General features: G+C 40.3%; 1 protein-coding gene across 1 annotated transcript; it reads right to left on the bottom strand.

Moving 5' to 3' along the window:
- Window positions 1-50,210: 50,210 nt before the first annotated feature.
- Window positions 50,211-59,718, bottom strand: LOC126336252 (protein mono-ADP-ribosyltransferase TIPARP-like). The gene is made up of 2 exons (XM_049999747.1): window positions 59,431-59,718; window positions 50,211-50,989 (listed from the first exon to the last, which is right to left on the bottom strand). The coding sequence occupies exon 2, from the start codon at window positions 50,969-50,971 to the stop codon at window positions 50,399-50,401; it is 573 nt and encodes a 190-aa protein (XP_049855704.1). The 5' UTR covers window positions 50,972-50,989; window positions 59,431-59,718; the 3' UTR covers window positions 50,211-50,398.
- Between the last annotated feature and the right edge of the window lie 12,371 nt (window positions 59,719-72,089).

Below are 72,089 nucleotides of genomic sequence, written 5' to 3'. Positions count from 1 at the left end.
ACCCCGCCCAAAGATGTAAACAACCATTAATGAGCCGCACCTATAAACGAAGGGAATCCGACAGGTGATCAGTTCCAGACATTCCAACAGGAAGGAGGTACACGGCTCATGTTATCTGTGGTTCAACCATGCCTAGAAGGTCTTTACCGAGGTTCGATCGCGTCCGCATTCTTACTTTGTATCAGGAAAGGCTCTCAACAAGGGAAATGTCCAGGCGTCTCTGAGTGAACCAAAGAGATGTCGTTCGGACATGGAGGAGATACAGAGAGACAGGAAATGTCGATGACGTGCCTCGCTCAGGCTGCCCAATGGCTACTGCCAGAGTGGATGACCGTTACCTACATATTATGGCTCGAAGGAACCCCGACAGCAACGTCACCATATTGAATAATGCTTTTCGTGCAGCCACAAGACGTCGTGTTGCGTCTCAAGCTGTGAGCAATAGGCTGCATGATGCGCAACTTCACTCCCTACGTCCATGGCGAGGTCCATCTTTGCAACCACGACACCATAAGCGTGGTACAGATGGTCCCAACAACATGCCGAATGGACCGCTCAGGATTGGCATCACGTTCTCTTCACCGATGAGTGTCGCATATGCCTTCAACCAGACAATCATCGGACACGTGTTTGGAGGCAACACGGTCAGGCTGAACGCCTTAGACACATTGTCCAGCGAGTGCAGCAAGGTGAAGGTTCATGATGTTTTGGGGTGGCATTATGTGGGGCCGACGTACGCCGCTGGTGGTCACGGAAGGTGCCGTAACGGCTTTGCGATATGTAAATGCCATCTTCCGACCGCTAGATCAAGCATATCGGCAGCGTATTGGCGAGGAATTCGTCTTCACGGACGAAAATTCGCGCCACCATCGTGCACATCTTGTGAATGACTTGCTTCAGGATAACGACATCGCCCAACTAGAGTGGCCAGCATGTTCTCCAGGCATGAACCCTATCATACATGCCTGGGATAGATTGAAAAGGGCTGTTTATGGACGACGAGACCCACCAATCACTCTGAGGGATCTACGGCGAATCACTGTTGAGGAGTAGGACAATCTGGACCAACAGTGCCTTGATCAAATTGTGGATAGTATGCCACGACGAATACAGGTATGCATCAATGCAAGAGGACGTGCTAATGGATATTAGAGGTACCGGTGTGTAGAGCAGTCTGGACCACCACCTCTGAAGTTCTCGCTTAATGGTGGTACAACATGCAACGTGTGCTTTTCATGAGCAATAAAAAGGGCAGAAATGATGCTTATGTTGATCTCTATTCCAATTTTTTGTACAGGTTCCGAAACTCTCAGAACCGAGGTGGTGCAAAACGTTTTCTTGAAGTATGTATGAACGTGAAAATATCTGATCCGTCCAGATAGCCTAGTGTGCTAAGTCGGGGGATTCGGGGAGGAGCCAGCAGTGGAATGAATCCGCCTCGCGGACTGACGACGAGAACTCGTGCGGTAGCCAGCCTGGACGCGGTTTTTAGGTAGTTTTCCAAATCCAGTTAAGTGAATACTGCGCGACACACGCATCCTGTCTCAGATATAAGCATTTAGAAAACTTCCTCGCACTTGAACAAGAGATTTACTATAGACACAGACAGATAGCTTTCACTTATTCCGTCTGGGATGCGGTGGTGGTGGTGGTGAGGGGGGGGGGCGAGGGGAGGGGGGCAGTGGTGGCTACAGAAAGGGCATCCAGACAGTAGTTGTTACTAACACTGCAAAAACTCACATAATATCGCCGACCCCGTAAAGAAACGAGAAAAACTAACGAAGAAGAGAAGAGAGTGAAAATGCGTCCTAAGCACACCAAGTAAACTAGAGGAAGATTCGCGATTGCGTCGAATTCCTTTTTATTTAGAATCTGGCGTTGTAATAACTAAGGCGGTTCACAACTAGAAGAATTTTGCAGAATTATGAGTGGTCTGCAATTGATAATTAAGCCCCGTTGCCGTAGCGTAATGCGTAGACTCCTAGGTGGCTGGATGCACTTTCATCCCCGCCCTCAGAGACCGCCACCCACGAACACGGAAGCAGCTACATTTGGTACAGTACCTAAGTCACTGCTTTTCGCGGGCAGTGACCTTACTGACAGAGGTGCCCAGGCACGTTTCACGCCTTGGATTCACAGCTTAAATATCAAGGTACCTGCACAAATGAAGCTATGAGGTCGTGCTGTGAATCGTGCCTGGATTCCTCTTTCGCTAGGAGCGTTGTCTGAGCCGGCCGTGGTGGCCGAGCGGTTCTAGGCACTTCAGTCTGGAACCGCGCCACCGCTACGGTCGCAGGTTCGAAGCCTGCCTCGGACATAGGTCTGTGTGATATCCTTAGGTTAGTTAGGTTTAAGTAGTTCTAAGTTCTAAGGGACTGATCACCTCAGCTGTTAAGTCCCATAGTGCTCAGAACCATTTGAACCATTTTTTTAGCATTGTCTGAGGTCGCCAACCGACCCAAATTTTCAACTTACCGCACACTGCAATGTAGCGTCCCTCTTCCATGTAGCCCCCACTCGCCAATTATTGATTCTTGTAGGAATTCGAACCATATCAGTCTATCCGCACTGTCAAATGCCATGGAGCCGTCAAGTTTTCACTACCCGCATATATGTACATTATCCTGTATTTGGTGAGCAACGATCCATAGGAATCATTCTTAATTTTTTCCGGTTTTTGTAATTATCCGCCGTAACATCCCATAATATCGGCAATCATTTCTACATTTCGTTGCACGCTAGTATTAATGATCTTTGTTCTGGCTTTCAAAACATTTTGGTAGAGAAACACAACGGGGATCTCGAAGAAGCCAAGAGACTGTACTTAACGAAGCATGTATGCAAATGGCAACGGCATTGTCAATACGGACAATTTTTCTCTGGAAGCGCAGAACTTTTCAAAAGTTTCCCATCTTTCCAGTAATATTGTACAGCCTTTCAACGCAGTCCACACACAGTGAGCATTGTAGTACAATCCGAAATATACACCGATAATATCGATCATCTTATGACAGCGATGGACTCAATATAATTTACCGTTGTTATTCATTTGCTTTCAAATATCAGTTTATTTCATGCACTTCCTTGTTGAGGCCATTTTATTTTGATACTTAAATTTTATTTGTAATACTTAAATTTCATTCACATAACTGTGGTATATACTAAGACTTTTGTTTGCCATTCCCTTGCAAGAATCTGTGTTGTAAAAGTGATAGTGAGGTGAAGGTTGAAACTGGAAACAATATTGACATGAAGATTAGATACTTTCAGAGTTACAAATACTTCAGGAGGGTGATTCAAATGGTGGTGACCTTTTGTCTAGCAACTCAAAAGCAGAGTTTATACCACAGAAAACTAGAAAAGATAAATCATCTAATATTAGTGATACTGATTCTTCAGATATTGAAAATGGAAATACAGAGTCTAGTAAATATATTATTATTATTATTGCTGCTAATGTTTTGTCATTTTATCCTTACATAAAAACAATTTACAATACTTAATTTAGAATTTGTAATTGCTTTCCTACACTTCGCGGTTTTTTCGTTGCTTTAAGTATTGTTGTGTCTTGTAGATCGAGAAGATTCATAGAACAGGAGAGATGATCCTGTTCCTCGGAGTGTAGAACAAGCGACTGCTTCTTCATTGCCTGATGTAATACTTGAATAATTTGCTCCTGATGGCACAGTCTGGGTAGAAACAGTGCCTAATTCACAAGGTGAACGTCTATACTCACAATATTGTGAGACAATCTTCTGGAGCTACAATACGTGAAAAAAGAAACGTAGGTGGCGAACATGTATCAAGCGCTTGGCATCTGTTCATAGACAACTACATAAACAAACATATTTTGAAGTGTACTGTAACAGAGGCACATACGTTACTAGGAAAAGATAGCTTGACAACGCCCATGAAAGGAATAAAAGCATTACTTGCCTTTATTTATTTTCGCCTCTCACAAGACTCATGACGCATACCGTTTTGTGTGGAAATCGCGGTTAGAAAAAGATTCGTTGCAATTATGACATTCCTGAGGTTCGACAAGAAGTTTACACGCTCTATACGTTTGCAGACTGATAAATTTGCATTGGATTCTGTTGTCTGGAACATTCTCAAAGAAAACTGCACCATGTGTTACAAACACGGATTTGATATAATGATAGAAGGGCAACTCTTCTTGAGTAAAACTAGTTGGCCGTTCACACAAATCACGGTTTCGCAGCCTGACAGAAGTGCTGTTTAGCTGTAGATGTTGACAGCAAGCGTATTCCTAATGGTTTCCTTTATCTTGGTAATGATATGGCACGGTCCCGAGATGAAAAGTTTTCAGATTATGAAGTGATGCATCTTAAGGAAAAATTCCTGTATAAAGGCAGAAACGTCAATACAGATAATTACTTCAGTTCCCTCAAACTTTCCAAGAAATTGGACAAAAGTGAGTTTCCATCGTAGAACAGTAGCAAGAAGAGAATGTCTCTGAAGGGCCCTCTGTACTCGAGAAAAATTTTACAATATAATATATTTCCTTGACGATGTCTCAAGGAAAGAAAGTAGAAAATATGCTAGTGATGACTTTCCTTCATCCCAGTCTATTTTAGGTTAGACGATCTCAGGGAACCACAGAAGGGGCGTCCGTCTAAAAGTGGGCAGGTAAAACACAGTAAGATAGTTTTAGAAACGATTGGTATTGGAGTTGTAAATTGTGGTAGCTGTGTTGGGAAAGAACCAGCGCTCCAAGCCATAGTAGAAAGTACTGAAGCGCAAATAATTGTAGACACAGAGAGCTGGCTAAGGCCGGAAATAAGTTCAGTCGAAATTTTTTCAGACGATCTAACAGTGTTCAGAAAGGATAGATTAAATACCGTTGGTGGTGGAGTATTTATTGCTGTCAGGGGTAGTTTGCCTTGTAGCGAAATTGAAGTAGATAGTTCGTGTGAACTAGTGTGGGTAGAGGTTATACCTGACAATCGGACTAAACTATTAATTGGATCGTTTTACCGGCCTCCCGACTCAGAAGATATAGTTGCTGAACAGTTCAAAGAAAACTTGAGTCTCATTTCAAATAAGTACCCCACTCATACAATTATAGTCGGTGGTGGCTTCAATCTACCCTCGATATGCTGGAAAAATTATACTTTTAAAGCCGGCGGCAGGTATAAAACGTGATCTGAAATTGTACTGAATGCTTTCTCAGAAAATTATTTTGAACAATTAGTTCATGAGCCCACTCAAAGCGTAAATGGTTGCGAAAGCATACTTGACCTTTTAGCAACAAATAATCCTGGACAAATAGTGAGTATTGTGACGAATACAGGGATTAGCGACCACAAGGCAGTTGCTGCTAGGCTGAATATCGTAACACCTACAACCATCAAAAAGAAACGCAAAGTATATCTATTTAAAAAAGCTGATAAAAATGCTCTTAACGCCTTTTTACGAGACAATCTTCACTTCTCCAGATCTGATCAGGAAAGTGTAGACAATTTGTGGAATGTATTCAAAGAGATAGTATCGACAGCAATTGAGAGATATATACCACATAAATTAATAATTGATGTTACTGATCCCACATGGTACACAAAACGGGTCAGATCGTTCTTTCAGAAGCAACGAAAAAAGCTTGCCAAATTAACGCAAAATCCCCAAGATTGGCAAAGTTTTACAAGAGTTCGAAACATAGCGCGTATTTCAATGCGAGATGCTTTTAATAATTTCCACAACGAAATTCTGTCTCAAAATCTGGCAGAAAACCCAAAGAGATTCTGGTCATACATAAAGCACACCAGTGGCAAGACGCAATCACTACCTTCACTGTGCGATAACAACGGTGAAGTCACTGATGACAGTGCCACTAAAGCAGAGTTATTAAACACGGTTTTCCGAAACTCCTCCACCAAAGAAGACGAAGTAAATATTCCTGAATTCCAATCAAGAACAACTGCCAAGATGAGAAACATAGAAGAAGATATCCTCGGAGTAAAGAAGCAGCTTCAATCACTTAATAAAGGCAAGGCCTCTGGTCCAGATTGTATACCAGTCAGGTTCCTTTCAGAGTATCCGGATAAAATAGCTCCATATTTAGCAATTATATACAACCCGCTCGCTCATTGAAAGATCTGCACCTAAAGTCTGCAAAATTGCTCAAGTCACACCAATACCCAAAAAGTGAAATATGAGTAAACCGCTGAATTACGGGTCCCTATCACTAACGCCGATTTGCAGTAGGGTTTTGGAACATATACTGTATTCGAACATTATGTAGTACCTAGAAGAAAACGATTTATTGACATGTAGTTAGCACGGATTTAGAAAACATCGTTCTTGTGAAACACAACTAGCTCTTCATACTCATGAAGTAATGAGTGCTAACGACAGGATATGTCAAATTGATTCCATGTTTTTAGATTTCCAGAAGGCTTTCGACACCGTTCCTCACAAGCGTCTTCTGACCAAACTACGTGCCTACGGAGTATCGTCTCAGTTGTGCGACTGGATTCGTGATTTCCTGTCAGAAAGGTCACAGTTCGTAGTAACCTAAGTAATATCCGGCGTTCTCCAAGGAAGTGTTATAGGCTTTCTACTGTTCCTAATCTATATTAACGACATAGGAGATAATCTCAGTAGCCGTCTTAGATTGTTTGCAGATGATGCTGTCATTTACCAAATGGCTCTGAGCACTGTGGGACTTAACTGCTGTGGTCATCAGTCCCCTAGAACTTAGAACTACTTAGACCTAACTAACCTAAGGACATCACGCACATCCATGCCCGAGGCAGGATTCGAACCTGCGACCTTAGCGGTCTCGCGGTTCCAGACTGTAGCGCCTACAACTGCTCGGCCACACCGGACGGTGCTGTCATTTACCGTCCTGTTAAGTCATCAGATGACCAAAACGACTTGCAAAATGATTTAGATAAGATATCTCTATGGTGCGAGAAGTGGCAATTGACCCTTAATAAAGAAAAGTATGAAATTATTCACATGAGTACTAACAGAAATCAGCTAATTGTCGATTACGTGATAAGTCACACAAATCTGAAGGCTGCAAATTCAGCTAATTATTTAGGGATTACAGTTACAAATAACCTAAATTTGAACGATCACACAGATAATATTTTGGGTAGAGCAAACCAAAGACTGCGATTCATTGGCAGAACACTTAGAAGGTGCAACAGGTCTGTTAAAGAGATTGCATACACCACGCTTGTCCGCCTTATTCTGGAGTATTGCTCTGCGGTGTGGGATCCGCATCAGGTGGGACTGACGGATGACATCGAAAAAGTACAAAGAAGGGCAGCTCGTTTTGTATTATCGCAAAATAGGGGAGATGGTGTCACAGACATGATACGTGAATTGGAGTGGCAATCATTAAAAAAAAGGCGTTTTTCGTTGCGACGGGATCTTCTCATGAAATTTCAATAACCAGTTTACTCCTCCGATTGCGAAAACATTTTGTTGGCACCCACCTACATAGGGAGAAATGATCATCACGATAAAATAAGAGAAATCAGGACACGCGCAAAAAAAATTTAAGTGCTCGTTTTTCCCGGCGTGCCGTTCGAGAGTGTAACGGTAGAGAGACAGCTTGAAGGTGGTTCATTGAACCCTCTGCCAGGCACTTTATTGTGAATAACAGAGTAATCACGTAGATGTAGATGTGGGGTTGACATAGTACACAAAATGGGCACGCAGTATTCAGTCAAGGCCTCCTCAACAAGATGACCAATACACTCCTTCCACAATATTCTAGACCTTTGTTGTCGTTGTGGTCTTTAGTCCTGAGACTGATTTGATGCAGCTCTCCATGCTACTCTATCCTGTGCAACCTTCTTCATCTCCCAGTACCTACTGCAACCTACATCCTTCTGAATCTGTTTAGTGTATTCATCTCTTGGTCTCCCTCTACGATTTTTACCCTCCACGATGCCCTCCAGTACTAAATTGGTGATCTCTCGATGTCTCAGAACATGTCCTACCAACCGATACCTTCTTCTAGTCAAGTTGTGCCACAAGCTCCTCTTCTCCCCAATTCTACTCAATACCTCCTCATTGGTTATGTGATCAACCCATCTAATCTTCAGCATTATTCTGTAGCACCACATTTTGAAAGCTTCTATTTTGTTTTTGTCCAAACTATTTATCGTCCATGTTTCACTTCCATACATGGCTATACTCCATACATATACACTCCTGGAAATGGAAAAAGAACACATTGACACCGTTGTGTCAGACCCACCATACTTGCTCCGGACACTGCGAGAGGGCTGTACAAGCAATGATCACACGCACGGCACAGCGGACACACCAGGAACCGCGGTGTTGGCCGTCGAATGGCGCTAGCTGCGCAGCATTTGTGCACCGCCGCCGTCAGTGTCAGCCAGTTTGCCGTGGCATACGGAGCTCCATCGCAGTCTTTAACACTGGTAGCATGCCGCGACAGCGTGGACGTGAACCGTATGTGCAGTTAACGGACTTTGAGCGAGGGCGTATAGTGGGCACGCCAAGACCGTAGGATCCTACGCAGTGCCGTAGGGGACCGCACCGCCACTTCCCAGCAAATTAGGGACACTGTTGCTCCTGGGGTATCGGCGAGGACCATTCGCAACCGTCTCCATGAAGCTGGGCTACGGTCCCGCACACCGTTAGGCCGTCTTCCGCTCACGCCCCAACATCGTGCAGCCCGCCTCCAGTGGTGTCGCGACAGGCGTGAATGGAGGGACGAATGGAGACGTGTCGTTTTCAGCGATGAGAGTCGCTTCTGCCTTGGTGCTAATGATGGTCGTATGCGTGTTTGGCGCCGTGCAGGTGAGCGCCACAATCAGGACTGCATACGACCGAGGCACACAGGGCCAACACCCGGCATCATGGTGTGGGGAGCGACCTCTTACACTGGCCGTACACCTCTGGTGATTGTCGAGGGGACACTGAATAGTTCACGGTACATCCAAACCGTCATCGAACCCATCGTTCTACCATTCCTAGACCGGCAAGGGAACTTGCTGTTCCAACAGGACAATGCACGTCCACATGTATCCCGTGCCACCCAACGTGCTCTAGAAGGTGTAAGTCAACTACCCTGGCCAGCAAGATCTCCGGATCTGTCCCCCATTGAGCATGTTTGGGACTGGATGAAGCGTCGTCTCACGCGGTCTGCACGTCCAACACGAACGCTGGTCTAACTGAGGCGCCAGGTGGAAATGGCATGGCAAGCCTTTCCACAGGACTACATCCAGCATCTCTACGATCGTCTCCATGGGAGAATAACAGCCTGCATTGCTGCGAAAGGTGGATATACACTGTACTAGTGCCGACATTGTGCATGCTCTGTTGCCTGTGTCTATGTGCCTGTGGTTCTGTCAGTGTGATCATGTGATGTATCTGACCCCAGGAATGTGTCAATAAAGTTTCCACTTCCTGGGACAATGAATTCACGGTGTTCTTATTTCAATTTCCAGGAGTGTACTGACACTTAAGTCTATACTTGATGTTAACAAATTTCTCTTCTTCAGAAACGCTTTCCTTGATATTGCCAGTCTACATTTTATATCCTCTGTACTTCGACCATCATCAGATATTTTGCTCCCCAAATAGCAAGACTCCTACTTTAAGTGTCTCATTTCCTAATCTAATTCCCTCAGCATCACCCGACTTGATTGGACTACATTCCATTATCCTCGTTTTGCTTTTGTTGATGTTCATCTTATACCCTCCTTTCAAGACACTGTCCATTCCGTTCAACTTCTCTTCCAAGTCCTTTGCTGTCTCTGACAGAATTACAATGTCATCGGCGAACCGCAAAGTTTTTATTTCTTCTCCATGGATTTTAATACCTACTCCGAACTTTTCTTTTGTTTCCTTTATTGCTTGCTCAATATACAGATTGAAAAACATCGGGGACAGGCTACAACCCTGTCTCACTCCCTTTCCAACCACTGCTTCCCTTTCATACCCCTCGACTCTTATAACTGCCATCTGGTTTCTGTACAAATTTTAAATTACCTTTCGCTCCCTGTATTTTACCCCTGCCACCTTCAGAATTTGAAAGAGAGTATTCCAATCAACATTGTCAAAGCTTTCTCTAAGTCTACAAATGCTAGAAACGTAGGTTTGCCTTTCCTTACTCTATTTTCTAAGATAAATCATAGGGTCAGTATTGCCTCACGTGTTCCAACATTTCTGTGGAATCCAAACTGATCTTCCCCGAGGTCGGCTTCTATCAGTTTTTCCATTCGTCTGTAAAGAATTCGCGTTAGTATTTTGCAGCTGTGACTTATTAAATTGATAGTTCGGTAATTTTCACATATGTCAACTGCTGCTTTCTTTGGGATTGGAATTATTACATTCTTCTTGAAGTCTGAGGGAATTTCACCTGTCTCATACATCTTGCTCACCAGATGATAGAGTTTTGTCCGGACTGGCCGTCAGTAGTTGCAATGGAATGTAGTCTACTCCCGGGGCCTTGTTTCGACTCAGGTCTTTCAGTGCTCTGTCAAACTCTTCACGCAGTATCATATCTCCCGTTTCATCTTCATCTACATCCTCTTCCATTTCCATAATATTGTCCCCAAGTACGTCGCTCTTGTATAGAACCTCTATATACTCCTTCCACCTTTCTGCTTTCCCTTCTTTGCTTAGAACTGGGTTTCCATCTGAGCTCTTGATGTTCATACAAGTGGTTCTCTTTTCTCCAAAGGTCTCTTTATGGAAAGCACTGCAGGATTCATGGTGTCAGTGTCTATCTTACCCCTAGTGAGATAAGCCTCTACATCCTTACATTTGTCCTCTAGCTATCCCTGCTTAGCCATTTTGCACTTCCTGTCGATCTCATTTTTGAGACGTTTGTATTCCTTTTTGCCTGCTTCATTTACTGCATTTTTATATTTTCTCCTTTCGTCAATCATATTCAATATTTCTTCTGTTACCCAAGGGTTTCTACTAGCCCTCGTCTTTTCACCTATTTGATCCTCTGCTGCCTTCACTATTTCATCCCTCAAAGCTACCCATTCTTCTTCTACTGTATTTCTATCCCCCATTCCTGTCAATTGTTCCCTTATGCTCTCCCTGAAACTCTGTACAACCGTTGGTTTAGTCAGTTTATCCAGGTCTCATCTCCTTAAATTCCCACCGTTTTGCAGTTTCTTCAGTTTTAATCTACAGTTCATAACTAATAGATTGTGGTCAGGGTCCACATCTGCCCCTGGAAATGTCTTACAGTTTAAAACCTGGTTCCTAAATCTCTGTCTTACCATTGTGTCATCTATCTGATACCTTTTAGTATCTCCAGGATTCTTCCATCTATACAACCTTCTTTTATGATTCTTAAACCAAGTATTAGCTATGATTAAGTTATGCTCTGCACAAAATTCTACCAGTCGGCTTCCTCTTTCATTTCTTAGCCCCAATCCATATTCACCTAATATGTTTCCTTCTCTCCCTTTTCCTACTGATAAATTCCAGTCACCCATGACTATTGGAACAGCGGGACTGCTACGGTCGCAGGTTCGAATCCTGCCTCGGGCATGGATGTGTGTGAAGTCCTTAGGTTAGTTAGGTTTAAGTAGTTCTAAGTTCTAGGGGACTGATGACCACAGAAGTTAAGTCCCATAGTGCTCAGAGCCATTTGAACCATGACTATTAAATTTTCGTCTCCCTTCACTATCTGAATAATTTCTTTTATCTCATCATACATTTCATCAATTTCTTCGTCATCTGTAGAGCTAGTTGGCATATAAACTTGTACTACTGTAGTAGGTGTGGGCTTCGTGTCTATCTTGGCCACTATAATGCGTTCACTATGCTGTTTGTAGTAGCTTACACGTACACCTATTTTCTTTATTCATTATTAAACCCACTCCTGCATTACCCCTATTTGATTTTGTATTTATGACCCTGTATTCATCTGATCAAAAGTCTTGTTCCTCCTGCCACCGAACTTCACTAATTCCCACTATATCTAACTTTAGCCTATCCATTTCCCTTTTTAAATTTTCTAACCTACCTGCCCGATTAAGGGATCTGACATTCCACGCTCCGATCCGTAGAACGCCAGTTTTCTTTCTCCTGATAACGACATCCTCTTGAGTAGTCCCCACCCGGATATCCGAATGGGGGACTATTTTACCTCCGGAATATTTTACCCAAGAGGACGCCATCATCATTTAATCATACAGTAAAGCTGCATGCCCTCGGGAAAAATTAGGGCTGTAGTTTCCCCTCGCTTTCAGCCGTTCGCAGTACCAGAACAGCAAGGCCATTTTGGCTAATGTTACAAGGCAAGATCAGTCAATCATCCAGACTGTTGCCCCTGCAACTACTGAAAAGGCTGCTGCCCCTCTTCAGGAACCACACGTTTGTCTGGCCTTTCAACAAATACCCCTCCGTTGTGAGTACGGCTATCTGTATCGTTGAAGCACGCAAGCCTCCCCACCAACGACAAGGTCCATGGTAAATGGGCGGGGGGGATTCTAGACCTACCATTCTAGACCTACTAGGAATAAATGAGTAAGTAGCAGGCACGGCTGTTACCCAAAAGAAGACATTTTATTCAGCAACTTACAGAGGAACTACGTTCTGAATGCGTGAAGAATAGCTCATTTCATAGGGCCACAGACGATTATGATATTAATCGAAATGATAATGAAGACGAAATAGCACGGAAACTACTTACAAGTGCACTGTTTGTATGAAGGTTTGCGAAAAATGGACAAAGAGAAAACTGAATAGAAAACGGTCTCGTGTAGTAGTATGAACTAGCTAAAATTGCTGTTGATTAGTTTTTTTATGCATTTAAATCTAAGTAAACCCCCACACTTCGTTGCGCTTGTATGGATTTCACGAGATACAGTGAAATTATTTTATTTTTTAATAACTGATTTTTTCTGTGTTGTGTTGCATTTCATTCACAATTCTGTATTTTAGGTGGCATGTAATTCGTGTAAAAACATTAAAATATAATAATTCAGAGCTTTATTGTTATATGGTAGGTGTCAAAATGACCCCTCTGGACGTTAGAAAGGGCTGGGAAAGGCTGGGCGGCCTGGTGTTAAGCCGTCTAAGCTACTCTTGTCGAGTTACATTGCAGTCGCTTCGGGGAATATGTCGCGCTCATGTTCCCGACCGGAAAAACACTCGGTTCTTCCTCGAGTTCGCTCGTCAAGTGAAGCGCAGCTCTGCCAGCCCTATTACGCGGCACGCTATTGGCTCAAGTACTTAACGACACGAGGGGAATACCTGGGTTCACTGCCTACCAAACTCCCGACGTTCTGTTCATAGATCCACTCGAAAAAGGCTGGCTGAGTCATAGGTTGGCGTTTGTACTCACAAGCGATGCGCAAGGCGTGACGCAGTCCGTGCCACAAGCGCGGTCGAACTTTACGCGGAAGAAAAACAGGAGCCGAGTGTAATAGGTGACATGCGAACGATGGCAAGAATTTGAGAAATAAATACATTATGTTGCTAAACGAGACGGAATAGCTAGCAGTTCAATAAAATAGTTTCTGGTTCTTCCTTCAACAACAGTAGATGTTACACCAATATTTTAACTGAAAGCAAGTAATGTGATATCTCTTTTGGCGTTATTTTGTTCGTGCGTTAGCACGTAGGTCAACTACAAATATTGTAAAACTTCCCGAACAATTAAACTGTGTAGTGAACCGGAGCTTCGTGATATCCTTCCTTCTAGGAGCACTGATCCAATAAAAGATTTTCTGTGAAGTTTGGAAAGAAAGAGAAGATCTACGGGTAGAGTACAAGCTGTGGCGAGTCGCATCAGGTCGGCTCCGTCAGTAAGAGCAATGTCTGGGTTCAAGTCCTGGTGCAGCACACAGATTTAATCAGCCTGGAAGTGCACAAAATGACACGCTCCGCTGCAGACTGAAAATTTACCATACTAGATTTGAAATTCATTGTGGTATATCTAAATATAGCAATAAAAAAGTAAAGTAGGCAAGGCAGTGGATTGCCAGCAGCCAAAAGCCAGTTTTAACAGCACATTTCTTCAGTTTCCTGAAAAAAAAAAAAAGTGTTCGAGCCTAACGTCTCTTCGGCTACTAGATAATTAGAATTAATTTAAGTTGGACTTTGATGGGGAAGTAGTGCCAGAGGCGGCCATGTCCAGCATTTACCCGAAATGATTTAAGGAAAGCAGATAAAACCTAATCTAGAACAGGGATTTGAACAACACTCCTTGCGAATCTTTTAAAGGACCATGACGATCTGATTTACTCAAAAAGTTGGGCCTTGTCACACATACCATTAGTCATCTTTTTACTTGTTGTTGTTTCATGAAGATAACCACACAAGTGGCACCATGTCACACTCCATTATTTTCCAGATTACTGTCTGTAGTTTATTTGTTGCAGAAGAAAATGTTTGACACAACAAGACTTTATGATACACTGAACTGAAATGAATTGAAATCAAAGGGAATTGCTATAAACGCACCAACTATGGAAAGGAAACTACACTGAAGTGCCAAAGAAGCTGGTATAGGTAAGCGTATTCAAATACAGAGACACAGTGTGTAAACAGGCTGAATACGGCGCTGCGGTCGGATAAGCCTAAACAATACGGCAAGTGTTTAGCGCTGTTGTTAGACCAGTTGCTGCAGCTACAATGGCAGGTTATCAAGATTTACGTGAGTTTGAACGTGGTGTTATAGTCTGCGTACGCGCGGTGAGACACAGTATCTCCGGGGTAGCGATGAAGTTGGGATTTTCCCTTACAATTATTTCATAAGCGTACCGTGAATATCAGGAATCCGTAAAACATCAAATCTCCGTTATCGCTGTGGCCAGAAAAAGATCCGGCAAGAACGGGACCATTGACGACTGAAGAGAATCGTTCAACGTGACAGAAGTGCAACCCTTCCGTAAATTGCTGCAGATTTCAATGCTAGGCCATCAACAAGTTTCAGCGTGCGAATCATTCGGAGCCGAGTGCCAACTCGTGTGCCCATGATGATTGCACGACACAAAGTTTTCGCCTCGCCAGGGCCCGTCAACGCTGAGACTGTACTGTTGATGACTGGAAACTGTATTGACTGGATGGACGTGTACGGGTATGGAGACAACCTCATGAATCCATGCATCCTGCTTGTGAGCAGGTGACTGTAGAAGCTGGTGGAGCCGTGTGCAGCTGAAGTGATATTGGGCCGCTGATGCGTCTAGATACGACTCTCTCACATCTGTCAACACCTGCTTTCTTTGGGATTGGAATTATTCTATTCTTCTTGAAGTCTGAGGGAATTTCGCCTGTCTCATACATCTTGCTCACCAGATGGTAGAGTTTTGCAGGACTAGATTTCCATAGACTGCCAGTAGTTCTAATGGGATGTTAGTATCGTTGGTGTGTGTCGTTACGTGTTGTCATGAACGTTTAAGTTTAGTTCCTTTATCGTTTGTTTCGTTTTTGTCACTGTTAAAATGCTAACCATTGAAGGATGTGTGTTTTTTCTCGAAGAAGTGTTCAAAGCTGGCGGTAAATACACACTTTCAGTTCGTCAAACATTTAATTCAGTTTTCCCGGAGACAACATTCCCACATCGCGAATGTGAAAATTTGTAAGTAAAAATGAATATTCAATAAATTAATAACTTGTGTTTCACTGAGTTTCATTTCGGTGTATTCACTTCGGCATACGGCACTCGCGGCTAACAATCATACGGCATTGCAGAGACTTTTTGAACTCGTGTGTGTGTGTGTGTGTGTGTGTGTGTGTGTCAGAAGCCACGGGCGCGGTCAAATCTAATTGACTTGCAGTTTTTTCGCTGTTGGATGGTACAAAATAACGATGACAGTGAGAATGTTCGGGTGACAGACGTGAATGCACCCTGGGGGATGCGATCTCCTTCGGACTGCAGTGCCTCTATGTAGTTTGGAGACGCATTGCAATGCAGTAGCAAAATCCTCATCCTTCTTCCAGTTCCCATAACTGATATACTCTCTTTTCTACTGCCTTGCGTTGCATGAGAAAGCTTCGTTTGGCGAAGGCCTTACACATCGTACACAGGTGGCAGAGCTACGACAACAATGTCCACCGAGTGGTCAGAAAAGACGGTCCTGCCACATTAACTCAGCTCACCCAGTTTCTCCACAGGTTGCAGATGGTCTTAGATACAGCGCTCTCCGACTTCTGCCCAGTTCTGACTTAAATTTGGATGATCACATGGACAAAGCAGTAGGCATGGCGGAGCAGAGACTGAGGAACTGTTACATGATGCACAAGCGTTGTCTAAACTACACTGCAGCTATACTGTAGCAGATAGATTTGAAAAGGGTGACGTTTCGAGATATGAGAGTGCCACGGATATGATTTACCAGTGGCTATAATCATTAAAAGACATCTCCATAGGATCCAAAACAGGTATGTGATTCAATGGAAAGACTTGATTCCAAATCATAGACAGCATTTCTACCAGAAAGCATAACACTATAGATCTGAAAAGCCAGTGTACTGGCCATTGGTTTCTGTACATTTCTTACGACCTCGAACTAGCGTTGCATTTTTTAAGTGATTCGTCACATAGCACACCATCTACTGTACGTCATCATTCTCAATCAACCATCATCGTCCCTAACTTATAATCTAGTGGATATATTGCAGAACCTGGGACATGGCATCGGGATAGAATGTGTTACAAATTCTGTTTGTTAGCACGAGAAATAGCTAGCTGCAGCATGGGGAAGTTGCAAATACCGGTTTACTATCACATTCCTTAGCCGAATCACTTTCTAAATTCAGTGATTTCATTACGAGCTTACGTCGCTGGCGACGAATACCTGCGCTTACGGTTTGTTAATATACATTCCTCGATTATCATCTACATTCAGTGTCATGGACCTTGGATGGAAGGCCATGTCGTTCGGAAGTAATACCATACCCTGATTTATAAAGCTTGTACAGTTATTAACATGGATATCATCAGTGGTATTTACGTGCGCCTGTAGAACGAAGAGCGCTTTTTATGCAGGTGGGCAGTAACATGCCCGTTGCGATCCTGTTTTTAACATCTGGCGGATTGTAAGACGATTATGTCTGTCTTCCTAAGACACAAGGGTACCACTCGCAAGAAAAACAAATGAGGAATATCCATCCATCGCGGATTTTCGCTCAGTGTTGTTTGGTATCGCCAGCAATCAGGCATTGGGGAAAAATTATAAAATGGTTCTGAGCAATATGGGACTTAACATCTGAGGTCATCAGTCCCCTATACTTATACTACTTAAACCTAACTAACCTAAGGACATCACACACTTACATGCCGACTGAAGCGCCTAGAACCGCTTGGCCATATCGCCTGGCTAGATACGACTGTGACAAGTGACACATACGCAAGCATATTGTCTGATCACTGCATCTATTCATGTCCATGTGCGTTCCGATAGACTTGGGAAATTCCAGCAAGACAATGCGACACCCCACACGTCCAGAACTGCTACAGAGTGGCTCCAGGAACACAATTCTGGGTTTAAACACTTCCGCTGGCCACCAGACGCGCCAGACATGAACATTATTGACCATATCTGGGATGTCTTGCGACGTGCTGTTCAGAAGAGGTGTCCAACCCCTTCGTACTCTTACGGATTTATGGAAAGCACTGCAGGATTCATGGTGTCAGTTCCCTCCAGCGTACTTCAGACATTAGTCGAGTCCATGCCACGTCGTGTTGCTGCACTTCTGCTTCCTCACGGGGAACCTATCGATATTAGGCAGGTGTACCAGCTTCTTTGGCTCATCAATGTAAATCCTGCTGAAGTAATACAACTGTATTTACATTCTAAACATATCCAAGGTTTTATGACTGCCTCCGGAAAACGTTGAGTCTTGTCAGCATCTCGTTGTGTGCCATATCCTGCACTGTAGTTTACTCAATGCCTCTCCGGCTGTTACATGTACAGCTATGGTTAACTGGTTCAAAAATAGAAAAGCAGGAATCGGCGTTATCTTTAGCGAGTCATTTTGCCCCAAAATCCGGACTACCAAATTGAAATAGAAATGGAATCAGTTGGGTTTTTCAGTTGTTTATTAATAATGAATCACAGTCAACGCTTAAAGATAAAGATCAGTAGCCGGCCAGTGTGGCCGAGCGGTTCTAGGCGCTTCAGTCTGGAACCGCGAGACCGCTACGGTCGCAGGTTCGACCCCTGCCTCGGGCATGGATGTGTGTTATGTCCTTAGATTAGTTGGGTTAAAGTAGTTCTAAGTTCTAGGGGACTGATGACCTCAGATGTTAAGTCCCACAGTGCTCAGAGCCATTTGACCCATTTTTTAAAAGATCAGTAAACAGCCTTATAATTTGGTAATTATGGTAACAACTAAGTGCTCGGTCCTCTTAACTATTCGGTCTTTTTCCTAACTCTCGTTCACACTTGCGTGTCTCAACACGGTGAAAAGCGACGCGCTAGCGAGGCGGGCAGTGCGGGTTGTCATCGACTGCTCAGTACATTCTACTTTGCCGCCAGCACCGTAACTGAGCGAGTTCGGTCAAGCCCCCCCCCCCCCCCCCCTGTAATAAAAAACACTGTGTGAAGTTGTCATCAGAGAATTTGAAAGAGTTTAGCGACGTTCACAAAGATCCAGTACAGACATAACGACAAAGAAACGAATCGAAAGAAAAGAAGAAGAAAAAGAAAAAGGAAAACTTTGCCTCATTTACTCTATGCGTAGCGTGGTTATGACATGATGTGTTCGGCTCATTTGGTGTTTAAACATAAGAGCATAGGACACAGACACGGGAATAGCGTTACATAGTATATTTATACTGAGTCCAGTAACATTAATGTGACCACCTGTCAAATCCCTGAATAACCACTTCTTGCGGTACAAACCGCTGCGAGACGTTGAGAAAGAGAGTCAGTATGGCTCTGTTAGGTACCGATAGGGATGTGTTGGTTCCAGTGCCTTAGTCAACTGTGTAGGTTTCTCGTCGAGGCCCCATGACGCGAATAGCCCGATCGAGCTCGTCCCACAGATACTCAACTGAGCTTAAATCCGGGGTTTTTACTGGCCAGGGGAGAACGGTAAGCATTCTGGTGTTCTTTGAACCACGCATGTATACTGCGAGCTATGGGGCACATTGCATTGGGTAGATGCCAACATGCCAAGCAAAAACAAACTGCATGCAGAGGTGGACATGGTTCCCAAGAATAGATGCATAGTTCTGTTGATCCATTGTGCCTTCCAGAATGACTACATCATCCAGAGAATGCCACGAAAATATTCCCCAGACCACAACATTCCCTCCTCCAGCTTGGACTCTTCTGATGATTGTTGCAGGGTTTTTGTTTTCAGGCGTTTCACGATGTACACGCCAGTGGCCATCAGCCATCAGTAAAGGATACCTGTCGCTACTCAGCGAACGTCCAGTTGCGATATTGGCGTACAGCCTTCGTCGCCTATCAATAGGAATCATTATGTGTGGATGAACCAGGCGTTTCCTGCGGAGGCCCATATGCAACAATGTTCGCTGAACGGCCATTGAGGAGACACTGTTAGTAGCCCCTTGATTCATCTGGGAAGTCAGTTGCTCAACGGTTTCTCATCTACTTGCCCGTACGGGCACATCCTCCACATCTGGGGTGGATGTGAGACACAATTTATCTACATTCACAATGATATTCGCAAAGTAGAGGAGAGATGGTTTAGCGATGATAAAGAAACTGGGAAGCATGCTGCCCAGTCATTGGTCGGCGTTGAAATTACCGAAAAAAACTGGTGAAATCACTAAAATTGATCGCACTAGCAACTTTCATGCTTGTTACAGTACATCGAAAGTGTCTTTTCCATCCAATCTGATTATCATGCTACCTGCCAGCATACAGATGGTTGTTGTTGCTGCTGTTGTTGTTGTTGTTGTGGCCTTCAGTCCTGAGACTGGTTTGATGAAGCTCTCCATGCTACTCTATCCTGTGCAAGCTTCTTCATCTCCCAGTACCTACTGCAACCTATATCCTTCTGAATCTGTTTAGTGTATTCATCTCTTGGTCTCCCTCTACGATTTTTACCCTCCACGCTGCCCTCCAGTACTAAGTTGGTGATTCCTTGATGCCTCAGAACATGTCCTACCAACCGATCCCTTCTTCTAAGCAAGTTGTGCCACAAACTCCTCTTCTCCCCAATTCTATTCAATACCTCCTTATTGGTTATGTGATCTACCCATCTAATCTTCAGCATTCTTCTGTAGCACCACATTTTGAAAGCTTCTATTTTGTTTTTGTCCAAAATATTTATCGTCCATGTTTCACTTCCATACATGGGTACACTCCATACATATACTTTCAGAAACGACTTCCTGACACTTAAATCTATACTTGATGTTAACAAATTTCTCTTCTTCAGAAACGCTTTCCTTGCCATTGCCAGTCTACATTTTATATCCTCTCTACTTTGACCATCATCAGTTATTTTGCTCTCCAAATAGCAAAACTCATTGAAGTGTCTCATTTTCTAATCTAATTCCCTCAACATCACCCGACTTAATTCGACTACATTCCAGTACCCTCGTTTTGCTTTTGTTGATGATCATCTTATACCCTCCTTTCAAGACACTGTCCATTCTGTTCAACTGCTCTTCCAAGTTCTTTGCTGTCTCTGACTGAATTACAATGTCATCGGCGAACAGCAAAGTTTTTATTTATTCTCCATGGATTTTAATACCTACTCCGAACTTTTCTTTTGTTTCCTTTATTGCTTGCTCAATATACAGATTGAAAAACGTCGGGGACAGGCTACAACCCTGTCTCAATCCTTTCCCAACCACTGCTTCCCTTTCATGTCCCTCGACACTTATAACTGCCATCTGCTTTCTGTACAAATTGTAAATTGCCTTTCGCACCCTGTATTTTACCCCTGCCACCTACAGAATTTGAAAGAGAATATTCCACTAAACATTGTCAAAAGCTTTCTCTATGTCTACAAATGCTAGAAACGTAGGTTTGCCTTTCCTTTATCTTTCTTCTAAGATAAGTCGCAGGGCCAATATTGCCTTACGTGTTCCAACATTTCTACGGAATCCAAACTGATCTTCCCCGAGGTCGGCTTCTACCAGTTTTTCCATTCGTCTGTAAAGAATTCGGCTTAGTATTTTGCAGCTGTGACTTATTAAATTGATAGTTCGGTAATTTTCACATCTGTCAACTCCTGCTTTCTTTGGGATTGGAATAATTACATTCTTCTTGAAGTCTGAGGGAATTTCACCTGTCTCATACATCTTGCTCACCATTCCACTGTTTCGTTTATCTCGGCCAGCGTCAGTAGTGTCGTTGGTGTGTGTCGTTACGTGTTGACATGAACGTTAAGTTTAGTTCCTTTATCGTTTGTTTCGTTTTTGTCACTGTTAAAATGCTAACCATTGAAGAACGTGTGTTTTTTCTCGAAGAAGTGTTCAAAGCTGGCGGTAAATACACACTTTCAGTTCGTCAAACATTTAATTCAGTTTTCCCGGAGACAACATTCCCACATCGCGAATGTGAAAATTTGTAAGTAAAAATGAATATTCAATAAATTAATAACTTGTGTTTCACTGAGTTTCATTTCGGTGTATTCACTGCGACATACGGCACTCGCAGCTAACAATCATCCGGCATTGCAGAGACTTTTTGAACTCGTGTGTGTGTGTGTGTGTGTGTGTCAGAAGACACGAACGCGGTCAAATCTAATTGACTTGTCTGTCGGATGATGTTAGCAGAGTTTTTATAATTTGCAGTTTTTTCGCTGTTGGATGGTACAAAATAACGATGACAGTGAGAATGTTCGGGTGACAGACGTGAATGCACCCTGGGGGATGCGATCTCCTTCGGACTGCAGTGCCTCTATGTAGTTTGGAGACGCATTGCAATGCAGTAGCAAAATCCTCATCCTTCTTCCAGTTCCCATAACTGATATACACTCTTTTCTACTGCCTTGCGTTGCATGAGAAAGCTTCGTTTGGCGAAGGCCTTACTGTAGCAGATAAATTTGAAAAGGATGACTCGTTTCGACATATGAGAGTGCCACGAATATGATTAAGCAGTGGGTATAATCATTAAAAGACATCTCCATAGGATCCAAAGCAGGTATGTGATTGAATGGAAAGACTTGATTCCAAATCACAGACAGCATTTCTACCAGAAAGCATAACACTATAGATCTGAAAAGCCAGTGTATTGCCCTTGGTTTTTGTACGCTTCTTACGACCTCGAACTAGCGTTGCATTTTTTAAGTGATTCGTCACATAGCACACCATCTACTGTACGTCATCATTCTCAATCAAGCACCATCCTCCTTCACTTATAATGTTGTGGATATATTGCAGAACCTGTGATATGGCATCGGGATAGACTGTTTACAAATACTATTTGGTAGCGTGAGAAATAGCTAGCTGCAGCATGAGGGAGCTGCAAATACCGGCTTACTATCACATTCCTTAGCCGAATCACTTTCTAAATTCGATGATTTCATTACGAGCTTACGCCGCTGGCGACGAGTACCTGAGCTTTCGGTTTGTTAATGTACATTCTGCGATTATCATCTATATATGGACCTTGGGTGGAAGGCCACGTCGTTCGGAAGTAATACCATACCTCGATTTATAAAGCTTGTACAGTTATTAACATGGATATCATCAGTGGTATTTACGTGCGCCTGTAGAACGAAGAGCGCTTTTTATGCAGGTGGGCAGTAACATGCCCGTTGCGATCCTGTTTTTAACATCTGGCGGATTGTAGGACGACTATGGCTGTCTTCTTAAGACACAAGGGTACCACTCGCAAGAAAAACAAATGAGAAATATCCATCCATCGCGGATTTTCGCTCAGTGTTGTTTGGTATCGCCAGCAATCAGGTACTGGGGAAATATTATAAAATGGTTCTGAGCAATATGGGACTTAACATCTGAGATCATTAGTCCCCTAGACTTAGAACTGCTTAAACCTAACTAACCTAAGGACATCACACACATCCATGCCCGAGGCAGGATTCGAACCTGCGACCGTAGCAGCAGCGCGGTTCCGGACTGAAGCACCTAGAACCACTCGGCCACATCGAACGGCTGGGACATATTATACTTTTTAGGGAATGTGCAATACGTTCGCTGCGATCAGTGGGCTTATAAATTATGTGTATTGTGGTCTGTATTCCGACATGTGAAAAGAAAATGACTATATCCTGCCATAATGGGAGCTATGGATTTGATGTGGCAAATTGCAACAGACGTTAAGGGGGTGAAAGTTGTCCAGTCATAAGAAGGATATATTTCCAGCCATCAGGAGGGAGTATTTCCAATACTTTGCTCATCGTCAGATGTCATCAGACTGAGACTGCAATCGTAATATTTAACTGCAAGTACAGTGATAAATAAGTTGCTGACTTCCAAGGACGATTCTGCCTGTCGTGTGGGAAGCGCGTGGTGGCGGTAACGTGTGGCCAGAACGGTTGACGTTTCCGGATTCCGGCGGGAGCCATCTGAACTAGACAGGCCGGAATACAAGAATGCACCTGACCTGACCTTTCGGCCTCTAGATGGGTGAACAGTGAACTAACACTCAGTATGTGTTGGGCAGCCTTCGTTATCGCGTGTGTTCTCCATGGAAATTTGAGAAGGTTCAGTATGGTTGTGTGTTTGTGCTGGACAGTTATTCCCTACCATGTAGACTGACCAGTTGACTGCTTGTATACATTTCCTGTCTTTATTGGGTTCAGAGAACATCGATTGTCATGTGTGTTGTGTGCATATGGACAGTGAAAAACGGGTGCAAGAGACGTTTGTTGGTTCTTTGGACAAGAGAAACACCCTAGTTGACTTTGTGAAGCACAAGAATGATTAGGAATGTGTTTTATCATTGTCGTAGGTATTCTTAAAAAAATACGAACGGAACTACCAGTCTCTTCTACTTTTTCGAGTTTTCACGTAAAGATCTTTGCAGACGAGATAAGTTTCTAGTTACTTGGGGGTTTGTAGCACGTTTCGTCTCGCTGCGCCTCAGTAAAGTTTCGGGTTTGCTGCCATGCTTTCTACAGCCATCTCCAGACTCTGAAATATCAGCCACATAGCAGTATGATACCAAGGATAAGATTATATCTGGAGATATAATCTTATCTTTGGTAACATATTGCTACGTGTCTGATATATAGAACTATTGCGTAGTAAATGGTATGATGTATTGGCAAACCATGTGACAATACATATGTTCTTGTAATCACAGAGTTTGGAGATGGCTGTAGAAAGCATGGCAGCATGCAAGCAAGCAAACAGGTCAGGGCTGGAAACAGTAATACCTTTGTGCCAGGGGGGAACAAGCCCAGCCTTCGTACACCAGTTCGGAGGGTGACTGCGGTCTGGTGACACAGCTAGTAGTAGTAGTAGTAGTAGTAGTTTTATTCATCCGTAGATCTCTTTTTACAAGGATATAGGACATGTCAAAGTATTTTCAAGCTTAGATCAATTTACAATAAGCTAATTCGTATACACATATATTTACAGACTTCTAGTTAGAGACAATCTAAAGGTATACAATAATTTATTTACAAATAACTCATTAAATAATGTAATGCCACACTATTCACTCATATTTCACTATCAGTCACTGCACACACTATACACACATTGTTTCACAACACTTCACTCACTACACACACACACACACACACACACACACACACACACACACACACACACACACACACAGGTGATCCTTGGGCCATTTTCTGTACTGCAAGTTCCCATTTGCTATCCTGAAAAACTGAGTCAGCATCCCTTCATAATGAGTGAGATGTTGAGCTCAGAAAGAGGAAGAGGTGTTAGTATTGTGCTATGCATAGCTTGAGGGGAGAGTGTTTCTAAAAAGGAAAAAAGAAGAAAAATAATAAAGTTAAGGTGTTATGTGGAATATTGGATGTTTTATAATCATCATTATTATTATTATTTGTTTGTATAACATTTTTTTATCAAACCCCTACTCTGCTTTATCTAAGTAATCCTTCAATGTATAAAATGTATTGCATAACAGGTACTTTTTAGCTGCCTTCTTAAATAAGTGTATTTTTGAAATTTCTTTAATCTCTTTTGGTAATTTATTGTACAGTTTTATTCCTTGGTAGAAAATGCTGTTTTGAGTTTTATGTTTATTTTTTCTTGGTAAATGTAAGTTGAGTTTATCTCTTGTTGCATGGTCATGGACAGAGCTGTTTGTGCAGTAATTGCCAATGTTACTTTTGATGTGTACAACTGACTGGTAAATGTGTTCACATGGAGCAGTTAAAATTCCCAGTGTTTTGAACAGATCTTTACAATGAGCTCGACTACTATTTCTGGTTATTATTCTTATGGCTCTTTTCTGGAGTTTGAAAATTGTGTTCATATTTTGTGGATTTGTTCCCCAAAAAAGAATGCCATGGCTAAGAATTGAGTGTACATATGAATAATATGTAACTAAAAGACACTGCATGTTACACACAGATGATAGAATTCTAAGGGCATAACATGCTGATGACATTCTGTTTGCAAGTACCTTTGTGTGTTCGCACCACTTCAGCTGAGAGTCAATATTCATTCCTAGAAATTTTGCATTTGTTACACAGTCTATAGAGGTGCCATCTACATTTAATTTAACATTGTCATTTTTCCTCTTCAAACTGAAGTTCATGGCATTAGTTTTCTTTATGTTTAATGTCAATTTGTTGCTTATTGACCAATTGTAAACTTCCTTGAGAGTTTCATTTGCTTTGCTCTGATCATGTATTAAACTAACGTGTGCAGGGGCAGTTGACTTGTTACCTTAGGATACGGTGGATGACCGACTGACATCAAGGGAAATATCTAGTGCTGTGAAGACTATATATGATGCATGTGCTATTGTTTCTTGAGATCTGTCTGTCTTTGCAGTATATGTATGACTGTCTGGTGGTCAATAGTTACATGCAGGATGCAGAAGTGATGATGTAGTATGGTACAGGATACGAATTGTTTTTACTACATAGATATGGTATGTGGTGATATAGTCTGGTTGGAGATCAGTTTCACACTGAAAAATTCAAGCTTTCCCCAACAGTAGCAGAGTAGTGTAATTGATGAACTGTTCTTGGTGGTAGTTTCTATATTTCATAATCTGTAGACCACTTTTGCAGGGTTTAACTGCCAGTGGAATATGGATGCTGTATGTTTTTCTTTTCGATCTGTACTAATTAGTTTTGTGACTCAAAGACTCCGAGTCCGTCTGCAGAAAATGGTGGACAGAGCTCCTACACTGGCAGCAGCAGCGGTTTGGCGGGTAAATTCAGTAAGAACCAATCAGAATGTTCCGTTCACAAGAAGTTCCGTGACGTCAGAGTCAGAAAACATCCTTCGTGCGGAGCATAGGAGCTACAGACTGGTTCGAACAAGACGGGGGCCAAGTACGTACGGAAAGTTCTGCAACACCTGAAAGTCTCGTGACATCTTCTTTGTTCGACTGTTCAGAGACAAGTCCACGCAGGCTATCCTTCTCTGGTTCAGATAGGCGAGATGCTGTCTCTCACCCGCCATTGTGGCTTTAGAGGATCTCCAGATCAACAGCTGTAGGACATCAAAAATTCTCCGAAAATTCCAGTAATTTTTCTCGGCTGTACGACAGTGCTTCGAATTCTGTTTGTACTTGGACAGCAGTGTGTGCTTCGGGTAGTGAAGAAAATAATGTCCCTGAAATTTCCTGGCAGATTAAAACTGTGTGCCGGACTGAGACTCGAACTCGGGACCTTTGCCTTTCACGGGCAAGTGCTCCATCATCTGAGCTACCGAAGCATGACTCACGCCCGGTCCTCGCAGCTGCCAGTATTTCGTCTCCTACCTTCCAAACTTTACATAAGCTTTGCTGCGAATCTTGCAGAACTAGCACTTCTGAAAGAAAGGATTTGCGGAGACATGGCTTAGCCACAGCCTGGGGGATGTTTCCAGAATGAGATTTTCACTCTGCAGCGGAGTGTGCGCTGATATGAAACTTCCTGGCAGATTAAAACTGTGTGCCCGACCGAGACTCGAACTCGGGACTTTTGCCTTTCGCGGGCAAGTGCTCTACCATCTGAGCTACCGAAGCACGACTCTGTGCAGTTTGGAAGGTAGGAGACGAGATACTGGCAGAAGAGAAGCTGTGAGAGCGGGCCTGAGTCACGCTTCGGTAGCTCAGATGGTAGAGCACTTGCCCGCGAATGGCAAAGGTCCCGAGTTCAAGTCTCGGTCTGGCACACAGTTTTAATCTGCCAGGAAGTTTCATATCAGCGCACACTCCGCTGCAGAGTGAAAATCTCATTCTGGAAATAATGTCCCTGACTCCAGCTTAAAATATAAACGAAGCCCACTCATGGTTTCAAAAAAGTGGTGAACACCTCAGCAGCTGTAGGACTCCGAATTTTCTCTCTCTGCGCCAGTGCTTTCAGACCATCAGACAAATCACGAAAAGTGGTGAGCGTCCTGTTTAGAGTTTCAGAGACATTTATTTCAACTTCCAAATATCGTCGTTTTGGCGTGTGAAATCAGATATTGCAGCTGATATCGGTTTCGGGATCTGTTTCCCACAAAAGCGTAGGAAGTGTCTCAGGAAGGTTTCACAAGTATACCGCAATCTTTTTAGAGTCAAGTGTGGCGGTATACAGCGAACAATTGAGCTACATTTTATAAAGTGTATTTATAGACATATTCAATTAAATTTAGGAACTCCTGAAGCAGCTCATTAAGGCTATTTCCCACAAAAGCGCACAAAGTGTCTCAGGGGTGGTTTTACAAGTGTGTTGCGATCTCTTCCTCGGGATAAAAGGTGTAATTACATTGCAAATTGCTTAAATACTCTTCCATCTTCTGCAAAGCTCTCTCACTCTCTTTATGCAGTGTTAGTTTCTGTGACATCCTCAAAATATGCAAATGTGTGTGAAATCTTATGGGACTTAACTGCTAAGGTCATCAGTCCCTAAGCTTACACACTACTTAACCTAAATGATCCTAAGGACAAACACACACACCCATGTTCGAGGGAGAACTCGAACTTCTGCCGGGACCAGCCTCACAGTCCATGACTGCGGCGCCGTGGACCACTCGGCTAGTTCTGCGCGGCGACATCCTCAAGTTATGTGTGTGACAATATTCCGCACGTTGCTTAAACCCCAGATGTAACAACTCCTGAAGCAGGTCGTGTTCAATGACAAAGGGTATCCATATGCAGTGTATGGGAAGAAGGAACGCTGAGGGTATTTCCAACGCAACAGGACGCGCGCAGCCGCCAGTGCGGCTACCATCGGTGCTGTGAGCCTAACAAGTGGTCTCTGGGGCAGGGAGCACATGCGCACCAGAGTGAAACTCTTGCCTCTTGCACTTCGGAAGAGTGAATAGGCTTTTATTGAATGATTTACAGTTACAGCAAACATATTTATCAGTATATGTTGCTAAGTGTCTCATCTATTGAACACATAGTACAGACAGAAGACAATTACATCTGTCGTCTCAGTCCAGCAGTTAGACACAGACTGAGTCCTTTTCCCGCCAGTTTTCCTCAGACTGCCAATTTGGATTACATCTTAGGACAGGAGAGGGGGAGCTCCGACCGCGTCCTGTGGTGGTGGTGTTGTGAACTAGGTCAGTTGGATTCCATATCTCATGGTGAGCACACTGAACAGAGCGGCTGTCTATAACAACTCAATTGTTTAAATAAGCAACATACTGCAATGCATACAAAATAAAGACTTACATCCGTCCTATCCAGCAGCTGAGGACAGACTGAGTCCTTTTCCCACTAATTTCCACATGGGAGAGGGAAGTGGAGGGGATGGGGAGGGGAAGTGGGGTGGAGTTAGATCAGTGAAGGCAGCCCAACTGACCTATTTTCCCACCAAAATTTGAGCTTCTCGCTATGACATCAGTATGACATTGCCACATCTATGGTCGCCATCATGGATCCATGATCTTTAATAAATTTGAAACAATGCAGAGTTGGGCCATACCCCATTTGTGCCACTGCTAACATGGCTGATGCACTACTTCTCTGAACCTCTAGGAGTGCACGCCTTAGACCACCGCTTCCACATTTCCGTATGATGATCATCAGGTGTCAAACAATTACCTAAGACAATGATCCATGTTCCATTTCAGATGTTGCCTTGTCCATTTTTCTTTTGTGCTGTGGTGATTGGGGGAGGTTTCGGCTGTTGTTCATAACAGACAACTGAAGGACAGATTGATGGCGTGGAGACCGTTGCATACTATCTGGGGAGCACACTCCTACCATGTACATCCAAAAAGACAGCAAGCAGTTCTGTTTCCTTGGAGTATTTGCTCTGTCAGTCCATAAAGTTTCGAGACTGGATTAATAAACCAAGATAAAAAATTCTGTACATGGCTGTGCTTCAACAACTGCGCTTGCAAGAATTTCAAAGGATTGGAAATAACAGCTAACCATTTGCAAAATACAGGTTTGTTAAGCCTTCACCATTGTCTAGACAGTTTTAAAGCTGTCTTCTTTACACAGTATTTGAAGTAGAATCACATATCCATATCCAATGTAAGAGTCGTTGACTTCGTCTAGTACCTATGTGTCATCCACTTACTCACCATTTAAAATACATGATTTAAAAATAGTAACTTTCTACTGTAGAGCTTAGTCTTAAAACTTCTTAAATAACCCACAGTTGACAATGACTCCAAAAATCTGTAGGGTGCCACTTGAAAGGTTTGTATATATATGACACTGAAATATAAAATGTGGCATCGAATACTAGAGAGCGTAAGTATGAAATGTATAGAGCTAGTGACACCCACTGCCTCGATGCAACACAACGTGTAGTGTGCCGCTTGAAATACACTCCTGGAAATGGAAAAAAGAACACATTGAGACCGGTGTGTCAGACCCACCATACTTGTTCCGGACACTGCGAGAGGGCTGTACAAGCAATGATCACACGCACGGCACAGCGGACACACCAGGAACCGCGGTGTTGGCCATCGAATGGCGCTAGCTGTGCAAAATTTGTGCACCGCCGCCGTCAGTGTCAGCCAGTTTGCCGTGGCATACGGAGCTCCATCGCAGTCTTCAACACTGGTAGCATGCCGCGACAGCGTGGACGTGAACCGTATGTGCAGTTGATGGACTTTGAGCGAGGGCGTATAGTGGGCATGCGGGAGGCCGGGTGGACGTACCGCCGAATTGCTCAACACGTGGGGCGTGAGGTCTCCACAGTACATCGATGTTGTCGCCAGTGGTCGGCGGAAGGTGCACGTGCCCGTCGACCTGGCACCGGACCGCAGCTACGCACAGATGCACGCCAAGACCGTAGGATCCTACGCAGTGCCGTAGGGGACCGCACCGCCACTTCCCAGCAAATTAGGGACACTGTTGCTCCTGGGGTATCGGCGAGGACCATTCGCAACCGTCTCCATGAAGCTGGGCTACGGTCCCGCACACCGTTAGGCCGTCTTCCGCTCACGCCCCAACATCGTGCAGCCCGCCTCCAGTGGTGTCGCGACAGGCGTGAATGGAGGGACGAATGGAGACGTGTCGTCTTCAGCGATGAGAGTCGCTTCTGCCTTGGTGCCAATGATGGTCGTATGCGTGTTTGGCGCCGTGCAGGTGAGCGCTACAATCAGGACTGCATACGACCGAGGCACACAGGGCCAACACCCGGCATCATGGTGTGGGGAGCGATCTCCTACACTGGCCGTACACCTCTGGTGATCGTCGAGGGGACACTGAATAGTGCACGGTACATCCAAACCGTCATCGAACCCATCGTTCTATCATTCCTAGACCGGCAAGGGAACTTGCTGTTCCAACAGGACAATGCACGTCCGCATGTATCCCGTTCCACCCAACGTGCTCTAGAAGGTGTAAGTCAACTACCCCGGCCAGCAAGATCTCCGGATCTGTCCCCCATTGAGCATGTTTGGGACTGGATGAAGCGTCGTCTCACGCGGTCTGCACGTCCAGCACGAACGCTGGTCCAACTGAGGCGCCAGGTGGAAATGGCATGGCAAGCCGTTCCACAGGACTACGTCCAGCATCTCTACGATCGTCTCCATGGGAGAATAGCAGCCTGCATTGCTGCAAAAGGTGGATATACACTGTACTAGTGCCGACATTGTGCATGCTCTGTTGCCTGTGTCTATGTGCCTGTGGTTCTGTCAGTGTGATCATGTGATGTATCTGACCCCAGGAATGTGTCAATAAAGTTTCCCCTTCCTGGGACAATGAATTCACGGTGTTCTTATTTCAATTTCCAGGAGTGTATTTGTATATACATGACACTTAAAAAGGATACGTGGTATTCGATCCCACAGACCTCTACCAGGCTGGTCATCAATGTTTTGTGTCTCACGATAGAGGTAAAACGTTGGAACTTATGTACGCCAATTAGGCAGGCAAATTCTTGTGCTGGCAACCCTTGAAGGCGCAAAGTGACAACGCGTGCACTGCCGTGGCAGGGCCGTATTTACGAACTACAACCCCTACGCTGAACTTGGGCTCTGTGTCCTACCAGGGAAAAAATGGAGGCGGCCAGCCAATAATAGACGTCTCAGTCGTGCAGCCCTACGGGTTCAGCAAGGTAGTGGACGAGTCATATTTGATGCAGTATCATGTTCGTATGTTGGACAAGTCTCATTGTTATCGAATATAATTGTCAGGCTGTGAATTACCAAGACAAGATCCTCCAACCTTTTAGCCAGTCCTACAGTCAACATTTCGGCTACGCGTCCATCGTTCAGTATAAAAGTGTGTCATTACACCACGCCTACCTCTTGAAACGCTTCTTTCAAGACGTAATACCCAGCCCAAAGGAATGGCCTCCTGCACCTGGTAGTTAGAAATTAATTAGATAGTTAGTTACATGTTCCGTAGGTAATTTGAACAACACTTTTATAGAAATTATGTGGAACGAGCCAGTTTACAGGATACGTATAGATGGCTGGTGTTAACAATAATGAACACATTACTTTTTATCCCTATTCAAGCCACTAAACTTTAAAACTACGCTTTTATCTTTTTTGTGCGGGCTATCAGTTTTTAAAAAGAAATTTATTCGTGGAGTGGAAGGAGTGGTCCAGGAGAAATGATTGTAGGTCATATTTAAAACTTGCTTTGCTACCTGTCAGACATTTTATGGTATTGGGCAAATGATGAAAACTTTTTGTTGCTGCATATTGAACTCCTTTCCAAGCCATTGACAGCTTTAATAACGGGTAAAAGACATAATTTTTTTCACTAGTGTTGTAGGTATAGACATCATAGTTCCTCTCAATTTGTGATGGATTATTTATGACGGAATTCATTAGAGAATATATGTATTGTGATGGTGCAGTTAAAAAGCCTAACTCTTTGAAGAGGTCCCTAAATGACGAGAGTGGGTGAACTCAGCATTTTATTCTTACTACTCGCTTTTGTGCAATCAACACCCTCTTTATAAGTGGTGACGCACCAGAAAATTCTTCCATGAGTATTACTAAGTGGAAATATGTAAAATAAATCAGTAGGTTAATTCGTTTGTTTCCAAGACTAGCAATTATACCAAGGACAAAAGTAGTTGAGCTTAATTGGTTTAAAAGCTGAGTAGTATGGTTCTTCCAGTTTATGTTTTCATCAATATGTACACCCAAAAATTTACAGCTAACTAATCTATTTACTGACTCTTAATCAAGTGCTGCGTCAACTGCTGGTATGACCCTATCTATTGTACTGAACGGAACATTGTGTTTCTTCTCTAATTTAGGTAGATTCCATTACCTGACAACAATTAATAATTATTTATATAATGTCATTCACAATCTCTTGATTCCTCTGTAATGGCATTTATTATAACACTAGTATAATCCGCAAAAGTACGAATTATGGTCGTTGAATGTTAAGTGGAAGGTGACACGCATATATGAGGAATAGAAGTGGAAGGTGACACGCATATATGAGGAATAGGAGTGGACCCAAAATTGAATCGTGTGACACTTTTCTTTGTGATTTTTCCGCAAACACTAAACTTTCCTACCTTTCCTACACTACTCGAACTATTCAGCACAACTTTCCGCATACTGTTTGTTAATTATTATTCAAACTAGTTGTGTTTAAAGTCAAAAATTCCATAACTTATGTTTTTCTATGCCAATGACATGATCTCCACAATCAGACGCTTTGAAAACATCACAAAAACAGCTGCTAGCGATGTTTTATTTTCTAAGGCTTGGAATATTTGGTGGTATGCTAGCATGAACTTAATGGAGCACACTTGAGGCCAATTGACACTTATAGTGCATTATCACAGGAGCCCCCTTCACACTCTGGATGACATCATAGCATCTGTTGAGAGGTCAGGCAAACTTGTGGTTCCTGAATAGGGGCAGCAACCTTTGCAGTAGTTGCAGAGGCAACAGTCTGATTGATTGACTAATCTGGCCTTGTAACACTAACCAATATAGCCTTGCTGTGCTGGTATGGCGAATGGCTGAAACCAAGGGGAAAGTACAGCTGTAATTTTTCCCGGGGGCATGCGGTTTTACTGTAGGGTTAAATGATGATGGCGTCCTCTTGGGTAAAATATCCCAGAGGTACAATAATCCCCCATTCGGATCTCTGGGCGGGGACTACTCAGGAGGACGTTGTTATCAGGAGAAAGAAAACTGGTGTTCTACAGATCGGAATTTCAGACCCCTTAATCGGGCAGGTAGGTCAGAAAGTTTACAAAGGGAAATGGATAGGTTAAAGTTAGATATAGTGGGAATTAGTGTAGTTTGCTAGCAGGAGGAACAAGAATACAGGGTTATAAATAGAAAGTCAAATAGGGGGAATGCTGAAGTAGGTTTAATAATGAATAAAAAAATAAGAGTGCAGGTAAGCTACTACAAACAGCATACTGAACGCATTATTGTGGCCAAGATAGACACGAAGCCCACACCTATCACAGTAGTACAAGTTTATATGCCAACTAGCTCCGTAGATGATGAAGAGATTGATGAAATGTATCATGAGATAAAAGAAATTATTCAGATAGTGAAGGGATACGAAAATTTAATAGTCATGGGTGACACAGCTCCAATCCTGCTAGTATCTCATCTCCTACCTTCCAAACTTCACAGAAGCTCTCCTGCACAGGAGTCATGCTTGGGTAGCTCAAATGGTAGAGCACTTTTCCGCGAAAGGCAAATGTCCCAAGTTTGAGTCTCGGTCTGCTACACAGTTTTAATCTGCCAGGACATTTCAAATTAGTATCTGTCGGTCACTGTCCATGATCTTTTGCTCTGTCTCCAGCACAAAAAAGAAATGTGGGTGTTGGGTGGCAATATCTGTTGCAATAGGTAGTAACTTTTATGTAAAGAACTATATGTTTGCCATCACATGTAAAGATTTATTCTTTATTTTCATACATATTATGACTCTGAGTGCTCTGAATTTAATCAATGAAGAGTTGAATTGCATATCCAGCTACTGCACAGCTTTTTTGGGAATTCTTCCAGTCTTCCTTTCATCAACTTTACAACTTATTTGTTTTACCTTGTGTGTTCATTGTTTCTTTGTTTTTGTTGATATAGGCTTCCTGTGAAGATATTCACAGTTCTTCAAATTCCTCACAGCCGTATTTAGGCACCTCATTAAACTGGTTGTAATATATGTAAGTACTTTCCATATAGGGGGTATAACACAAGTACCTACAAGACAGAGAAAGATAACTTAATTATAGTAGGTCTATACAGACCTCTCTGTGGTAGCATAGATATTCTCCTTGTAATTCTTAATGACCTGTCTGTCGACATATAGGTGCAATAAAAATGACTGTGTTAACATAATACTAACTGGAGATATGAACATTAATTTGCTGTCTATTGATGCAGCTAAAAAAAGGTAATGATAATACTAGGTCAGTGTTAACTTTCCTAATAAATGAGCCCACTAGGGAGAGCAACAGCAGCAAATCATGATTTGGCAGCATTATACACAAACAGCGTTTCAAACCAGATGCCATTACGGATATTCAAAAAGGTAATAATACGTTCATAATGCACTTGAACATAAATGGCTAAGTACAAATTACACATATGACAGAGAAACAAAACTTAACGACTAGCAAATCATTTGATCAGAAATATCAAATATCAAGACTGTATGCTTGAATGAACACTCTCGTACAAAGGATAGTATCAAAATCTTAAATAACCTTGACAATTTTTATGTTGCCAGCAGCTTTTGTAGAAGTAATTTAACTCGAGGTGGATCGTACATACTAGTAGAAAGATCAATGGAATATAGAGCAAGACTCGATTTCGATTCCCTAAATGAACAATGTATATTTGAAAGCTACTGCGCAGAGTTAGGGCAAAATGTTGTAATTTTATCTGTGTACAGAATTCCGCGAGCAGAAATAACGAAACATTTTTTGTCGAAATTCCAATTTCTATTGCAAAAACGTCAAAAAGAAACCAAGAAAAGAGTCATAATAACCTCTGATTTCAACATACATCCGGCCAGTGAAGCCAATAACTCAACAATATTCATTGATATGATTCAAACATCGGGTTTCAGCGCAAATTTCACTATTTCACTCGAGTAAATGAAGTGTCTGCAACATGTGTAGATAATATTTTAACCAGTTACACTTATAATAAGGAAAATAAGTTTTGTTTAGATTTAGGACTTTCTGATCATTGTGCTCTGTTTATGGAGTTACCAAAAACAATAGAACCATGCTCGAAAAAAGTACACCAAATACCAGTTCAGCAAAGAAAATATAAACTTATTCTATTATAGATTAAATAAGGTGGAGTGGGCTATAGATCAAAGTATTTCATGCTCTGAAAATTTTTCTACTTTCTTGGAAAAATTCCTGCACGTTTTTAATGAAACTTTACTCCCTTACTGTACATAATAAAAAGTAGGAAATAAAGTAAAGTGGATTACTGAAGGAATAAAAATCTCAAGTGCAAGAAAAAGATGGCTACAGAGGGAACTAAAACATAACAAAGTCCTGATTTTGTTACCTATGTAAAAGATTACAAAAATATTTTTTTAAAAAGTTGTAAAGGCAGCCAAATAACTGGCAAATAATAGATTTATATTCGATAGTGAACGTAAATGAAAGGCATTATGATCAGTGATCAAAGCTGAAAAAGGGGCCACAGGTAGAGGCCACGATATTTCTGAAATCAAGATAGAGGATAAAACTATTGTAAATCCTGCTCAAATTTCTGAATTGCTTAATGAATTCCTTATAAATGTAAACAGATCTAATGTCAATGTAGCAAAGTATCCAGAAACGGTAAATTTCTTCAGCAGTGAGCAACTTGACAGTGAATTTTTCAGTACATTTACAAAAACCACTGTAAAAAGATATAGAAAATGTGATACTGTCACTAAAAAGTAAAACATCAGCAGGATGTGATGGGACACGTACAAAAGTGATATAAACAGTCTCTAAATTACTTGCGCAGCCCTACCTACAATAGTTAACCAGTCCCTTCAAGAAGGTTGTTTTGCAAGCACACTGAAGTATGCAGCAGTTAAGCCACTATTCAAAAAAGTCACAAAAGAACACATAGGAAACAATCGTCCAGTCTCTCTTCTTCAATCACTGTCAGAAATATTTGAGAAGGTAGTCACCATACAAATTCAAAATTTCATAGAAAAAATTAAAATAATCTCAAAAAATCAGTATGGATTTCAGAAAGGCAAAACCACAATATTTGTTATAAATAATTTTGTTGATAAAATTAGCTCGTCTCTAGGCGATTCACTGCATGCCACAGGAATTTTTTGTGACCTATCAAAGGCTTTGGATAGTGTGAATCACTCTTGCTACTCTGAAAACTGGAAAAGTATGGAATTAGAGGCACAGTATTAGAGTGTTTTAAATCCTATCTAACCAACCGAAGACAAAGAGCGATTATAAAATCAGAGAGAGGAACTTATACTACAAAATGGAAATCCCATTTCACATGGAGTACCCCAAGGTTTTGCCTTAGATCTCATTCTGTTTTTGTTTTACATAAATGATATGCCACATAATATTGAGTATCACTCAGTTTTATTTGCAGATGACACATCTTTCGTGCCTTTCCTACAGCCCCGCAAGCACTGGCCCCTGGTCGTTTTCCGAAGCTGCTGCCGTTACAACTGGACAACCCAGTGATGTGGTGTACCTTGGTGAACAACATGTTGGACATACAAGGTACTGTGGACGACGGCACTCGTTTTGTGTGTTAAGTGAACCACCTGCACGACCACCCTGATCTCATCAGTGACTTGTTGCTGAACCCACACAAGAGCAACAAATATGCCTCTGCTCGTGCATTACTCACCGAACGCCTCTCTCGTCCACCAGCCGATATGATTCACAACATAATTTATGACAAGACTTTAGGCGACAGAATACTCTCACAGCTGTGGTGACACTTGCGAGTGCAGGTCAGTACTGAGATCTTGCCGAACTTAGCGCTCTGGGCATTGTGGTTGGTGAAGCTACCGCAAGAACTACAGTTACATTTGCTTCCATATACCACAGTGTCACTCGAGGATAAACTACAGCTGGCAGACCAGGCATACGCCATTATTCAACACAGCCACCTCCCTCCATGCAGAACAGGTCTAATACTACCGAGGTTGGTAATCCTGTGATTATACTTCCACCATCGGTTGGTAGAGGCTGGGCACACGCGTATCCTGGACAGTACATGGAACAGCAGCCATCTAGCAGCCAAGACCTGGAACCGCCAGTGGGTTGGCAACAGCCTCTCCTCACCCCAACCGGGCTAGTGACTGTCCGCCCCACCATGATGCTTTGGCTGGCGGGATGAGTGCAGCTGACATGCGCATATGCTGGTTCCACTGCATTTTCAGGGACGCCTCTCGCAACTGCTGTCCGCCTTCCGCGTTCCCAAACACCGCACGGGGGCCGCAGTAGGCTCCATGGCCCGCCGATACATGCAGGGGTGCCCACAGACGTTGCATTCTGTCAGATCCCCCACCTCACGAGGAAGTCTGTATGCCTTGGATTTAGGTTCGCACCGGTATTTTCTCGCCCATACCAGAGCAGACGTTAGTGTCATACCTCCCACATTTTCTGTAAAGGACACGACACAAACCAAACTGTCCCTTCAAGCAGCAAATAAGTCGCTACTTCGAGTCAATGGTTTGGCCAAGTTGCCTGTTGAACTCATACCTGGCAAACATTTCACTTGGTGCTTTTACGTGGCTGACGTCGAAGATACAGTATTTGGCATTAACTTCTTTTTCCACTTTGGACTGTCTCCAGATCTTCAGTTGGCCGCATTATTGCACCACGCCTCGTCCACTCACATTGCATGTTCAGTCACCTCTTTAGCCCCCCCTCCCCCTCAGTTTCCTGAGGACTTCCGACACAGCTCCCATTGAGTGCTCTTCACTGGCGGACAGCCTCACAACTCCCATTGCCCAGATCCAGCCCAAATGCCCTGCAGTTGATGATCTCTGTGCTCACAACACTGATCTGAACTGGGCCATATCGTTGGCTATGCAAGCCTTCACTGAGGCACAATGCCTCGTACAATGCCTGCCAACACCGCCACCATCTGCACCTCATGGAACTTTCTCGTCACCAATGCAGACAGTTTCCCGGCACAACAGGTCAGTGACTCTTGTGTGCTACCGATTCCTGTTCACGATGGCCCCCAAGTGCGTTTGCCAGCCGAGCTGAATGCTATCACGAATGGCACAACACACAAAATTGTCATGACAGATGGGCCACCAGTGCATCATAAAGTATGCCGACTGCCACCACATAAACTACGCCTTGCTAAGGCTGCAGTTGAAGAACTTCTAAGGCAGGTATTGTTTGCCCATCGGACAGTAACTGGTCCTCGCCCGTACATCTAGTCCCCAAAAAGGATGGCACAGTGCAGCTCTGCGGCATCTATTGTCGCCTCAACATGCTGACCGTATTAGACAATTAGGCAATATCTCACATACAAGACTGTGCAAGCACTAGTGGACCACGCATCTTCAGCGTTTTATAGAGTCACTTCTGTTTAACTGCACATATTGCTATGAATACCTCGACGACATACAAATTTTTCCCCCCTCCGACAGGGAACATGAATTCCACCTGGCCATGATACAGAATTTATTGACATGAAACAGAGTCGGGATCAATAATGACAATCCACAACTCTCCTGTACTGCTGTCACTTTTCTGGGGTACACCGTCTCCTCGGATGGTATATGTACCCTGCAGGAGTGGGTTGACTGCATTCGTGATCTACCTCTCCCAGTATCGTTTCGTGAATTACGCCAGATTTTAAGAACTGTCAATTTCTACCGTCATAACCTGCCGATGGTGGCAGCCATTCAAGCCCCTTTGACTGATCCATTGGCCGGGAAACAAACCTCGCGCAGTCACCAAGTACAGTGTTCTGACACCATGGTGGGAGCTTTTGAAGACCTTAAATCAGTGTTCGCATGTGGTGTCACTCTGGCCCACCCTTTGCCAGATGCCTGCATCTCTATTACAGCGGATGCAAGTGATTTTGCAATCGGTGCAGTCCTCCAACAGCATGTCAATCACATGACAGAACCACTCAGGTTTTTTTCCAAAAAGCTATCCATGGCTCACCGTAAATGGTCAGCATTTGACAGAGAATTGCTTGCAGTTTATGAAGCTGTAAAATATTTCTGCACAGCCATCGAAGGAAGGAATATAACAATTTTCACAGACCATCGGCCCCTCACAGATGCTATCCGTAACCTCACTGCTGACCTTCCCCCATGTAGGTTTCGGCAAATGGACTTAATTTGCCAATACACAACAGACATCTGTTACATTCGAGGTTCAGAAAAATGGTGGCTGACTACCTATCACGTATCACTGCAATTTCGTCCCCCCATTAATTTCAATGAATTGGCCCAATTACAGGACAGTGACATCAAATTGCACAACCTCTGATGGGACCCAGATACTTCCCTTCAGATTGTTTCGTGCAACCTACATTGCTCGGCCAGGCCACTGTGTTGTGATACATCCATGGGCACCGCCCGGCCTATTGTTCCCCCTGCGCTGCGTCACCAAGTGATCACTACATTACATAACCTGGCACATACTGGTGCTAAGGCTACTACGCACCTAGTTACAGAATGCTTTGTGAGGCCAGGTGTGAAGAGGGATTGTCGTACTTGGGCTCGTGCTAGTTTACAGTGCCAGCGCAGCAAAGTCGGCAGGCACACACAACCCAGTTTAGGTAAATTCGACATCCCGAAAGGCCGCTTCTGACATGTACATGTGGAGCTCATAGGACCATTACCCGTGTCTGATGGTTTCAGGTATATCCTGTCCATCATGACCGCGTTGCACATTGGGTGGAGGCAATACCCCTGCAGGACATCACAGCGGATTCCGTAGCACACACATTCGTATCCTCCTGGATAGCTCGATTTGGCTACGCTACCATCGACCAGGGAAGACAGTTTGAATCCTTGCTGTTTAACAAACTCTGCGTCCTCTGTGGGGCAGATAGATTCCGCACTATGGCTTACCACCCTCAGAGCAATGGACTGGTTGATCGGTGGCACAGGACTCTGAAAGCGGCATTCATGTGCCACGGTGGTGAGTGATATGACACCCTCCCCTGGGTTATGCTAGGAATATGCACGGCTTACAACACAGACATCCAGGCTTCACTCGCAGAGCTCCTGAATGGTGAGACCCTAGTTCTCCAATGATGAAGCAATAACGTCCAGACACACATAACTGCGATCTGCACGCCTCCTTCACGACCACAAACCTGTCCTTGGGTATTCCTGCATTTGACACTGGACTCTTGCGAGTTCGTTATGTTACGGGATGACACAGTCAAACTGGCATTACAGCCACCTTACTTTGGCCTGCATCAAGTAGTCGCTTGCATGGACAATACTATGGAAATTCTCGTCAGTGGCCGCTGGCAGAAAGTTTCCCTCCAACGCGTGTAACCAGCCTGGATGATCGAAGAATCTGTAACCCTGCCCCCCCCCCCCCCCCCCCCCCGGGTTGAGTGCTCTTCCGTCAGGTGACGACCCCGATCTCACACAGACTGCCCACTCCCCTGCGCTCCACCACGATCATATGTGCACCAAGTCTACACCTGTGGGGGCAGCTCAGTGGTTGTGTATGACGATACTCTACCCTCGTTTCACACAGGCACTGTGTGTGACAATCCACAACCTCAGTCTCAACGACATGTTGCATGTGACATTACCCCACCCCAAGTGTTGACACCCAATACACCCACAAAGTGTTTCTCCTGAACTACGTTACTTCCCCCCCACCCTCTGTAGTGCCCCTACATCCACTGTTGACGAAATTTGCAACTCAATGCTTCTGAATGCCCACGTGACGAGCTTTCCTTGCAGCTCCATGAGAGATCCATCTTCATCCTCTGCATAGGGGACACTTCACGTGGGTCCACACCGATGTCACATATCACCATCCTGTGCACAGTCCCTATCCCAAATGTCATGGATACAGCTGCCATAGCCGCAATGTGCAGCACCGACGGGATGCTCAAGACTCGCATCCCCCTCTCCACCTGTACTGCAACAACGACATCTTCTGTGTCAGTCCAGTTCACACATGCAGATCGTCGACCGCCAGTAACTTCACCGGCGAAGTGTAGAGTAAATGGTCTTTGGAGACTTGAGATTCTTTGGAGGTTCCATCTAATACCTGACTGAGGGATACATGTGTCGTGAATTTCTGCATTGTTTTTCTTGTGTTTTCTGTATAATTATATGAACCTTAATAAAAGTGTCTTATCATAATAAGTTGGAGTTTTCTGTGCGTGGTCTGTCGCTATAGCCAAGAAACCCACAAATACTTCAGAAAACTTAGATAACTGGTTTGATTTAAATGGATTAAAACTAAACATGGAAAAGACTCAGTTAATGCAATTTAAAACAAAACAAGCAAAATTAACTGATATTCAGGTCAGTCACAGAAACCAGGATTTGCAGGAAGCTAGCTGTATGAAATTCCTAGGAATGCAACTAGATAAAAATATATCATGGGGGGTCACACATACAGTACCATGCAAATAAATTAAATAGCCTACCATATGCAGTGAGAATATTGTATAATGCTACCAGTATGGGCATAAGAAAATTAGTACATCATAGCTACTTTGAGTCAGTAATAAGGGATGGAATTGTACTTTGGGGTAACTCAAACTATATGTGTCAAATACTAAAACTTCAGAAAACTATCACTAGAAATATGCACAATGCAGGGCGAAGAAAATCGTATCGGCCACTGCTAAAAAATCTGAGTATACTAAGTGTTCTCTCACTATACACACATGAGCTGATTATCTTTGTACACAGTAACCCTGACTTATTTGTGGTAAATCATTTTCAACATGATTGCAACACCAGGAAACAAAATAATTTTATGCTGCCCACCCACTGTTTAAAACTTTATGATCAAACTCCACATTATATGGGTATGAAAACTCATAACAAAGTGAAATGAAGAGAATTGCTCAGCATAAATTTAGAAACACTGAAAAAATTGTTATATGAGAAACTAGTGCAGAAATATTACTATTCAGTAGAAGAATTCATAAATGAAAAACTGAAAAATTGAGCAGGAGAGAGCAAGTACTTAGGATTGTTAATCTTAGAAGTTTGTTACTTTCGAATTAAAATTATTAATTGCTTAATTAAGTAATTATCCATAACTGTATATTATATTACTTGTATTGTAAGAAAAATTGTAAACAAGTTTTTGTGTTTTGAAGAATCTCTTGCACTTTTAAGTCAATGGCTTGACATTGCATGTTATGAGACTATTCTATTCTGTAACTAACATGCCTCACTTTACATACAATGCATCAGTTCTGTACCTTTCCATTCCTGACCACCTTGCTGTTTAGGTACTGGTAGAAACAGAAAATCATTATGCAAAAGAGAGAGAGAGAGAGAGAGAGAGAGAGAGAGAGAGAGGAAGAGACAACTGTCCATACAATGGTATGAAAAGAACTGCATTACTTTCAGTGAATTTTCATCAGACCTTTCTTATTACTTCAACATCTCCTGCCCAGAAATAACACTGCCAGTAAACAACTATGAAAAATAAAAATAAATAACTAGATAAATCCAGAGGTGAATAGAGGTAGAATTTAACAACTACCAGCATAATTATTATTAAAAAGATCTACTACTATAAACTAGAAGTGAATACGTAATCATGATGTTAAGAAACTCGAGTAACAGTGGCATAGCTGTTTGGAAAGTTATAAATACCAGTACCTTTAGGAATTGCAAGGACAAATTAGTCAGTTATCTTACTAGCTACCATAAAGTATCATCAACTGCCAATATCAGATCAAAATATGATTCTCTCTCTCTCTCTCTCTCTCTCTCTCTCTCTCTCTCTCTCTCTCTCTTTCCTTTCCTTTTCTCAGTACATTTCTTCTGTAGGAAAATCCATCCATGACTACTTCAACCATCTCCAGTACAGATATAAAGGAATTTCAGTTAAACAAAGCATATAATAGTCATCAATTAACAGCAAGGACGGAAAATACATAGTAAAGTCAATAACAAAATTTAAAATCTGCAGGCTATGATAGGTTGGCTACCAGCACTTTAAAAAGATGCATAGATAACATGTCTTATGTCATGGCCACAGTTGTAAATGATTTAACTGTATCAGCTAGCTTCCCAAACAGTCTAAAAATACAAGAAGTAATGCCAGCTTACCAGAAAGGTGATGAATCTAAAACTGGAAGCTATTGACCCATCTCAATCTTACTAGCATTTTCTATGAGAACTCAGAAAGATATTTACACTAACAATATTCCTGCATAAACACAACCTAATATTTGAAAATCAGATTGGCTTTATGAAAAAACATGACAACTTCAGTATCCACAGCACAGTTAACAGATGAAATAATAACTGCCATAGAGAACAAGGCACATATTACTGGAGTGTTTGCTAATCTTGAAAACAGTTTTGGCTGTGTCAACATCACCATATTACTTGACAAGCTGTAGAACCTGGGTATTAGAGAAACTGCAGATGAATTAATAAAACTGTATATGAGCAATAGGACACAACTTGGGTTGCTTAAACAGTGGGTCATTCAAATCCAAAATTACTGATATCAAATACAGAGTGCCTCAAAGTTCCATGTTGGGACTCCTTCTTTTCTTAATTTATGTTAATGATATAAAGTTTGGTTCTAACTCTAAAAAAATATTGGAGATAAACTATACGTCAATTATTTGCAAACAAAAAGCCTACAACTGTGTAGCAGTGCTGTGCAACAATGTTATCAATGAAATGGTCCACTACAAATGTAAATGCTTCAAGACTGCGGTAATGGAATTCAGCATCAGGAACCAGATAGCATTTGATATGAAATTATCAACACTTTAAGAAAGGAGAAACAGACAAAATTCTTGGGATTCACAATCTAAGACATCCTAAACTGGGACATGCAAAAGGATCCTTAGCTTGTAAGCTGTCTAAAAACATATCTGCCATAAAAATTATTAGCAAATATTGGAAAGATATATTTGTGCTAGAAACTACATATTATTTATTGTTTGTCAAATTTCAGCTATGTGGCTGAAATATGGAGTGCAACAACACAAACCAATCTAAAAACATTGCTAACACAACAGGAAAAAGCTGTCAGAAATATTTATGGTGCTAAAACCAGAACCATGTCAGAACCTGTTTCCAAAAATTACAAGAATGTGTATTAAAGGTAATATTGCTTGTGAAAACAAAAAATCAAAACTAAAACTGTGACCTGCACTACCATACCATAAGACAAAAATTAAGATACCACGTAAATAGCCATAGAACAATGTTACACACATCCCTTCCTATTAGCAAATTAAAAGAGCAACTAAATGAATTTTAATTGAAAATCTATTTCATTCCCCAAATTAGTTCTTTGACTTTATGAAACACACTTTGTAAGTACATCAGGCTTATAGTTTTACGTTATTCACAAGCAATGAAATGATAATACAAAATTCTGTAATGCTGTTTCTTACACTGGATGAATCAGTGTTACCTCCTTTTTGATTGAGAAGGAAATGTTTTGCTGAAGTAATGAGAGAGATGCTGGAGGAAGAACCTGAGATTATGATTTTATTGTCAGATGATGCTTATTTTCCTAAACGGCTGTTTTAATTAACACCTCACTAACTGCACCAACATTGTGACAGAGTTAACAGTGTGTGCTGGATTACAGAAATCTGGTTTCATGGCACCTTATTTCCCTGGAGAAAATGGGAGAGCTGTCATCGTGAGCTCCAAACATTATTTGACCATGTTGTGCAATTTTCTTGTCTCAGAACTCTGCCACTAAGGCATAAATCATTGAAATATTTGGTTTAAGCAAGTTGACTGGCTGCCTTGCTCTTCTGATCTTAGTCCATGTGACTCCTTCTTGTGGGGTTTTCTTGAGAAAACCATATGCTGTTTTTCAATTAAACGATGCCCTGACCGAGAGATTCATGCTGTACCCCATAACATGTTGGAGAGAGTGATGACAAACTTCATGCAGAGGGTTGACAAGTGCTTAAAGGACTTTATATTATCATAAATGATTAATTTCTGTCAAAATTAACATATAAGATGTAAAATGCTATTCACTATGTGTTTTATGGAATACAGTAAGTCACTAAATCTTAAAATGTTGCTATGCACTATAAATTCAATAATCATCAGATAACACTGACTCACCCAAGATATTGATAAATGTAAAATTTATTAAAATTAAAAATTTAGTGTTAAATACAAAACTTTAGTTTATAATTTGCACACTGGTGTATAAGAAGAATAATGTGTAGGATGTCCTGAAACAGTATAATTTCTAGGGATTTGATCTTTTTATTTGATGTCGAATAAATATTATTACTATTATTATATCAACACAAACATGGACTAGCATGAGGTACATTATAAGAAAAGCACTGCTCAGCTTTGCAGTAAGCAAATCTCATCCATTAGTGCAGAGCAACAAATAAACAATATGTACAAAATGACTCATATGCACCTGTACAACCAAAAATCCCATTAAAACTGTACTTCAGAAATCTGCAGAGAACGAAAGACCAGTCCCTCAAGCATCTGCCACATCATCAGTCAGAAATCCAAGTTCTAGATTTAAAAAAAGCGATAATATGCACTGGTGATAAGCAAGTAGTAGTACATGGAGATGATCTCCATTTAGGAAAAGCGAACGAAAAAAAAAAAAAAAAAAAAAAAAAAAAATTCAAGCTGTAGTAACTTTCAAGAACAGACATTACAAGCTTAGAGTGCAAACAATAGTTTCAAGATTGGTGGATACATCTATAGGACACACTAATGGACACTACTATATGGCTGAAGAATACTGTAATAATGCATTTTCTTATTCCAGGTATCAACCAATTCTACAATAAAATGGAGTCTGAAATTAAAAATAAGGGCCAAATACTATTATATAGAAAGAATGTTAGTGTAGACAGTAATATCCCTTACGTTACAGCAACTATAATACAGTGATTATCCCTGCAGTAGCTAAACATGGTACAACAGTCTGCATGAATGTATTTTTTCCTTTCCTTTTCGCATGTTTGGGCCTAGAAATCACATAACCCAAGTACCTTCCAGTTATTAGCAGCACTGTGTTACTCCTTTATTCTAGACGTGACGGTTGTGTGCTGTCTACAATTCTGCAAGACACACTGATTGCCCATAGTAATACCTCATTCTCTACTGCATGCTGCAGGTATCAACCTATAGTAACTCGCGCTGCTATAAACCCAGACAAGTGCACTAGACAAAGATATTTTCTGCATCTGTTGTCTCATCAGATTGTTTCTGAACATGTGGAAGTCTCAATTGCCATTAAAATTTAAACATAGTTAATTATATATTTACAATAACTTTTTGGTTTTTATTTATAAATCTACGTTTATCTCCATTTGGACTGACAGTCTGGAGCAACTACTAATGATAGGAATCATGGCATGACTACTGCAGGGTTAAGAACTAATGTGGATCTTTTATACTTGTTTGTACAAGTAAAATCAGATGTTTTATGTATCTGCGAGCACTTGTTGACTCAACATGGTGACTAATACAGATCTGTTGAATATTCGGATATGTCAAATGCAAAGTATCGGATAACAACAACCCACAGTGATATGTCTGTACAATGCAAAATCAATCTTGCTGTACAGGAAATTGAATTAAAAAAAACTTTTGTACAGAATAGGATACTATACTGCTTGCATTGGTGTTAACAAATATTGATCTCATAGTTATCTCTGTGTACCATTCATCAGAAGGTAACTTTGAAAAATATTGCACAGATAGAGATCTGTTTATCTTAGTTTGTATGCCTTTTAAGTCCTTAAGGTAAAAATTGCATTATGTGGTGAGTTCAACATACATATAGGTGGTGGGAATAGTAAAGAGAGGGCACAAGAATTATTAAGGAAGGATTAAAATCAAACACTGGAAACTCCAGGTTGTAATAACAACAATATAAGAAATAGATATGGTCGCTACTCGCCATAAAGGTGACCTGTGGAGTCGCAGACAGGCACAACGAAGCTATTGGCCAAACCTTCCTCAGCACCTTCACATGTGCAAACACATCTCACACACACTTCACTTCCACCACTGGCAGCTGTTATCAGAGTTTCTGATGACGTTGGCTGAGTGTGCATGAGGTGTGCTTGCATGTGTTAAGGTACGTATGTTTTCTTTGCTGAGGAAGGCTTTGGCTTATAGCCACAGATGTATGTCTTTTCATTGTGCGTGCCTGCAACTCAATAGTTCATCTTCACGGAGAGTAACAATCTTTCCTATTCCTTTGATTATTGTTAAAGAAGAGTTGAGATTGTTTATTTCCTACACAATTGTTTTTCTACTTATATACAGATTTGCACCTGAATATGCAGCTGTAAGTGCTATGAAAATGGTAGTACCTAGGAACAAAAGAATTTTAAGCCGAAGCAGTTTTATTTCTCAATGTAATCTATTGTGGCTTTGGTTGTCCAAACCATAAAAGATTTTTCATAAAGAAGACTAAATGACCTGAAAGCAGCATTGTCTGGTGTAACTTGGCAGTAAAAAATTGCAGAAATGAGGGCCAACAGTCACTTAAAAGTCAAGAACTAAATTTTGTGACATATTCCCAATACTCCCCAAGAAGAATCCCACAGGCAAATCACATGGCGTAGAAAAACATATTAAATGGAAGATATGCTAGATACAATACCTAGACAAATTAAAATGTGTTGTCATAATGTTCAGAGACCATATGAAGGGATATACATGAACTTAAACCGATGCACTAATTCAGGAAAGCTGTCACTGAAAGCGTCAGCAATGAGCCAGGGAAGGACTGAAAGTAAATCACCAACCAACACCACACACACACACACACACACACACACACACACACACAGGTGGGAAAAAGGAAATTACATAAATCATGCAAACATCAGGAAATCAAGCACACTAATTTTAAAGAAGTAAAAACCTTACCTCTTGCTACATCTACATCTAAATTCTTCAAATCAATGAGATAGGCATGGCAGAGGGGTACCTGCCATTGTAGCAGTTATTAGAGTGTCTTCTGGTCCCATTCACGTATGGAGTGCAGGAAGAATGATTGTTTGGCTGCCTCTTTTCATGCTGTAAATATTCTAATCTTATTTTCACGATACGTATGTGAGTGATATGTAGGGGGTTGTAGTGTATTCCTATAGTCAACATTTGAAGCTGGTTCCAGAAACTTTGCTAATTGACTTTCTCAGAATAGTTTACTTCTACCTCAAGAGTCTGCCAGTTTAGTTCTTTCAGCATCTCTTTAACACTCTCCCACAGCTCAAACAAACTTGTGACCGACCATTCATATTGCACGCCACTGTATATGTTCAATATCCCCCTTTAGTCATATTTAGTAAGGGTCCCACACACTTGAGCAATGTTCTAGAACTGGCCACATAGGTGATTTGAAAGAAATCTCTTCTGTAGACTGATTGCACTTCCCCGGTCTTCTACCAATAAACTGAAGTCAACCACCTAGCTTACCCATGACTGAGCCAACGTGATCATTCCATTTCATATCCTTACAAAACGTTACAACCAGGATTTGTATGAGTTGGCCAATTCCAACTGTGATTCACTGATATTATGGTCATAATACATTATGCTTTTTTGTTTTGTGAACTGTACAATTTTACATTTTTGAACATTTAAAGCACGCTGCCAATCTTTGCACCACTTTTAAATCTTACCAAGATCTGACTGAATATTCATGCAGCTCCCTGACAGTACTTCCTAGGAGACAACTGTATCATCTGCATGAAGTCTAAAGTTACTATTAATATTGTCCATAAGGCCATTAATATACAACATGACCAGTAAATGTCCCAACACACTTCCCTGGGGCACACTGTAAGTTACTTCTACATCTGACAATGAATTTCCATCCAAGATAAAATGCTGTGTCCTCCCTACCAAAAAGTCCTCAATCCAGCCACAAATTTCTCTTTATACCCCACACGTTTGTACTTTTGATAACAAGTGTAGGTGTAGTGCTGAGTCAAATGCTTTTCGGGAGTCACGAAATACTGCATCTACCTGACTGCCTTGATACAAAGCTTTCAGTATGTAATGTGAGAAAAGTGCAAGTTGGGTTTCGCACGATAGATATTTTTGGAGTCCATTCTGGTTAGAGTGTAGGAGGTCATTCAGTTCCTTGTTGCAATAATGAAAATGAAACATGATAAATGAAAAATGATAGAAACAACAAAGGAACACAAGGCAAGGTAACCACATGTCCGTAACTGGTTGATGTGCAGTACACAGATGTATGAACAGAAAATATATATTGTTAGCTTTTGATCTACCTCATTTTCTAAATTGCTCAAAAGAAGTTTTGCACCATCCTCATGATGCACACAGTTTGTTATTTTTTGACTGGAAACCTTTCAATCAACGAGTATTTCTTTGACCACAGATCTCCAACGGGAGTGCTCAAACTGTTACCTGCTGTACATCCATATTGATGAGAGTTCTCCCTCCCGCATTCAGTACTTAGAGAGACTTCATTATAACATGAGTCCTACAACCCATTGTTCATCTATTACAGCAATGTACATAAAGTGATCAAATAAGACAACTTAGAAGGAAGAAAGCAAAAGTTTGCAGGCTGCACTTTGTAGACAGTACCTTTAAAACTGAATAAATCAGGTACTTCTTGTACACAAACTAAAACTGTGTAAGAATAGTTTCATTTATTTTTAAGATATATGACACATTTTCCATAGATTTTTTCAGTATGTAAATAGGGTAAGAATATACTGGCACTAAGCTTGAGATAGAAAAAAAAAATTGTAAATCCCAGAATTATATTCCACAAAACACATATAAACATGGAAGAATCACTGCCAATTAAAATCTATCATTCAGTGTAGCTCTGAATCATCATTATAATATATTACATATTCTGGATAAAACTCGTTATCAGAATACTTGACATAAACTTTGTCCTTGTTCCCAACAGTTGTATCACAACCTTTGGTGGGTATCTCAGTAGAGTATGAACCCTGGCATTTATTTGATACCATTACACTTGCAACTATCATAGCTCTTGCACAGCCAGCATTGCTATTACAATGTCTATTAGCATACTTAGGATCTGGACTGAAGCTAACACCTCTGCCAAATTTTGTTCGTACAGAAAACCTCCAATCAAAGTTCTCACTAATGATGGATTGTACATTGTCTTCTGCTGTTGCATGATACAATGTTACTTCTGACACGTGGCCATATCGTTTTCTGTACTCTGCCTTTTTTAGCTGGTAGCAGCTCCATAAATAAGGATTCTTAACTTTCACAACAGATGTGATATCCAAATCATATGGCATCATATCTATTATGTCTAAATCTTCATAATCACTGAGTTCCTCTTCTACAACTTCAGCAGACCGCCGCACTCTCCAGTATTTAGGAATATGTCTCCTTGCCAATTCTTTCATCGTTGACAATTCTGCAAACTAAACAAATCAGTGTAAGCTCTCAAATGAAAAAGTAAGCACAGTTCAAATTAGAACAGACAAAATTTTAGATAGTTTATAACATGAACTATAACTTTCTTGTAACAGGATTCAGTTTGCATGAGTCAACCCACACACCGGACCCACAGAGTAATTTTTTATCACACAGTGTTGAGCTTGGTTTTAAGTTTCAAACTACTGCGTTTTTACAACTTCTAACAATGTCTCCAACACTGGGCATTAAATATTAGGCACAGAAAGATGCCTTGGACCACGGTGTAATGTTCACAAAACAAAAATTACCAAAGAATAATTTAAGATCCAGAAATTACAAGTGACCCTTGCAGATTAGAAGTTTGTTAGATTAGGAGTTGAACCTGGTCACTTCCCTTTTGTGCAAACTGGTTCACCCATTGAGGCACCTGAGCACATTTCATACCCCAGAGCAAAGAACCCTCCTGCACATTCCAAAACCATCAACTTAGCTTTAGGAAAATTAATTCGAGTAATAACTATTTTTACACTGTCTTTGATGTCATCTAGAAAGAAATGTGCTTACTGATGACGACAAACCTATAAAAACAAAAAGTGAGGTAATATTTTCATTTTGCGTAATAACTGGCTGCTCATCTTAAAATGTTGACAAATGGAAATAATACACACAGACAATAGGAAAAAAAATTGGTGCCTGATGGTATATCTATGGACTATGTCACAGAGATTAGGTGTAATATTATAAGCCAATGTGAAACAGAATTACACGTGAAACCAAATGTAGAGAGGGTGAATATAAAAATGGTTTGTTGATGGAAAGTGTGGTACATGTGTGAAGAGACTTTCACACAAACTATTCTTGAATATGACTGAAAAAGTTTGGAATCTTCATCAATAAAAGGATATGTAATATTAAGATTGTAAACAATCAATTTGCTCCACATGGAAGTTCTGTGAGGGTAAGTTAACTTATAACAGCTGAATGAAATGCATAGTTCTCAAAAAAAAATATATGTTTTATTTTTTATTTATTGTTTTGGGTGGGGGAAAAGTCAGGTTACATTATAGCAACCACAAACCAAATACTGACTGATGATTTTAAAGTTTGGAAAAAAGATATCATTTGACTAAGGAATTTAAAGAACAGATAATGATAGTCAAGGCAGAACTCAATATGAAGAAACCACTGCGCAATGATAAAAAATAGAGATGACCTACACAACTACTTTTAAAATATCTTGCCAAAGAGAAGCGAGTGTGAACACACTCATGAAAAAGTATCTGTCATTATGTTTCTGAAACATACCTCAAGAGCACTGCATATTCTGGGAGAAAATGAGATAAAGTAAATAATATAGTACTCTGAAAGGAACGATAGAATAAGAAGGTAGCATTAATCAAAATACATGAATCAAGTATTTCCATTTACAATCAAATTAATAAATATTATAATAAACCACAGTCATAGCAATTATGATATAAACATACTGAAACAAACAAAAAATTGTAGTGACAAATACAGTTTCTGAATCTGATTGTAATAGTGAGACACATATCCCCTATGTCACTTTATATGGTCTAACCATGTAATATTTATGCAACCACTGTTTCTTTGATTGTGGAAGTTGAAATTAGATGCACTTCTCTTCACCTGAATCATACATTCTGTTAATAAGTCATTTGTACGAAACTGTAATGAGTATTGTGCAAGCTACAATGCATCTGTTTTTAAAACAGGTCACATCTGCCACATACCAGATATAGTGCATTGCTGGATGGTTGCTCCTACATTTGTATAAACTAGCCACTGTGAATGAAAGCACTTAGAAATTAATTTTCAGTTTTTACCTAATATAAAGCTCTCAGTTTGTCTGAAAAGGAAAGTTTGCTACCATGTGTATTACCAGTCTTAATTTATAATTATGGGCCACAACTTTTAATGTGAAAAATATGTTTATTGATGCTTGCTTGGAGAACTAATAGCAAGAAGAATGTTGGGAATTACTTACAGAGATAGGAAAGCATGCAAACAGATCAAGTAACAAACTGAAACAGAGGACCTATGGCTGTAATTAAAATGACATAAGAGGTGGGCAATACATGTATGCAAGTGTACAGATGCACAACAGTTTAAATTCTATGCTGGAGTACAACAGAGAAGAACTTAATGGAAAGTGAGTAGATTGCATTAAAAAACATGCAAGAGAGATATCAATGTACACAGCCAAAGACTGTAATGCACGGAAAATTCTGAGGGCACCTTTATACAGCAGTCGATATCAAATAACTAAGCTGCTACTGATGAAGATTTCTGGGCCAGTTCCCAAATACAAAACTGTAGATCAACATCACTGTGGTTGTTCTTACTCTAGAGGCAACTGATTCAAATCCTGTTGATAGATAAAACATTTCACTATTTTACTAAATTGTATGCCAATATCCTGGGCAAATCATCAACCTCTTCAAACTGTTTTCTCTAGCAAGACCATGAGACATGTTGATGATGATCCATCTATCAGATGCAAACATCAAGCTTGGCCTCACACTTGTGCTATTTAAGATGAGCAACCACCTCATTAATTTAAATACCAAATACCCTACAGACATGTATGAAAATGTGTCTTAGCATTCAATTCTGATCTAATGAGTGAGCAAATAGCCATATTTCCATGGAAACACAATGCCTGCAAACTGCTGATCATTCCGGCACTTAACAAAATTGACTCCTTCCAATCACTGAGAGTCCTCTTCTATCACGAAACTCTATGAGATATGGTGGTTGTACGGATGAATGAACAACTTACAGTGGTTGGATGGAAGAATGAACAACTTACAGATGTTTTTAATACTGTATCATGCATTTTTTATATTTATTTATTTATTTGTCCATATATATCTCTTTTTCAGAACATATATTAGAACACAGGATATTGGACAGATAATCTTTTTAGCTATTGGTTTTTCAAATGTCAAACATGCATTATTTAAATTTCTATGACAAATTGGACCTATACAGTAAATAATTACAAATTTCTGAAATACTGTATATTTATAACTTATTTCTACAATTAACGATACAAATTAATTTTTCTCTTGCATAAGACACTGTGAGATTGCATAGTAGCAGTTTTTCAGAAGGTAGGATGACACATACTTTTTAAAGCTTTGTAGTTCAAGAAGAGATTTTGTATGTCTTGGTAATCTGTTGCAAAGTTTCGTTCCTGCATGATATACACCTTTTTGGCATAATGTGGCGTTACAATGATTAACATGTATCCAGGAAGTTTCATTAACATGTATGACACTGTCTGACCTGTTACTGTAATCACGGACACTTTTGTTTTAAGGAAAAAGGTTTTCTTTTCTCAGTATGCTTTTTTTTTTACATGTGTGAATGCTTCCAGTGTATAAATGCAGGGAAGGGGTAGGATCTTTAAAGAAAGGTTTGCGTGGTTTTCTGCTGCTCACTTGTTTAATTATTCTTATAATTGCCTTTTGTTTCCTGAAAACTGTTATGGCCTGGTGTACATTTCCCCAGAAAATAATACTGTAGTTCAGTATAGAATGTACAAGAGCAAAGTATACAGCCCTAACTGTTTCTGCACTAGTATTGTTGCAGAAAATTGTTACTAGCCTTCATAGCTTATTTTTGCTAGTTTTGAATTTAGGGCTGTGATGTGAGTGCTCCATTTAAGATTTTTCTGGATATGAATCCCAAGAAATTTAGTTTCACTGACAGCACTAATGTTTTGGTTATCTATGCATATTACAGGTTGTGCCGTTTTTTTTTTTTTTTTTTTTTTTTTTTTTATCAGTGTGGAAATTCATGAGTACCGTTTTTCGGGGATTAACTATTACCCTGTTTCTGGTAAACCATTCAGACACTCCTTTTGTAATATCTTTTGGAGATGCAGTAAGATTTTCTTCCTTATTCCCGTCAATAAACTGGTGTCATATGCAAACAGTACTGGTTCACAATCCTTAGCATATGATGGGAAATCATTAATGCAGACCAAGAAAAGAAAGGGACCTACAATGGAGCCGTGTGAAACACCATCACTTGTGATATGGTGTGCTACAAAAAACTCCATTTTTTAGTTGAAATATAGGCTACAGTAGTTGTGCCTCTGCTACAAATTCTTCAAGAAACTTACTCTAAATAGCAGATACATTAAATCTGTCAATGAAAAAAGAGATTTTATGAAATATATGCAAAAGGTTAGCATCAATGGGTACAAATTAGCTGCACATGTAAGTAGAGATAATATGATGAGAGGAGGAGTTGCCATATATGTCAAAAGCTTCCACAGTGCAAAAAATTTAGAAACTAAAAAATTTTGTGTAGAGCAACATATGGAAGCATGTGCCACTGAACTTAAACTAAAGGATGGCACTTTCATAATTGTAACAGTGTATAGGTCCCCCTCAGGGAATTTCCAGCTATTTCTGGAAAACTTGGATGCTTTGTTGTGCTATCTGTCAGACAGGGGGAAGCAAATTATCATTTGTGGGGATTTCAATGTTGATTCCCTGAAAGAGTGTAATAGGAAGAATGACCTTTTAGTATTACTCAGTTCTTTCAATTTGAGCTCCGTCATTGATTTTCCTACTCGGATAACAAAGAACAGCAGTACATTGATAGATAACTTTTTTATAGACCAAGATAAGTTTAAGGACATAAATGCTTATCCTGTTGAGAATGGTCTTTCAGATCATAGTGCACAGCTTGTTACAGTACATGACATAGCTCCATGCAGTATAATAAATCAGACTTTCAAAGCAGTGCGTTCAATTAACAATATAAATATTGCAAACTTTAGGGAAAGCCTACAGCAGCTAGACTGGGATGAAGTGTATAAGGAACCCGATGCAAACTTGAAATATAACTTATTTCACAATACATTTTTAAGGGTATTTGAAAATTGTTTTCCCAAGAAAATAGTTAAACATAATTCCAAGAAAACATATAAAAAACCTTGGCTAACTAAAGGAATAAGAATATCTTGCAACCGCAAAAGAGAACTGTATCTAACAGCAAGATGGAGTACTGACCCCGAAATTGTTCAATATTATAAAAACTATTGTGCGGTACTAAGAAAAGTTATTAAAAAGTCCAGAAGCATGTGTATCATGTCTGAGATCAGTAACTCTGATAATAAAATTAAAGCAATTTGGAATATTATTGAAAGGGAAACAGGGCAACCAAGAGCACAGGAAGACTTTAGTGCAATAAAATTGAATGACAAGTGCACTAACAAACAATCAGAAATTGAAAATATTTTGAATAATCATTTTTTAAATGTTGTGGAGAAAATAGGATCTAGATCTTCACTAGAAGAGGCAAGGCTATTAATAGAAGAGGCCATACCTGCACAGTTTGAAACAGCTGTAATTCCACCAACCTCTCCCTCTGAAATCAGTAAAATAATAAACTCACTGAAAAGTAAAAGCTCTTACGGAATTGATGGCATTTCCAGCAAAGTACTTAAAGCTTGTTCCCCACAGATAAGTAGAATTCTCAGCCACGTATGTAATAGCTCTTTGGAGCAGGGTGTTTTCCCTGATAGACTGAAATATGCCATTGTAAAACCATTGCATAAAAAGGGGGATATGTCGGATGTCAACAACTACCGCCCAATCTCTCTTCTGACAGCTCTATCAAAAATTTTTGAGAAAGTAATGTATTCAAGAGTAGCCTCCCATATTTGTAAAAATAAAGTACTAACAAAATGTCAGTTTGGTTTTCAGAAAGGCTTTTCAACAGAAAATGCTATATATGCTTTCACTGATCAAATATTAAATGCTCTGAATAACCGGACATCACCCATTGGTATTTTTTGTGATCTCTCAAAGGCCTTTGATTGTGTAAATCATGGAATTCTTTTAGATAAGCTAAATCATTATGGTTTGAGTGGGGCAGTGCACAAATGGTTTAATTCATACTTAACTGGAAGAATGCAGAAAGTTGAAATAAGTGGTTCGTGTAATGTTAAAACAGCTGATTCCTCAAACTGGGGTGCTATCAAGCACGGGGTCCCACAGGGTTCGGTCTTAGGTCCTTTACTGTTCTTGATATACATTAATGACTTACCATTACACATTGATGAAGATGCAAAGTTAGTTCTTTTTGCTGATGATACAAGTATAGTAATAACATCCAAAAACCAAGAACTAAGTGATGTAATTGTAAATGATGTTTTTCACAAAATTATTAAGTGGTTCTCAGCAAACGGACTCTCTTTAAATTTTGATAAAACACAGTATATACAGTTCCGTACAGTAAATGGCAAAACTCCAGTAATAAATATAGAATTTGAACAGAAGTCTGTAGCTAAGGTAGAATTTTCAAAATTTTTAGGTGTGTCCATTGATGAGAGGTTAAACTGGAAGCAACACATTGATGGTCTGCTGAAACGTCTGAGTTCAGCTACGTATGCTATTAGGGTTATTGCAAATTTTGGTGATAAGAATCTCAGTAAATTAGCTTACTATGCCTACTTTCATTCACTGCTTTCGTATGGCATCATATTCTGGGGTAATTCATCGTTGAGTAGAAAAGTATTCATTGCACAAAAACGTGTAATCAGAATAATTGCTGGAGCCCACCCACGGTCATCCTGCAGACATCTATTTAAGGATCTAGGGATCCTCACAGTTACCTCACAGTATATATATTCCCTTATGAAATTTGTTGATAATAATCCAACCCAATTCAAAAGTAATAGCAGTGTGCATACCTATAACACCAGGAGAAAGGATGATCTTCACTATGCAGGGTTAAATCTGACTTTGGCACAGAAAGGGGTAAATTATGCTGCCACAAAAGTCTTTGGGCACCTACCAAACAGCATCAAAAGCCTGACAGATAGCCAACTAACATTTAAAAATAAATTAAAAGAATTTCTAGATGACAACTCCTTCTACTCATTGGCTGAATTTTTAGATATAAAGTAAGTAAAAAAAAAAAAAAAAAAAAAAAAAAAAAAAAAAAAAAAAAAAAAAAAAAAACTTAATCATTAGTGTCATGCAATATTTTGTGTAATGTAATTTCTTGTACAGACATCTTTTATTAACCTGACACGTTCCACATCATTACGAAGTGTCGTATTCATGATCTATGGAACAAGTATTAATCTAATCTAATCTAATCTAATCTATGGACAGCACAGTAATGGCATTCTGTGTACTTAACACTACAGGATATCAAGAGAACCACCAATAATGTGGCAGGCAATGGAAATGAAGTACAAGTGTGGGGGACGTTTCAGTAGTTGGCAAATCAGACACTGGAAGCAAAGCAGTGCAAGTATAGACACCATCACCAGTGTAACTGGACATGAAAGGCAAAGCGGCACAAGAGTAAGCACGACGAATAAAAATGAAGCCCACTCGTTCCAGACATCCACCAGCTTGAGGACTCTTCGTGGTGTTAGGTCAAAACAGTAGCCCCACATTTTTTCGTAAAAATAAGCGACAAATAAGACAAAAAACGAACAGTCAGAAGTAAAGGTAAGCAAGTAAGTAAATCAGAATACTCAATTAAACTGGAAACACGGGAATTTGCTATCTGGAAATAAACCAGAAGTGACGACAACGTCCTAGACAAAGCAAAAAACTCTTCGTGGAAGCAAAGCATGAAACGCCAGACATTAGTGTAAGGCACAAAAAATGTATTACTCTGCTTCTTTTACACGTGTATGTGGGCAAGGATGGATAAGAACATAAAGTTCTCGTTTCGTGTGTTACTGAACACCCCGTACTCCTCTTGCATTCTATAGACTGTACTGTGTGCCAACTGCAGAGTTGAGTTGCCATTACTCAGAAACAAACACCCACAGATAACTCTCAGTATTGTTATCTACAAGTGCAGCAAATCAGATGAAGTCCGAAGCAAAAGAACCACATCAGTTAGATTCTCAACTTCCAACGTTAACAACAGTGTTACCATTCTGGTCATTCCGCTTGACTTAGTTCCCTGTATATATATCATCGCAAGACATGATTAGGGATATTCATGGGAATGGTATATGGAACAAGTTTTAATTACGTAATAATGCACATTACTTAAAAGATGATACTCGTATATGAAGCACTGCTTTCTTGTTACCGGTATATTAGCGACTTGGAGAATTCGAAATTCGGCGGAAGCAACAACTCACTATCAAATTTGTCAACCTTGTCCCACAACAACTAAACAACAATTACAATGCATGCAGGTGCTACAAAAAAAGGAGACGGCACAACTAAATACAAAGACCCATAGCGCCGCTACCCTTGTGTTTTCCAGTGGTAAAAACATTCAAGTCTTATAGATTACGCATCACAGAAAAAGCTTTCGCTCAAGAGATAATTTAAACATCCACTCACAAGGGAAGCAAAGCGAAAATTGTTTTCCAACATAAGCAACATTCAGTAAATACTTAATGAAGGTAGTAGAAAAAACTTACCACTCTCCAACACTTCCTTCGTTCTTGTAAAACAACAGCCTACGTATGCTATAACATTGACGATTGAAAACTGCAGTACATCACCGAACAGGTATGCCAACATAGTTTCATAAGCAAAAGGAAAGCCACATCATGCGTAAGCAGATAACTAACGCAAGAAACACTTGGGTGTTATAAACGATAAATATGTCTTCACTGTATCGTAAGACTTATGGAAACACATATTTAAACGTATGATGTTCAGTTTCATATTACCTAAGTGTAAATATTCAAGAATTTTATTCTACGTAGATTATTTTACAGTGATATTGGCTTCATCATACAGGATGTAGTATTGCCTACATAATAGTAAAATAAACTAATGTCAATACATTATTGTATATATTTTAAGCATGTTAGTGTACCAAATTACACCAGGGTAGTTTCTGAAATTCATGGACGTTATCCGAATCAAAAGAAGCGAGACAAGTGCGTGACATCCTGTTATCAGATCATCATAATCCAGCGATACCCGTGTCCAGAATTATTGTTTATTCGAACAAATGCATGACGATGGCGGGTGAAATGGTCTGTCCTAAAATATTCAGTACATTTTTCGCAATTTATATATATATATATATATATATATATATATATATATATATATATATATATATTGAATGTTACTTATACTGGAAAACGTTTCATGCTTTGCTCTTCTTGTAGTTGAATGTTTAAATTATCTCTTGAGTGAAAGCTTTTACTCTGATCCGTAATCAGCGACTTAATTATTTTTTTTACCACTGGAAAACACAACGGTAGCGGGGCTTTAGCGCCTGGTATTTGGTTGTGACGTCTCCTTTTTGTAGCACCGGCATTCATATTAATTGTTGTTTAGTTGTTGTGGGACAGGGTGCACTATTTGGATAGTGAGCTGCTGTTTCCGCCGAACTTCAAATTCGTTAATGAACAAGTGTAATTTTGTCCACGTTTGACTGGCAGCTACAGGTTGCTAATTAACACACACACACACACACACACACACACTTATATATATTATGTGTTAGTTTTATTTTGCGAAGTTTGAAGCATGTACTATTTGCACATTTTAAGGAGGTCCTTCTGCAGAGGTTGCAGGGAACAAAAACTTGTAATCGGCTCGTAGCATAATGGATGCTTAGGATAAGCCCCGCTTCCTTCTCCCAGGGCTTCGGATTTGAAGAGAAACATGGTTCTTTTATCGCTACGGCGTACAATATTGTTCCGCAAGGACTTATGGTTCGCAACGAGCGTGGCGTAAAAATTCCGTAGCTACCCGACGTCAGTCGACTACAAAAAAAGGCCACATTAAAGTTTGCCGTTGGAGACGTATTCGCACAAAAAAAAAAAAAAAAAACCAGACACTCGGCGCGGTGGCTGATGGGAGCGACTAACGGGAAATGCCTGGTCGCTTCCATTAGCCACAGCCACCGAGCCGCGTGTCAACTTTGTATGCGAGTGTATTACCAGTATCACGTTATGATTTTGGCCTCCTGAAGCTGTTAAATTTCTTTTCTACATTGTAGAATAAATTATTAAATCTGCATTGTGTGTTTCTTTCATCATTTCACGAGTTAATGCATGATATATTAGTATAGACAGTAGCAATTTATAGTTATGCGGTGAATCGTTCTTGATGTTTGAATTTTTTAAATATCAGTACATTTGTATTACATGATTGCAGATGACTTTGATTATGCGAAAACAATCGCAGCTACGTGTCCTATGGTTCAGTCTCACGGAAGTGAGAACACCTTGCAAAATAACCAACTGTTTCCGAAGCAAACATACCATATTTGTCGATACCTGCGGATTATATTAATGGGTATTTTCACTAATATACCACAGTGCCGGGCACTGAATACATTTCCAAAACGATTCATTTTCCTTGCCGTTTGCGATGTTAAATCGTCGGAAAAAGTGACATCAGTGGCTAATCATTCTACCAAAACAGTCGTTATAACTATACTTATGAGTTTACAGACAAGATAGCACAACTGAATATTGTGTTCAAGATTGCAACAGCATAAGAATAAGGTAATAATTCACTGCTGGTATTATAATCTGCCTTCTGTAAAGACCAGATTAGAGCGAAAGTTACTTTAATGAAGTTCTATGTGAGCTAAACCGCCATCACGTCCTAGAACAACAGTAATCAGTGCCAATTAAAGTACACAAAACAACTGAGGTGCCTACTACATACTGTATGTCAAATGTTGAAATGTTTGCTGCTGCTAAACATTCTGGTCAGAAATGTGAAATCCGCAGTCCTGCATGCAGTGCTGTTTTTCCCCCAACTCTTCCATTTTAAGATGGGGAACAATAATTCCCTTTTCTTAATTTTAAATGTATTGATTTCAATCAGGCCTACTGTCTTACAACTGCAAAATCACTCTCTTCATATTTGATTTGTAATTTTGTACCAGTAGCCCATTCAGATTTTACTTGGCAGATTATATTAATGCCATTCTGTTGCTATATTTATTATAAAGTCAGTACTTCCCCATTTGAAACCATTCAATATTTTTGAGATATATCACGCCATATGGGGTATAGTTTGAATGTGGCTAAAAGGAATGTTTACAGTATAGCATACTATTGCCAACAAAAATTCTTGGAGGCAGAATGTGTAAGTAAAGCTTTATACTGGCAGTTTTATCATTAACAGTTTAACTCTGTTTACAGAATTCTACTTAATCATTACGCAGCCTACACTGCATCTCCCTGCAGTTAATTTCTGCTTTAAACAAAGCTGCACTACTTTATTAAGTTTTTCCATGTTGAGAACTGTGCATCTTTAGCAGACTCTTACACGGTTCTAGGAGCATTTTCTGTTAAATTCAAATGCAAGTGTGCTATGGCATTTACTTATTGACAAATCAAAGTGTCTTCGAAATGAAAGTACAATCCATTAATCACAATAACAACTTCTTCTGCAAAATATGTGATATGCAAGTTTAGTTTTGTTCATGATCATTTTTTGCATCACTTACATGAGATAAGAATTGTAATAATACCATGTAGCATATGCACAGTACTGTTCTACATAGTAAAATAATAAATGTAAAATAAAAATTTTAAAATTAAGAAAATTGATACAATGAACTAATGTATTGGTCGTACTTACACTGTGTTGGCAAGTAAATAATGAGTTGGCGTACATGCAGTATAATTTGAATAAAACATTTATCACATGAATTAGAATTAGAAGAGCATACAAACAAACTAGGCCTATGAAATTCACAATGTGAACAGCACGATTCAAGTGACACTGAAGAAAATGCAAGTATTTGTTAGTGATTTGGGGATTATAAATATTCCTCTGTTATAAAAACAGTTATTTGACAGGTAATTTTTTAATTCTAAGTTAAATTTTCCCCAATCTTCCATTCCTTTGATGCAATGCAGCAAAGTATTATACAGCTTTATTCCATAATGAGTCAAATGTTTTTGATTTTTTATTTTTCTTGCTCTTTCTACATGTAGATTTTCACTGATATGTGTATGGCAGTTATGGAAATCTGCATCTGTATGTAAACTTCTCAAGTGGGCTCATGTATACAGTACACTTTTGAATATGTAAAAAGACGGTACTGTAAGTATTTTTAACTGCATAAATGAAGGCCTGTAGTGTGTTTGTGGAGAGCTGTGTCTAAGAATTCTAATGGTCCTTTCCTGTCATTTAAAAACGTCTTTCAGGGGAGATTTTGGTACACCCCAGAACATTATTCCATAAGACACTATAGAATGAATGGAAATAAGCAATATACATGTCATTTCTATAAATCAAGAATAGTAGGGGGCCAAGAACTCTACCCTGTGGGACACCTGCTTCCACTTTATTAGCATCTGATACTCATTTTATTTTTTTTATTTTTTTTTGCCTATTATGAGATGAGATTAGTTCCACAAACTGAGTTCTAGCTTGGAGACAGGATTCAAATAATTTCCTCCCAATACTCCTGATGTCTATTGCCTCCAGTTTGTCAGGGATAATTTGACTTACTGTATCAAATGCCTTGGAAAGATCTAGGTTGATTCCCACTACACTTTTGTTGTTTAAATTTCTAATGATCTCTTCCTTATGGGCTGTTTCTGTGCTGTGATCTGTATGAGAATCATGCATGTTACAATCCAGGAGATTAAAGATGTCAAGGTAAATCATGAGTCTGATTTTCATCTGTTTTATATAGCTTTTTGGAGAAGTTAAAGGAGGCATACAGGTCTGCAGTTTCCTACCTTACAGGCATCTCCATTTTAATAGCAGTCCAACTTGACAAATTTGCAGTCTGTGTGGGAAGACACCCTTACTGAATGATAAATTGGCAATATGTACCAGTGGTTTCATAATCATCAGTGGGACTTATTCTCATATTGCTGACTGCTTTTGGTGCTGTTATTTTCTCTGGTAAAGTTCTTGCTCAATTTTCAGGCACAGAAAATAGTTATTAATGTAACTGGGCACGTTTTCCTTCTTTATTTTAATGTTATCACTGCATATAAATACAGTGTCCCGTTCCTTACAGATTTTTCCTATTTCCCTGTTAACAATTTCCCATGTAGTTCATGCTGTATTGTCAGACTTCCTTACTAATCTATCATTACTTAATACTTTTACCAGAGATTAATCCTTCTATAAACTTTTTTGTAGTTTCTTACTTTTTTTAAGGGTCTGTACAAGTTTTCAGAGTTGAGTCTTCATAGTCTTGAAACAATTTTTGTACCACTTGTGATCCATGCATTTGTGTTTGACTAATCTGTTTGGGAAGCACATTTCAAAATTTGTGATGAAAAAAGAAGACAGAAGGTTGTATGCAGCATTTGCATTTGTTTGTGACAATATTTCTGTCCAAGATGGGTTAGTCAGTGTGCTAGAAAAATGGTTGTAATTCTCAAGGGAGAAATTGTTTCATACATTTGATATACTGTTTTTATATTAATTGGTACTGTTAAAACTTTAATGGTGAGTGAAATGTTATCAGATATTCCTAGATCAATATTCGTAGCTTTGGTATCTGTGGTTTCTATATTTTAAAATATGTTGTGTATGAGTCTAATTGATGTTTGTTACCCTTGCAGGGCTGTTTATACTAGCATATAAGTTGAAACTGTGTAGAATATTGAGGAATTGAATTTTAATTGAACATTCTGCATTTTTACATTAACGACCCTTTGTATAATTGATGGTTTTTCATTATCTAAGATGCTCAGCAGTGCCTCAGTCTTTACTTATAAAAAAAAATCTGGGTCGTCATACAGCAATCAGTAAACTGACATGACTAATATTTTTCTAATTTCTACTTTCAGCTGCACTGCTGTAGCTTCAAAATATTTTTCTGTACTCAGGAATTCAGCTTCAGATCTAATTTTTTATTTTAACACCTGATTTTACATAAGTGTATCTGCTTCCTTCCTAGGGCAATGACTAACCCAGTTATATGGGAAAGTACTAATGTTTTCTGGTTGATGACTTTTGCACCAGTGCTCTTTAATATGAAAGCAGTCAAAACAACCACCAGAGCTTTCAATTTTAAGTTACAGAGCTCTTGTTTTTAAGACACTGTGTATTAAGAATAAATACTTTTAAGTTGTTACAACTAGCAAATTTTTATTGTCTCATGCCACCGGCTTCTTTGTATTGAGATTGGGTACCAAAAATATTTTAGACACACAGGTTTGCTGTATCTTGTCTTTCTTCCTTTTGGTTGTGCTGCAAACTCTTGATGCTGGAATTCCTGTTGAATCTGATGACTTGGTGGCTTCTAGCACAATCAGTCTATGTTTTTTTGTTATAGTTGCAATGTCCCCCCCATGAACCATGGACCTTGCCGTTGCTGGGGAGGCTTGCGTGCCTCAGCGATACAGATGGCCGTACCGTAGGTGCAACCACAACGGAGGGGTATCTGTTGAGAGGCCAGACAAACGTGTGGTTCCTGAAGAGGGGCAGCAGCCTTTTCAGTAGTTTCAGGGGCAACAGTCTGGATGATTGACTGATCTGGCCTTGCAACATTAACCAAAACGGCCTTGCTGTGCTGGTACTGTGAATGGCTGAAAGCAAGGGGAAACAACAGCCGTAATTTTTCCCGAGGACATGCAGCTTTACTGTATGATTAAATGATGATGGCATCCTCTTGGGTAAAATATTCCGGAGGTAAAATAGTCCCCCATTCGGATCTCCGGGCGGGGACTACTCAGGAGGATGTCCTTATCAGGAGAAAGAAAACTGGCGTTCTACGGATCGGAGCGTGGAATGTCAGATCCCTTAATCGGGCAGGTAGGTTAGAAAATTTAAAAAGGGAAATGGATAGGTTAAAGTTAGATATAGTGGGAATTAGTAAAGTTCGGTGGCAGGAGGAACAAGACTTCTGGTCAGGTGACTACAGGGTTATAAACACAAAATCAAATAGGGGTAATGCAGGAGTATGTTTAATAATGAATAGGAAAATAGGAATGCGGGTAAGCTACTACAAACAGCATAGTGAACGCATTATTGTGGCCAAGATAGATACGAAGCCCACACCTACTACAGTAGTACAACTTTATATGCCAACTAGCTCTGCAGATGACGAAGAAATTGAAGAAATGTACGATGAAATAAAAGAAATTATTCAGATAGTGAAGGGAGACGAAAATTTAATAGTAATGGGTGACTGGAATTCGAGTGTAGGAAAAGGGAGAGAAGGAAACAGTAGGTGAATATGGATTGGGGCTAAGAAATGAAAGAGGAAGCCGCCTAGTAGAATTTTGTACAGAGCATAACTTAATCATAGCTAACACTTGGTTTAAGAATCATGAAAGAAGGTTGTATACGTGGAAGAACCCTGGAGATACTAAAAGGTATCAGATAGATTATATAATGGTAAGACAGAGATTTAGGAACCAGGTTTTAAGTTGTAAGACATTTCCAGGGGCAGATGTGGACTCTGACCACAATCTATTGGTTATGACCTGTAGATTAAAACTGAAGAAACTGCAAAAATGTGGGAAATTAAGGAGATGGGACCTGGATAAACTGAAAGAACCAGAGGTTGTACAGAGTTTCAGGGAGAGCATAAGGGAACAATTGACAGGAATAGGGGAAAGAAATATGGTAGAAGAAGAATGGGTAGCTCTGAGGGATGAAGTAGTGAAGGCAGCAGAGGATAAAGTAGGTAAAAGGACGAGGGCTGCTGGAAATCCTTGGGTAACAGAAGAAATATTGAATTTAATTGATGAAAGGAGAAAATATAAAAATGCAGTAAATGAAGCAGGCAAAAAGGAATACAAACGTCTCAAAAATGAGATCGACAGGAAGTGCAAAATGGCTAAACAGGAATGGCTAGAGGACAAATGTAAGGATGTAGAAGCTTATCTCACTAGGGGTAAGATAGATACTGCCTACAGGAAAATTAAAGAGACCTTTGGAGAGAAGAGAACCACGTGTATGAATATCAAGAGCTCAGATGGCAACCCAGTTCTAAGCAAAGAAGGGAAGGCAGAAAGGTGGAAGGAGTATATAGAAGGTTTATACAAGGGTGATGTACTTGAGGACAATATTATGGAAATGGAAGAGGATGTAGATGAAGACGAAATGGGAGATACGATACTGCGTGAAGAGTTTGACAGAGCACTGAAAGACCTGAGTCGAAACAAGGCCCCCGGAGTAGACAACATTCCATTAGAACTACTGACGGCCTTGGGAGAGCCAGTCATGACAAAACTGTACCAGGTGGTGAGCAAGATGTATGAGACAGGCGAAATACCCTCAGACTTCAAGAAGATTATAATAATTCCAATCCCAAAGAAAGCAGGTGCTGACAGATGTGAAAATTACCGAACTATCAGTTTAATAAGTCACAGCTGCAAAATACTAACGCGAATTCTTTACAGACGCATGGAAAAACTGGTAGATGCGGACCTCGGGGAGGATCAGTTTGGATTCCGTCGAAATGTTGGAACACGTGAGGCAATACTGACCTTACGACTTATCTTAGAAGAAAGATTAAGAAAAGGCAAACCTACGTTTCTAGCATTTGTAGACTTAGAGAAAGCTTTTGACAATGTTGACTGGAATACTCTTTTTCAAATTCTAAAGGTGGCAGGGGTAAAATACAGGGAGCGAAAGGCTATTTACAATTTGTACAGAAACCAGATGGCAGTCATAAGAGTCGAGGGGCATGAAAGGGAAGCAGTGGTTGGGAAAGGAGTGAGACAGGGTTGTAGCCTCTCCCCGATGTTATTCAATCTGTGTATTGAGCAAGCAGTAAAGGAAACAAAAGAAAAATTTGGAGTAGGTATTAAAATTCATGGAGACGAAGTAAAAACTTTGAGGTTCGCCGATGACGTTGTAATTCTGTCAGAGACGGCAAAGGACTTGGAAGAGCAGTTGAACGGAATGGACAGTGTCTTGAAAGGAGGATATAAGATGAACATCAACAAAAGCAAAACAAGGATAATGGAATGTAGTCCAATTAAATCGGGTGATGCTGAGGGAATTAGATTAGGAAATGAGACACTTAAAGTAGCAAAGGAGTTTTGCTATTTAGGAAGTAAAATAACTGATGATGGTCGAAGTAGAGAGGATATAAAATGTAGACTGGCAATGGCACGGAAAGCGTTTCTGAAGAAGAGAAATTTGTTAACATCGAATATAGATTTAAGTGTCAGGAAGTCATTTCTGAAAATATTTGTTTGGAGTGTAGCCATGTGTGGAAGTGAAACATGGACGATAACTAGTTTGGACAAGAAGAGAATAGAAGCTTTCGAAATGTGGTGCTACAGAAGAATACTGAAGATAAGGTGGATAGACCACGTAACTAATGAGGAGGTATTGAATAGGATTGGGGAGAAGAGAAGTTTGTGGCACAACTTGACTAGAAGAAGGGATCGATTGGTAGGACATGTTTTGAGGCATCAAGGGATCACAAATTTAGCATTGGAGGGCAGTGTGGAGGGTAAAAATCGTAGAGGGAGACCGAGAGATGAGTACACTAAGCAGATTCAGAAGGATGTAGGTTGCAGTAGGTACTGGGAGATGAAGAAGCTTGCACAGGATAGAGTAGCATGGAGAGCTGCATCAAACCAGTCTCAGGACTGAAGACCACAACAACAGTTGCAATGTGTAGTATGTAGTTGCATCTGGTACTGGTGAAGCAATTATGGAGGCCTCTACCCTCGATGAATCAATTACTTCAACTGCTTTTGTGGTGAATGACGATTCTAGTGCTGGACCTGTTGTCAGTGATTGTTTCATTTTCTAGTTGAAAATTTTCAGTTGCTGTGTTTCGTGGCAGTACTGATATGGTTAATCCATTATTGATTTTAACTGCTATCATTGCATTAATGATTTTGTGCCTAATAAATGCTTTTAAAAATTCATTTCTGTGTAGCTAGTGCTTGATAAAACATCTTTCTGTGGATGGTATGTTCACATATGTGGCATTTAGGAGTGACAAATTTTCTGTTGGTAACTGTGATTTCTTGGTGACACAGAAGTTTTCTATAAGACATCCTGGGTTATAATGCCGTGGTCTAAAGCATTTCACTTTAAAACCCTATGTTTCGTCGCCATCTGCAGTGGACATTTTCAAGGAGGATTGTAGCTTTGTTCTGCAGTGGACATTTTCAAGGAGGATTGTAGCTTTGTTGAATGTCGGATTAACACTCTGGCTCGCTACAGGGTTAAATAGGACATTCAACACCTCGAAAATATCCTCCGCAGAGGGTGACAAAATGTCGGGTTTGAAAGTGAAATCCCTTTGGCGTAGTAGCCCGAAATATTTTATTACTTGTGAAAATTCCGGCCATGAAAATTTACATTTTACAAGTTTTCTATGAGATCATGTTGTCTCTGCAAATAGTAGCAGTTAAGAAGTTAACATTTGTAATTTTCTGTAATGTTCTCTTATGGCAAGTGTATCCTCATTCCAATTAACATCAGTAGCACTTCCTATTGTTATACAATGTTGCCAGGATTCAGACAATTTTCACAGTGTTTTAGAACTGCACATAAGAGGGCACCTGCTTTCATTATTTCACTAATTTTGAACATAGTTTGCATTTTACACATAATGTTAGCTAAGCCTTTTCCAAGATTGTCTGAAAGTATGTAAATGTCTTATTTGTTCTTCTTACTGGCAGTTGTCATGTTTGCACGATGTTTATTGTTTCCTGCAAGCAGGAAAGAAAGATACAAGCAGGCTAGATTTGTAAACAATGGAATTTTGTGACACAAGAGATCAAAGGGTCAAGTGATAAAGGAGTATTCGAGGCTAACTGACAATCTGCTATGCACCCTCACACCCTCTGCTTATCAACATCATTGTTTTTTGTCAGTTTAGTGTATGGCTCTCCCTGTTGCCACCTGTTAAGTAAAAGCTTCCTGGCAATGCTTTTATTCATGCATACAGCATGTGTTGTATATCAAATTATCAAACATAGCTTTGAGTCCACATGAAAATTAACTTGTGTCTGCTAAAAACTGCTTCTGTATAAAGCATACTGTAAGAAGTAATAACAATAAGCAATACACAATGAGAATAAAGTCAAGTTTAGAATGAATTTTTACTTACTGAGCTGCCAAAAGAGTTTCAGAAATTGAATATATAGATTATATGATCTGCTGAAATTGTGTTAAAACTGATTTTTTATTTCCTTTCTGTTACATACATGACTGAAATTTCCAACTTGCAAATGCAGTTACAAACTATCTTCGTAGCCAGTTTTAAGTGAGTTGACAGAACAAGATTTTCGTCTGTGGAGTTTTGTGGAAAAGGTGAGAACAGGAAGAGGATGAAACGAGGTGGTATGATTACCAAACCTTGCATCAATGTCATGGGAGACATCCCACATATTTATAATCAAAAGGGAGGAAGATTAGGGTTTAATGTCCCATCAGTGACACTGGAAACAAAGCACAAATCCAGATTAGGGACGTAAATTAGCCATTTCCTATCCAAAGGAAACATTCCGATGTCTTCCTTTAGCAGTTGAGGATGACCTAAATCAGGATGGTTGGACTGGGATTTGAGTCTCCATCATCTTGAATGTAAGTCCAGTGTTTTTCGTTGCCTCCCACCCTGCTCGGTCTATTGATGATAAATTAATCCCACGGAAATGTTAAGCTCAATGGCGCCATCACTATTTGAAAGAAGCAGGCTGTATGCCAGGATTAGGTCTTGCCCTTCACTTCATTGCCATCAACTACTAAAGAAGGCAATATGTGACAGCTACCTAGACTAAAATGGACACTTATTACACCTAACATGTAACTTACTAAAGGATAAGCATTTTTGGCATAATAACATGTTACTTTTATACTATAAAATGATAGTTAGGCATATTTTTTAAGTATAGGTCTAATAAACAAGTTTGACCTTTTCGGTTATCAGTTACTAATTTTGTATGGAATACATTCAACAAACAGGAAATAATTATTCTCTCTATGGATGTCAAACTTTGATAGTAGAGTATGATGTCTGTTGTATCTCATATCTCAAAAAGTATTGCATAATTTCAATGGATAGCAGTAAATCCTTGCCCTTATCTGGTATGAGGATGCTTAAAATTTGTAGATGTTTCAGTAGACTAAAAAGTTCAATTATAATAACAGAAATCACACAAATACGGTGCATGAGAAACATGAAATAATGACGATGATTGTGTTATGAACGTTGAAAATTGAACAAGTTTTTTTGCTCTTCTGTTGGTGATGTGCAAGGAAACCAAATAAAATAGCTGCAAGAAAGTGAAAAGCTTATGGAACCATTTCATGTCTATGTATGTCTGAATTTAAAATGTAGTTTCATGCATAGAAATGGATGAATCTTTATATAACATACATTTCAAACAGTATGAATTAGGAAAGATTTCTGCTAATCACATACAGTATGTCGTGAATGGCTGTTAAGCACATTTGAAAGTAACTATGCTATTGAACACAGCCCTCCTTCAGCTTTAGAAAAACATATACACTCATTCATACATCTATATGGCCACTGTCATGTCTGTGAGCGGAAGCTCAGGTTGTGGTGAGTATTGTTCGTAATTCATGTTGTTGTTGCTGCATTGTGGATTTTCCATTGTGTTGTTCTTTTCAAACAGGTATCCAACATAAATGTAAATAATGCAACAAAATTTGGAATTTGCAATCCAGATTTTTAATTTCTCGTGACGTGTCATTCTCATTAATATTTCATAACAATATTTTTTTTAATTAAGATAAACTGGTGCAAAAATGTGCAGTAGTATGTAATTTAACATTTTCTCATTTCAAATGAAGAAATGACTGAATCTACAATGAGCCCAAAAGAAAGTTACTCACAATTTTGTCAAGTGTAAAACACAGTTGACAAACACACTTTCTGTCATATCTGTACATGCTTCCAATCCTGTGACAACCCCCAGGAAGTAATAGCAAAAGAGCACACCGATGTCACTTGGTATCGAACCAGACTGGAATGAGTTAACCATATCTTTCACGAAGTCTTCAGTTACTTATCGCTGTGTCCTGAAAAACGAGGAACGCCTTTCCCACTATCTTTCTTATCCCTACTGAAGTGATATACTGCCAATCACCCAGTCTACATAATATCCTGGATGTTACAGTGCTGCCTAATAGGGTGCAGGCACCCCTCAGTACACCTGCACTTGCTTCCCGCTCA

Source organism: Schistocerca gregaria, chromosome 2 (assembly GCF_023897955.1).
Source record: "Schistocerca gregaria isolate iqSchGreg1 chromosome 2, iqSchGreg1.2, whole genome shotgun sequence".
Taxonomy (NCBI): Eukaryota; Metazoa; Arthropoda; class Insecta; order Orthoptera; family Acrididae; genus Schistocerca; species Schistocerca gregaria.
This window is presented reverse-complemented; position numbering and strand designations above follow the sequence as displayed.

Bases quoted from the DNA above. Each gene is read 5' to 3' on its own strand.
- LOC126336252 (XM_049999747.1), bottom strand. From the start codon at position 50,971: ATGAAAGAATTGGCAAGGAGACATATTCCTAAATACTGGAGAGTGCGG.